Genomic DNA, 72,089 nt, shown 5'->3' with positions numbered 1-72,089 from the left:
TATTGAGGGGGGAGGATGTAACAAGAGTATTCAGGCTAATGGAGGAAAATATTAGCTCCCCCTCTTTTACTAAAAGAATAAGTATACTTATAGTAGGAGGTGGGGTGAAAAGAAGGCAATAGGAGGAAAGTTAAAAATGAGCATGGTCAAGGTGAAGAGTAGAACAAGAGAGTGACCAGAGGGGGATAGGGGAAGTAATAGCAAGGTTACTAAAAGAGACTGGAAAATGGGTTAGACGAAACACCAGTGAGGGGGAAAAATATTCCCAATTAACGTAAAGGGGAAAATGCGGTCTCCTCCATTCAGTCCCTTGCTCCTAACTGAGGCTGCCAACTAGAGTGCCAAGGAGGGGTAACATTCCTTTTTTCCCTTCTAATGTGATCACTTTTTCTTGTGGGGACAAAAATGGATTCACTACATTCATTTTGCAAGAGCTCATCAGGAGCCACCAAAAAATGCATTACTGTTCTACTGTTTTACAGGGGACCTTCAATATTAGGGAGAGATACTCTAGAGGTAGAGAACTGAGTGCATACATGGCAATACCTAACAGACTAGAAGAAACTGAATTTATAACAAAAACAAAATAAAACCAAAACGAACCCCTACAGACCTCACTAGTTTGATTTCCAGTTCAGCAGCCAGTTCCTTGGCAGTCAGGGCACTTGCAAACCTCTTATCAGAAAAGTAGCTTACAAAGAAATTCTTCTAAGCTTTTACCTAATGCATTGTTTGTTCTCCACCTCAATATCATGAAACATTGTATTTGTAATACTGACATCAAAGTATATTACAGCTGAAGTTGCTCACTGCCTAAGACTTTGGAATTGTAGATTTTGTCAGACTTCTGAAATTTGGTAAAGCAACACACTGATTGCATCCATTTGGTTTTCCCTATTGTCCCTCACTTAGGTTTTTAAAAGATTGATTATGAGTCGGGCGAAAGATGTCACCTTCTTCAGGTCCCACATTTCTCTTCCAAACTCCACTATCCCTCTTTCAGATTGGCTCCACTGTTGCAGTTTTCACCCCTCAAATCACTGCACAAGATTCCTGTTTCTTTTAATGGTTCAAGGAGTGCTTCTGTCATTTTAGCACCAGTAAAATTCACAAATGTTTAAAGCTTTAGTGAAACATTCTTTGATTGCAATACTACCAGTCTTGCCTTAGATTTGTTTGTGGAAGAAGCAGTCATTTGTCATTAACTCTTATAAGACTAATGACTTTGATGCCATTAAGTATACTAGAATACTTGACAGCTTTCAAAATGAAATGCTTATGCCTAGGTGTAACAGGGAGCCTGAGCTCTGTTACAGGGAACAGGGGGGGTCAGGGAAGAAAAGTCAGCAGGCACCCTTCAAGGTCTGAATATTTGTAGCCCCGGGGGTGGGGGGAGGCGTGTTTCCTGCTGCAAAGAAAGACCCTGCCAGCACAACCAAAGTGGAAAAGATCTTGGGTACCAAGGAAGGCACAGGAGGAAGCAAGTGGCTTGCTGTTGGTGACAGTAGGGAGCCCTGGAGGGGAAACACCAAGCCCTGGGCTGCAAACCTGCCCTTGACCAGCCCAACTTTCAACCAGCTAGTTGCAGACCCCAGCAGCCAGGGAAGGAGATTAGCCATACCTGGGCCATGGGAGCAGGAAACCCAGCCAGTAGGGCTGTGCGAAATTTTGCTGACAGTTTCGTTTCAAGCTCAAAACAGCAAAATCGAAACAAAACAGAGAGCTTTGAAACAGTCCTGAAATGAAACAAAGGCAAGTCAAAACGTCTCAAAATTTAAAAAATGTTTTGTGTTTCAAAACTTGAGTTGGGCTTGCCTACAGGGAAACAGAAACTAAAGTAAGGAGAGGGAGGTGGGGGAAGGGAGGGCTGCGTAGCTGGTCAGTGACTCTCATCCTTCCCTGAGGTCCCTTTCAATCCCAGTGCTCTGGGGGAGGGATGGAAAATCTGCACAAAGGCGGCATTGTTTGAACTGCCCTGCTTTCTGCTTTGGTGCCAGCTGAGTGAGGGCGCACCTTAACACACAGTGTCACCCACACATCACAAGTTTTGCCTGTCAGCAGCTAGAGGTGCAGGGCCCCAGACCCCAGACTCCCCCTGCATCGACCTTCTTAACAGCTGGCAGGCTTCGTGGCCTCAGCAGGGGCTGGCAGGCCTGCAGTTTTCACCCTGCTGTGGCTTAACACACAGTGTCACCCATGTCATGAGTCTTGCTTGTCTGCAGCTGGAGGTACAGTTTCCCCAAACCCATCTCCTTGAAACTTGGCAGGCTTCACTGCTTCAGCAGGGGCTAGCATGCCTGCAGTTTTGACCCCACTGTGACTTAACACATGCGTGTGACACAAGTTTTTTGCTTTAAAGACTGAGGTGCAGTTTCCCTGAAACCCCTGCACCTAATGCCTTGAAAATTGGCAGACTTCATGCCCTTAGAAAGGGCTACCATTCTTGTGAGTTTCATCCAAATCAGGCCAGAAATTATAAAGTTATAGGATGTTTCAAGCTTCCCCATTATAGCCTATGGGCCAAACATCAAAACAGCAAAACTGTTTTGACAAAAAAAGGGAACAGCTGTTTCTAATCAAAATGAAGTTCAAAACAAGATGCTGTTCTGTCGAAACGTAGAAGTGGAACAGTGCTGTTTTGCTCGGCCCTGCTTCATCAGCTGCCTGGTAGGAGTGGCTGACTGGGATATGAACTCTTCTCGGGGTAGAGGAGAGAGCCTGGCCCAGCAGCGAAGCGAGATGGAGCCCTGCAGGGTGAACACACCTGGCAGACAGGCCCGTGCAAAGCGGCTAGCATTTACTTTGGATTCGGATGATTTGGGGGACAGCAATTTGATCTGGCGATTCAAACTACTGCCCTGAATCAATTGGCCAAATTGATTCAGCCAGGTGGGGTGGGGTGGGGGGGTGATTCCCGCTGCCCCCCACTCCCCCAAGCCCCCCAACCCTACCCTGCTGTCCCAGCCCCCGCCATGGCTGTCCCACCCGCCCCAGCTCTGTAGGGGGGGAAAAAAAGAGCCCTGGCTCACTGGTTCCCACTCAGGAGGGGGCAATCCCTGCTGCCCCCCACCATGTGGGGGGATCTGCATGAGACCCCAGAAGCCCCAAGACTGCTGCAGGAGCTGGCGAGTATGGAGTTGTTTTTTTTTGGGGGGGGGGGTTCTTAAAGGGCCAGAGCTGGGGCAAGTGGGCCAGCCATGGGGCGGGGGGGGGGGGGGGGCTGGGAGAGCAGGCAGGGGTTGGGGGGGGGACTCGTGGCACAGCCCACCCACGCAGCATGTGGGAGCGGGGATTGCCTCCCTGCTGGGCAGTAGCCAGTGAGTAGGGGCTGTTTTTAAAGCACCAGGAGCTGGAGTGGGCAGGGGATGGGGCCTGGCAGGGGTTCCCCCATTTTTTCCTCCCTTCTTCTGTAGCCCCACCACCCCCGCCCCCTACTTACCAGCATGGAGTCCTGGTCCAGCTCCCTGCTGTAGCCAGTGGGGACTGCCCGAATTGCTGAAGCTGCCCGACTTGATTCCGAGAGCTTCAAATTGATTTCGACCATTTAATTGGTCCCCTGATCCGATTTAGATTTGGAGATTCAGCCACCAAAATCCGGCAGAATCTCCTCAGAATCGAATCAGCACCTGAAGCTTTGCACAGCCCTACTGGCAGAGAAAAGGGAGGAAGTACTAAAGACTATCTGGTGCTTTGGGAGGGCCCTGGGGAAGGGGGTATACAGAGAACTAACAACTGTTTATGTTAAACCAGGAGGAGCCCCGGGGGACTGAGTATGCCTAAGAGAACAGTGTATGATGGCCCATGAAGGACCTGGGGCATGAGTGCACCCCAAGGACCAAGCACTGTTTATGAGAGCCCAATACAGGTCTGCTTTTGGGGTTTTTTTTTCCTCTGCTCATTTTGGTAATAACATTTGGTGGACTAGGATGGTACAGTGGCTGCACAACAGAATACCCAGTACCTTGCAATTTTCTATGCATTTTTTCTGTCTCTGATTTTCTATTTCTTTTGTTGATTTTGGAGCAGGAGGCAGGCAAAAAGCCCTCTTTAGGTGGAAGGTGGGGGAGGTGGTCAGAGCCCAGACAGCCAGGGCCCTGACTAAATCAAGGCAGGCCAGAACCCAACAGGGGCTGAACACTGCCTGATAAAGAAGGGCAGATCCTGGCACTGCCCAGTCAGACCTGTGACCAGGGGAGGGGGAGGGGAAGTAAAGCACCTACAGCCCAGGCTGTTTGAGAAGGCTGCCTTAGGAATCTCAATTATAACACCAGACATGGCAGGAAGCTGGGTGCCATCTATTAGGAGGCACCCAGCTGCCCGTGGAGGTGCACCCTGTTACACCAGGTCATTAACATCATTTTCCTTTTAACTAATGCAATGGGAACAAACTTCAAAAATCATACATCATATTTTCTGACTACACTGAACTACAGTTTCCAAATGGAGAATGAATAGTGCTTATAGAGGAACATTTGCTAATCCATGCAGCTCATCAAATCAAAATGCATTTCCAGAACAGCTTGTCAGAAAATTATATTAAATAGTTATTTTGTTGCTTGCTCTTTTCATAAGTAATAACATTTCACGTCAGTCTAATTTCTAAGTCTTCCCATCTTTGAGAGCTGTTAATATGCGCTGCTTAATTCTTTAGACACACTCCAGGTTTTTGGGGGTGACAAAGCACAATGGTATTATATTTGAAGCCTAATCATAGTCTGTTTCCAAAGTGAGGTTTTGAGATTTCACTCTTATAATTCAGGCAGAGCACTGGAAATGTTTTAGACTGCTTTAGTTTTCAGAGGCTCGCAGAACAAATGCCGTATCAGTCAGTATTTGACATAAAGAAAGATTTAATTCCTACCCAGTCTCTTTTGTCAGCTTACATGCACCTGGATTTATATAAAATTGAGGCTGTTAAGATTGGGTGGTGCCCACAGCTCTATAAATTAACTTCTGCCCTTATTAATATTTAACACATTTCACACCAACTAGATTCAGTAGGTCATCGGTACTTCTGTTCTTGTGTGCCTGCCTCAGGTTAAGGCCTTGACTAAACTTTCCAGAAGCTTCTAAGGGCAGAGTTACCATATGGCATTATATAAACCGTTTAAATTCATGTAATCATTTGTTAACTGCTTTTAAGGTATTTAAAAACTACAGCATAAACAGATGCCAAGGCAACACTTGCTTTTTCCAAGCAAGGCCCCTTAAAAACTGAAATTGACTCCACTTAATTGCTGCCATCTTTGGATGGGGGCGGCACAATTTGCAGATAAGAATATTTATAAGGCTTCTGGCAGGTATTTTGTTAAAAATGCAATGGGATGTGAACTACAGCTGTGGGATCAGACCCCAATCACACCACATTGCCAATGCAGGGGGAGCACAGGATCATGCACTAGCAAGCTGGGTGCTCAGTACCCCCATGGCTGGGAGCTCCCAGCCACAGGAGCACACGCTTGGGGCTGGCCATGTTTGTGATGTGATGGGAGCCAGTCACAAAGGTATTATACACTTCTGTTTAATAACTTGGTGGCTTATTCTATTTGATCACATTATTAAATTGAGCAAGTGTGGCTGGGTTACTACTTAAAAGACACTAAGTGGTTAATCCCATCTTACACATAATGTCTGTCAGGGGTCTAAGAAATGCCTCAAGCTTCCTTGCTGCTGTCCAGCCTTCCACTCAGTCTAGCCCTCTACAGATAAAGGCTGCCATGGTTATAGTAATCACGTTCAGATGCAGTCTGTTTTGCAATTAATTCATCCAAGCATTGCTTCTTTTTGCTCTTCTCTGAGGTGTGTCTCCTTACACTCATTTGTTGCAACTCTCTTTTGCCAGAAATTCAATTTAGTAGGTGTCAGGAGATCACAACATTTTCTGGTAAAATATGGTCACTCATTATGAATGTATTTATTGGTTGAACTAGATATTTAGTGGAAGTCATTGGCTACCTGTAACCAATACTTCCCTTCCCAAGGAATCACAGTGGCTTGGAGCATTTACTTGAAGCAGGAGCTAAAGGCGAGCTGGTTCATATGGAACTCTTAAGAAGAGTTTGACTGCCACATTTTCCAGATGTTTCCTTATAGCAAGTGTGGGGTTTAATCTTAGATCCAGGGGATTATTTGTTAGATGTATATGCTGCCTTTCTGAATAGGCTCAGGGAAGCTTACAATAAATGAATACAAACACAGCATAAAACATACAATAAGAACAAGTAAACTGTCCCCCTTCCAACCTTAAAACAGCCTGTTAGAAAAAAAGTACCCCACATTACCTGCTTCCACAAATTCTAGCCACCATTCCCAACTGCCCCCAACCTAACTCACATGTGCTACCTGTATAAAAAAAACCCCAGCAGTTATTTTTAAATCCACATACTCCCTAACAGATAGATATCTGCACCTAAATTACTTAATTAGCCCTCCTGGCTTGATACAGAAGTAACACATAACCCAGTATCAGTGGTTGGGCAAAGATTCAGGTTTGCTCTTTTAAAGGAGAAAAATCCAGAGATGCTCTTTTAAAAGGCGAAAGATGTGGGAAATGGTCGGTTTCCCCTTGCAGGCTGGCAGTTCCAGCCTCCAAGGTCAGGAAGACTGTGGTCAAGTTGGGGGCATAACATGCATGTGGACACATACGCATGCACATGGCCATCAGGCAACCTGGAGAGCAGCTCCTGTAGGTAAGTCAAGGCTGGAGGGGAGCAGGAATTGAAGCCCCCATAGTGAGGGATAGAGGGAGAAAAGGAGCAAGTTGGGTGGGGCTGGGGTTGCTGCCCAGCCCAGGCAATGCTCGGGGCTGGAATGTGCAGTCACAGGGCCCAGGCAGGGAGCAGGACGAAGATATGGGTGGCTCATTGCAGGGGATAGGGGGCACGTGACCCCCAGATTTGTGCATGGGGCAGATGTGGGCTGTATGCTGCAGGCTCAGGATCCCTGCCCTGCTGCCATCCCCTTGGGGCCTCTGCAGCCCTGCAGGTGGGACTCAGCATGGCAAGGCAGAATGGGGCTGGGCAGGGAAGCTCAATCCTGCTGCTGCAAGCCCAGCGCTGCCATGGGGAGGCACCCCATTTACCTGGCAGCAGCACGAGGCACAATTCCATGCCACCAGCCTTGCTGCTGGTGGGTGGGCAGGGGGCACTTCACCATGGCAGTGTGGGGCTTATGCTGGCAGCACTGAGCTTGGAACCTCCCTGCTCTGCCCTGCCATAACGTGTCCCACCTGCTGGGCTGTGAAGGCCCTGTGGGGAGGGCAGCAGGGTGGGGAGCCCTAAGCCCACAGCCTGCACCCCTTCATGGGCTCCACTCTAGCTGTGCTGGCCCTGGGGGAGGGGAAGCCAGGCTTCATGCTCCACTCCACCACAGCAGCTGCTGTCTCCTGCAGGCAGTGACCAGGGCTTGGGCACTGCTGTGTGGGGCAGGGGGCTGCACACTATAGCCCCCCATCCACCAGAGCTGGGAGGGCACCTTGCTGCGAGTGGGCAGTGATGGATTTTGGTGTTAATCAGAAAATTCATGAGTTTTAAACAGAAGAAACCAGGATCCCTGGTGATCAGAAACTGGTTCAAATATGTAACTGAAAATTTCAGCGCTCTTAAACCACTTTCAAAATAGCTGAAACTGGTTTGAGATAAGTCTGATACTACATCCAGGTATAACTGATTTAGGTTAAACTGGTTTATTGAACTTCTGTCCCAGATCCCCTCCACATTCAAGCTGTCTGCTCCAGCCAAGGGAAGCAGGCTCTAGCACCCCTTGGCTTATGGCACAGGCCACTGCAGACATGTGGCTACACTTCTGGAATCAAAAGTGAACGTCTGTGCACTTGCTTAAAATCGGTTCCATCTACGCATGTCAGACTAACCTGTGAAAATTGATTCAGCTTCTGGGTTTTTGACTGTTTGTACTTAGTTAGCCCCTGTGATTGTGTACTGCTACTGGAGAGAGAGAATGGCTTGAAGGAAGAAAAGGATAACAGGACACAGACCTACAAGAGCAGGTGAATAAAGCTGGGAGAAGTGCTGTCAAACCCTATTAAAAAAAATAACCCTTCTGGCAGCAGCAGCATTTAATTTTTCTCCTCTAAATGTAAACAATTCTTTTAAACTAAGAAAAAAAAACAGGTAGGGAAATGGGAGACGTCACTGAATCATTCTGTGCATTATACATCATTCAGCAGAGGGCTTTGTACACAGAGACAGGAGACAAAGATAGCTTAGCCTATGCACCAACAATATTCATACCAAGAAATGAGTTTAGAGGGTTTGTCTGTCACACTAACTTAACACTATTAAGTCATCAATATGTAGCCACACCTTTGCATTTTTGGCTATCCAGTTATATTAGAGGATTTCTGGCATTTTCCACCCACTTTTCCTCCCCTTAGCAATTCTGAAAACTTAAAACAAGATCTTACTGTGAAGCTCCAGTGTGGCTTCTCCACTGGAACCTTCCCTTTCTTGTGAATCTCCCCAGCACTATGCATCACAACCACAGCTCCTAGAAAAAGCCCTTTCTGCAAGTTATAGATTAAAATCTAGACAGCCTTATGTCATAACACAGTTAGTGACAATTTATTTTAAATTACTATTATTCTTATTTTCAGCTAAACCAATTTTTTTTAATCAGTCACTATCCCTGAAAAGTGATGTAAACTCTTCAAATTTGATCGCAAAATTCTAACAATTTATACCTTGACCAAATACACTGAATGCAAGAGAGCAGAAATGCAGCTGAACAGGATACATAAAACTTCTTCAGGGTGGTGTTGTTTGCACAGCTGGCCCAATATAAAACCTAAGGACAAGGTTCTCCATAGAAAGCTGGAAATAATGGAAGCTGAAAGTGAAAGCATGATAGAAAGATACATCTGCTTCCATCTGAATTTCTCCAGAAAGAATCCTAGCAGCCTGATTCACCTAGGGCAATTTACTATCTCCAACAGAAAAGCTTAAGAGATGCAGGAAAAAAGAAAAAACTCAGATGATCCAGGAGCACTGATGAGTCACAGGAGGTATCTCAAGGGCTATATATTTAGATACCGTCTCCCCTCCCACTTTAGACATCACAGGTATTTGTGAAGAAAGAAGCTCTTTCCATGCAAGAGTTAGAATTCTGCTCCTTAGAAGTGCATGCAGGGAGAGCCCAGTACAGGTATGTTTCCTGATCACGCTCACAGGCAGCCTGCTCTTGACCATACTGGCACCCACCTGTCTCTCTGCCAGCAGCCATACGTCCATTGGCAGGGTGACCTTGCAGCTACACAACAGCACCCCTGAAGAGGATGCAGGAGATGCAATGCAGCTATGCTTGAACAAAATAGAACACTTGTTTTCCTGCATTTTGTGCACATCAGACCCCTTCCCATCTCCCCTCATAACACCCCCTTTTCTCCTTATCCCTTGATTGTAATGGAAACTGACAGTCCCTTGCTGCATTTGCCAGATTCCAAGGACAAGATGTTACACCACAGTAAGTTTTCTAATCACAGCATTTATCCATAAATTAATTGGAAATATATTCTTCTTGCCATACAGAAAGCTGAAGACATTTAAATAAAAATGTAGTTGTTATACTGACAGGCTGTGTTTCTATACTGACAGGCAGCGTTGACGTGAGTGTTGATGTGCTTCATCATCCTCTCGCAAATTGTTACAAAATTATTGGATAGAAGTAATTGTTTTTCAACATGATAGCTGTCTGAAATCTATTACTGGAACTGAATTGCTGTACAAGCTATGGTAACACAGATTTCCTGTAAGAGCACAGTTCTTATGCTTCACTGTTAGATCCCTTGTCACAAGGTAAACTTCGCAAAAAGGCATACAGCAAAGAACCAGGCAGCCTGTTTTCCTGCTATGACAGGAAAACATCAGACAACTTTGCTACATCTATCTACAGCTATTTTATTTGCAAATCTACCTTTGGAATTGAAGTACTACAAAAACGAAGGAAAAAACTTGTGCCTAGGAAGAATGGAAGGGAAGAGGCAAAGCAGATGAATATGATGGGGGTTAGCACATTAAAACTGTAACCCTCCATAAATTATGTTCTCATGCTTTTACAAACAGGGAGAAATGATAGGCTAAAGGCAAATGTGTAGGAGAAGCAGTTTCCATACTTTAACACAGTGGATCTTCAACTCATTAGAGTCAAGGTACCACCTGCCTTAGAAAAATGTCAGCTCTTAGCTTTCACTTGTTTTTTTAAGCACAAAAACATAACAGAGCAAGTCTGTTGTAAAGATCTCAGACTACCAGTCAAAATGGTTTGACACTATATTCCTATTTGAAATCTCTGGGTTTAAAGTGCAAATTATGTATAGACACTTGCACACCTATCACTGCTGATGTTAGGCACCTTTAAAAGGACCTTGCAGCACTCCAGGGTGCTTTGATGCTCCCACTGAGAACCACTGCATTAAGAGTTCCTAGAATAAATAAAATGACCCTTTCATTATGATAGAACTCAGTACTTGTGGTAGTAGCATGATGGTGTTGAAGAAAGTCTCTCTTCATCCCTCAAGCATGGTTAAAGGGAAAAGAAAGGATACCATTACTCACTACACAGAAAATTTAGCTGGGACTTGCATGCTACATGGCCAGAATCAGGTGAAATACTACTGGGACTGGGGGGGGAGGAATAGTATTACACAATTTTGGAGAAATACAAATTACACGGCTAAATAAATGCTGTACTGGAGGGGTTGTTCTGAGTATGCCGGAAATGTGATGCTCAGTCATTTTATGGGAAGGACAATTTATTGATTCAAAAACAAAAAAGTGTGGGTGTTAAACAATGAAATAAAACAGCTACTACAACCAGATGATCCCATAGGGTAATTCAGGACTCGGGACTGGAGCCAGATCTCAGCCACACTGCATCTCCTCTGCATTCTCTTCCAGTTTCAATGCAAAAGGCTAGCCAACAAGATCAGTTGTAATATTCTATACCCCCATCGCAGAGGTGGAGGTTGGGCTTCATACAAGGAGAATCCTTGAACATATACCCTTCTTGGTAAATCTCCAGGGCATGATACTTTTTAAAAAATGAACAATGCACAGGTCTAGAGAAAGTTTCAAAAACACATTAGTTTGGTAGCTCCTTTAAGACACTAAAAATCAAGAAAAAACAAAATTTAGAGACAGTACCAGAAGCCACCCTTGTCCTTTCTTAACCCACACTGAAGGGCAGCAGCCACAGCTCCTTGAAAACAAAACAAATAAGTAGTCAGGGAATTTTTTCCCAGAGCTGTAACAACCTGGAGTTACTGTCAAACCCACACAATTTGCATTGGTGACAACCAACAAAACAAGCAATGAAAAAGGCAACATTTAAAATAGAACCTGTGCAGTAATTATTATTTTCAGTATTGACTGCATGCAGAATATATTTTGATGGTGTTTTTTGTACCTTACCACTTACTGTCACCACAATGTCTGGAGGAATATGCAGTCAAATGCGTTAGCAAATCAACTGTAAATGATCCAGTACAATTCCCCAAAATACCACCCTCCCCAAACCACTATTTGTAATGACAGAAAATATGTTCTGACTGGCTATAAAAGAACTATCAAGTAATGACCAATATTTATTCCCCATCACAAATGTTTGACAAATTTCCCTTTGTCATCTAGGACTTCTTGTGACCCCAAAGTTACATTAGGTTTTGGAAAACCTAAGCCAGAAAAGAACATCACTTATTCTAAAAGCAAAAACACTCATTTTTAAGCTTAAGAAGATGGCCTGCAAAGAGTAGGTTTTTCACTTCCTATGACAAAGTAAAATAGAAGAACTTTTTTTTCTTTAAATCAGTTGAAGGCAGAATTTGAAAATTTAAAAATCCATTGTAATAATCAGGAGTATCAGATTTGGTCCTTTTTGGTCAAGTTACTAGAGGCCTTAAAATTTACAATGCTACCTAAAACTTCAGCTGAAGATGCAACTGAATTAGAAGTTTTTTCTACCACATCTTCCTCAAAACTGTCAGTCACTAAAGTTACAGTCAGTTTAAAAACAATTAAACAGAATAGGGACTAAAGAGTTTTTAGTCCCACTCTTTAATTCTCCCTTATTCAAATCCAATTTGTTTGGAGTCTCCATTTCTAGTCTTAAATCAGTATCCATGTTGAAAATAGTTCCTCTCTTGAAAAAGCTATTAATGTCCTAAAATACAAGAAAAAAGGCCTACACTCCAAATCTTCAAACCATTTTTTCAGGCTGCAGAGAAAAGCCTACATATTTCACTGATCCTGTAAAAGCACTGCAGGTAGATAAGTCAGTAGTTTTTCCTATCATCAGTTTTTGGGTCCTGTATTTAAGTTCAGCACTACATGCATCCTGCTATACTGTGGAGAATCCAACATTAGAAGTGGCAGAAATTGTGCTACCTCTCTTCAGTAACACAGGCCAGTCCTGTAAGTTACAGCTTAAAGGACTGGCCGTATATTTGAGACTCGTACTATAGATCCACATTTTAGAGGGGAGGAATGGAGGCTGGGTGATTTGCTCCTTGCTACACAGCTGATTCTGTGAGCAGTTAGGATTACATTTCAGAATTTATCAGCTTCCAAGATCTATGATCTGCCCACTATACTATGTGTCAGCTCAGTATCTATGCTTTTTTGCATCTCTTCACACACCAGCAGATTGCAAATTGTTCTTTTTCTTTCCAAACTCTTATTTCAGTTTTGACTCACAGGTGGAGGAAAATTAGGTTGGTTTTCAACCACAGTACTTCAGCTACTCATTTTGCAAAGCTTGAATGGGTGGCTAAATCCCATCTTTTATTGCATCCCATCTCAAAGGTTACGAATCCCCAAAAATAAACAGAAAAAAGATAACTTTATGGGTTATCCCAGCAGCACAGAAAAAAATTCAACACTATATAGAAAAAATAAGTTGTATGAAGCACAGGAAAATCCATGGTTTCAGAAAAGCAAAACTGTCTAGCTACAGAGTTCTGCAAATCCCCATAACGAACCATTTATCAAGTCTTGGAATAATGTAGTTCAGCTGTGGGCATTAGATGCAGATCCTACCACTGAGGCAACAGTACCCTGTCCCCCTTTCCCCCCCACTCCCTAACCTTCCCTCAGTTCCACTCCACTCGCTGTCTCCTACCAAATGCTTAGAGATGTGTTGTGTTGTGTTTTGTTTTTTTTTAAAGCAAAAAGCACCTAGCTGGCACCATGTCATGACTGACAGACATATATTGCTAGATAGCTAGAACTGCACTAGTAGGAACTGTTTTTTAATACATTACATACAATTTTACTAGAACTTCTCTAGAGCTGCCACATTAACTTACAAAGGTAGGACTACTGGATCATTCACAATGTTGTGAGCTTTCCTATTTGCACCTCTTTATCAAGAGCACATTTCTTAGTATCATGAGGAAGTTTAAACCCAATAATAGGCTTGTTGGCAGGGCTCTGGACATATCTTGGACTGAAGTAGTGAGAATAACTAGCCAGCCAACTGTAATAAAAAACTCTGACTTTTGACTGATCAGATCTTTCAAATTAAAAGAATCTAGAGATGTTTTAGGCCAAGGGGGGTGTCTTTCTTGGAAGACTGGGGAATGTAACAGCCTATATTCCACCCTCTATCTTCTAAAAAAATGTGGCCTTATAACTAATTTTGCTTATGGAGGGATGAGAAGTCACAAGGACTATATACAAACTGCTTTGTCAAACTAGCACACTTTGTAGAAGCAGGAAGAGATTTCTTCTGCAGATGGAAAGAATAATGAGGTGGTAGTTATAAGCATGGATAGGATGGGTGATAAGCTATCCATTATACACAGGGTATACACACTAGTTTATAAAGATGGGAAGAGGCAAGTTTCAACTGGGAGGCTGGAGGACTCAAGAAACTCCTTTAAGAATTTTGGAAGCTAAACTTCCTCCCAATAACGGTGATCCTGCAAGGGTGGGAGAAATAAAGAGAAGGACTGTTCAAAGCTGAAGCATCACAACTTCCCAATATTCCTTTTCACCCACCAGGTTTGTTTCTCTACAGAAAAGTTCAGTCTTGGATTCTAGTGCCTTACTACAACCTGCAGACAGTTGACCAGAGTATCTAAAATCGCTTCGCTCAAAAGCTCCAAACTTTCAAGGATTTTCTCATACCCCCTCCTCACCCATGTGGAATGGTTTGAGTGTAAAAAGGTCGAGGACCACCGGCCTAAAGAATACATGTACTCTTCTGTATAAGATGCTGAACAGGTAGCTGCCTGGGATGGCTTAACAACTGGCAATCCTGCATCTGTGCCTCAGGCTGAACCAAATGACTACCGAGACACCTACCAACTCCATGATTTTTACAAAGACACTGATCTTATCAAATGCCAAGACAAGCCATCAGAACTCATCAGATAACCGAGTTTGTTCTTCAACCCTGTGAGAAATGCCTTGTAAGACTATCACACCCCTAAAGTGCTGCTGCTCTGCTGAACAATTAGAAGAAAGCTGTACAGAATCCCTGAATCTCAGCCACTTCTTTGGCTGTCTCTGATGATTCTATTCAGACAGAAAAGCAAAAACCCATAATCTATTATTTAACTGCATAAAACTATACAGCACAACTACATTACTGTTTTAGCAAAAATGAAACAAAAAGACTCAGAAATGGTACTAAAATGATAGGAAAAGAAAGATTTTTCTCCAAAATACTATGAAACTGGAAAGAAAATGAGAGCAGCCAGTTGCAAGCTTTGGACAGAAGTTTTAGCAGAAACCTAACAACTGCAATCAATACCTAAGGAAACTGGTATAAGCTGCATCATAACTGCTTACACCTGCATGATTCTGTAGCAATAGTGTAGCAAAAACAGCTATGACTTTAAACCTCTTTCATGCATGGTCAAGATTTGGCAGTTTAGCTCACCTGTACTGCTAGAAAAGATTGTAACAACCGCTGTGCACTCCTGAGCAGCAGCTAATACTTCTTAGCTGCTTTAAAAGGGAAGGAGGTTTATCCATACCCAGAGTAGCTTGGGCACATGCATGTATGGAATGATGGTTACTGTTTTAATAATCATTGAGAACCTAAGGAGCAGCATAAGACTATATTAAGTAGGGACCTGCGATGGCAATTCTATGAATAGTAACTAGATTAATAGGCTCAAGTTGATATATGCTCCTCCTCCATCCCCCACCTCACTCCCACCACAAACGCTCTTTAGAGCAGCTTTGGTATAACATTGATTGGGTTAAGAAAATCATCATGTATTCCCAATTAAAGCAGCAAGATATTGAAGGTAAGAAGTATGGGACAAACCTGGAAACCAACATCTTTTGCCTACAGGAGTATTGCAGTCAAGACTCTTTATATTCCACATAGTACCACAGAACCAAAAGTACGCAGGAAACATTTATTTGTTCTATCACCATGAAGTTCCTGTGCTCCCAGCACCCATTCAAACAGTTGTGGCTCAATAATTTGAAAATACTTATTGACATGTTAGAGAATGATTTTGACATGGAGGTGGTTCTTCTCACTGTACTCTCCAAAGAGGTCAATTCCCATGATGCTGTGAACAAACAGTGCAGGCCAGCAAGTAGAAAGCTCCTGGCTGGTTCCAGCTGCTCATTGCCAAAGACTCTGGATGTTGTGCTATCTCCCGAATGCCCATTTTTCCAGTTGACTGTTCAGGTTCCTCTTACTCCCTGGCTGAAAGCTGGACTCTATATCTAGTTCCCTGGATCCCTGCTGCCTGACTCCACAGAACAATAGAAGTATGCACTGTAATCCAAGTAACCAAAATAACTTCTGTTTATGATGAGTATCTTCACTTGGGGAAAGATGTAGATTTTACAAGAGCTCTGACCAAGTTAGTTACCTGGATATAAAAATCCTAGTGGTGACATAGCACAGGATGGCTTCTTCTTGACATTTCTCACTGAGGCATGTTCTAGAGGGGAAAATCGGTTTGCTGACTGAGGAAAGCTGGACAGCAAAAGGGAACTGCAAAACAAGGAAGTAGGCACCTGCCTATGACAACAATGATGATTTCTGAAGCCTCTTGGGAAAATATCAAATTCTGTCATTGTGACATCTGTAGGGTCTTGAAAGAAGCAGTGAAATAAGTCACTTCAGAGAATTACCTTCAGGCTCTCTCTCTAGTTGGGCACAACTCCATCTCCTATCTAATCCTGCTCACTATAAAACACAAGAATCTGTATAGTTTTAAAACATCTATAATGGCAGCTGGGATTCTGGAACCCAATTTCTTGGCATGGGCTGAGCTCCACAACAACTTATTCAGCTATTAGATTCCCAAAGTACACAAATGCAAACTTACTTGCATTGTCACCAGCAATGTCCTTCAAACCTGGACCCAGAGTGCATAATTTCGGTCCATGGATTCTGAAGAGTACTCGTGGAACACTAAGCAGCGTTACAGCAAATTGGAGATGTGGCTACCCTTGCAGGAATGCCACTATTAAAATGAACCGAGATTACTATACAAGCAGAATGCTCATTTTGTACCAGTACAATGCTTTAGTAATTTTTTTAGAACAGTGTGACTGTCAAATAACAGAATTAAAAAAAAATACTGTGCATTGTACTTGGCTGATTAAGATAAGTTAACGAGACTGAAAGCAAGTTTAGAGTAGGCATGAAATTAAGTAGCTTGCTCTCACACACACAGACACAAGCAGAATGACAAGCTTACCTCCGTTCTTAATGGAGGTCTGCTCGGAATACAAAAAAACCCTTGAATCTTTTTTGCAATTAAAAAGGTAGCTTGAATTATTAGCAACCCAAGATGCTACCCAAAGTGCAATAAACTCCTCACCACCATTTTTTCTCTGGCCAAAAGAATAAAGTTGGGCATAAAAGTGTTCAAAGTACCCACAGTATTCTCAGCTAGACTGACATACAGGAATTTATCTGCCATATTACATACTCAATATTTTAACACCCTTTTAAAATTCATTAACTACAAGCAAAAGTCAATTTAATAGTAGGGAATTTACTTATCAAGCTTTTGGATGGCCACATTAATTATAATTTCATCTGATCATGCTTAAATATTTTGGTAGGGATAATACAAGGAGAAATACCAGATGCCAGTATTTTATTTTTAAAGACCTTTTGGTTAATTCTCAATAGATAATTCAAGTGAATGTCATTTAAAAAAAATGAAGTCAGAGGGTAATAACCTAATGTATATTCATTTTGTAAAAGATAGCAGCAGTTATTTTTAACACATGAAATTCCAGTCATTCTATATATGCACAGTACTATACTTTTTTTGGTAATACAGGGACACAATTTAATGATTTTCTTTGCATTTGTTTTTACAAGAGTCAGATGCCAGAAAAACAGAACATTCAGTTAATTGATTAAAAAATCATATACGTTTACAACATCAGAAGAATTAAGACGAAATATAAACCTTTGCTACTTACAATTGTTCTATACAGATTAACCAAATCACGAATCTGTCACAATATAAACGTTTAATTGTTACAATATAATGAATAAGAACATACAGAAAATGATTTTTATAAAATTTTCCTTTATGTTTTTCTTTTAAACTTACCATTAACTAAATTAGCTATGCAGGACTTTTGGGGTACATAACTAAGAAGGCACCAACAGTACAAAGCAAATACAAAGCAGTTTGAGTATTTTCTTAAGAGTGCTCTACACTGATACAACACAAGAAAAGGCAACAATAGTAAGTAAACCAGCTGCAACCTTTAAAAATTTGTTCTGGATTTACAAATATAATCCAACTTTTAAATTCTTCCCAACTTTTTATTTAGTTTTGATCACAGCACATGCTACAAGAATCATTGTATGCTTCACTTTACTAATGTGCACTTTTCACTAATTTAGTGTCTTGTATTTCAATTAACTAAACCATTTTAAAGCACATATGAATTTAAAACTTATGTAAAAGGATTGTTCAGACTTTTTAAACCACTGCATTTACAAAAATATTTTCCCTAAAATCTGGGATTGCTTGAAGACATTGCTGTACAAATATAAAAGTACTATGCAAGGGACCAGAGTTGTCTGTATTTGCATGTATACCTGGGAATATATTTATACCATATCACTGAGCTATAACTGAGCTGTAACAGCAATTAATAAAATTTAAAAATATCAATAACTAATGCACTAAATAAACTACACTAACATAAGCAAATATATATTAATAAAGTTTCAATCTATGGTACAGTTGCTCAGCAGACCACCTCTGACATGGTATAAATATATTGTAGCATATTATGGTGGGCAGCAACAATAGATCCCTCTCCCCAGTTAACCGATAATAACCAGACTTGACTCCGTTTTATTTGGGCACTGCTGAGTTATGTAATCATAGTGAACTCCTGAAAGCAAATAGTGCACTACTCTGCTCACCCCATGTAGTGTATTAAACTTTTAGGAAGTATGTTGCCAAAGTCTCAAAACAATTTTCTTGTATTAAGGGTTTGCATATTTGCATTTTTCTTTATCTATAAAGGTTGGAATGTTTTTGACAGTCATCTGTTTACATTCCTTATAACCAAAAAAATCTTTATACTATTAATAAACACGTCACATCCAAAACAATGCACCTTTCAGTTCTCTGCTACTCTAAGGGAATTTCCAGAAATATAACCTAAATAATACACACATTAAAAAATAAAATCAGATGTAGTTAGGAAAAAAAAAGTCACATAACACAATGTTATTATAGGCACCTTCCTTTTGAATATTCTCCAATCTGATAAAAGTCATGCTTCTGCAGTTCAAACATCTATGAGTTCAGCTCAAAAGTATTTAATGATTGCAGGAAAAGACCATGATGAATGCAGATAGTGGTTTCATGCCAGTCTGACTCAGCAAGGATGGTTAAGGAAGAAAGAAGCTGCAAAGCACCAGGTGTTAGTAAAGCAAACCCACGGCTTCGCATTTAGAAGAGATGCTAATTCAAGAGTTAGTTCATTTAAAAAACAAACACAGAAAGAGCAAAAACCACCCCCCAGCAAATAAAACAAGTATTCAAAAGATGAACAGGGAAAGGGGAGCATGAAATGAGCTGCCAAAGCTCTTCCTTAATAAATTAAAAGTTGAGTTGTTATAAACTAAGTTTCAGTAACAGTCATCTTCTCTATTCTTGCTAAATTAATTCATGTAGTAACCACGATGATGCAGGGGCAGAGAATCTAGAAATAGTTCAGCTTCTTAAAGCAGAGAGAGAAGCATTTTGGTAAAGATATGATATGTAGAAAAGTAAAGAGAAATTTCTACACTAGTATCAACAGTCAAGTGCAGTATTGTAGAAAAAGTTGTTAGCATAGGTACTATACCACAATCCAACCATCACCCGTGCAGTGTTTTGAGAATGTTCTTAATGTATGTTCTGTGTAACAAACATTCATGGGACCACAGGATCTTCCCAATAGAAAATGCCCTTTAAGAATTAACACTTATTTATTAAAAATTAGTTTTGGCAGGCTAACACAAACTATAAATAAAGAAAAAAATTTTAGAACTTTATATCCTGTAAGCACCCTTATGTACTGAGAGTTTAAGGTAATGGCTTTCTAAATTTCCTTGAAAAGCAGACTAAGAAGTACTATGAGGAAGCCTGGGATAATTAGCCAGCAAGCATCCTTGTATACTAACTACAGTAGCAAACTGAACCTGATTTCCATTCAAACACATTATTCAAGAGGAAACCAAAAACTAATTTTTAACGTTAATGTGAAGATATAAGATTTAAATTTATTTCCATGAATTACAAGTGCATTTTGTTCATATTAGCAGGCAGTCTTTATACAATCCATTCTTCACTGCTGCCAAAATAAAATGAGAAAAAGACAGCAGAGATATGAAAAAAGCTAAAAATAGAACTATTTTCCTAAGTTATTTGTTGAATAGCATTTCAGTTGAACACAACTCAGAGGTAACAATAGATTTTTTTTTTTTCAATCATAGGCATGTGGCACTTAGACAATCATCTTTGCACAGAAAGCTTTAACAGTCATGCGAGGGCACAGTAATTATTTTAAACAAGGCAAATTTCTCACCACAGAGAGCAGTGGGGAAAGAAAAGGAGGCACTGCACTGGAACATAACACCTAGTAAACTCCACATTATACAATTTCAGTAACAAATACTTGAAAAGATCATTAAAGGTATACAGTTTTAAACATGATTTAGTGCTAGCTTTGTTTGGTTGTCCTAACTCAGCATTATCAGAAAAGTTTGATAGTACTTGACTACAGAACAGTATTTCATGTCACGAGCTCATGGAGACTTGATTACAAATCACTACAGTGTAAGTTGCAAGAAATGAACTTGAGAGGCTGACATGCTGTAGGAGCAAAAGTAAATCCAAACTTTCTTATTTAAAGATGCAGTGTTCCTCTCTGCAAAAACCCTGAAGGTTAGTGATTCAATTCAGGTATTATAAAAACTAAACCATCCTCATTTGAAGTGTTTCATTGGTATATAGTAGGTAGACTGAGTTTAGTAACATCACATTTTGGTTTCTCTGCTTACTAATGCATACCGTCTCTCAGAGTAAGGCATTCACAATTAAGTAATGATGTCATTGTGTTCTTTGTTGATCTTTCACCACACAGTGAAAAACTCCAAGTCTGTGAGCTGCCACTCATTCTTTTTGCATAAATCTTGTAAACACTACATAGAGTATGAACTTTGGAAGTACTGTAACTCCAAAATGGTCAAAGTAGCAATGATCTTTTAGAAATGTTAGGAGGGAGGGGCAGGACGTGTAGGATTTCCCCTCCCCCCCCCCCAACAAATGGGGAAAATGTCCTAGATGAGTAGATGAATTCTGTTAAGCTGGGTTCCTACATATCCATTATATGCTGTACATAAAATGTTGTAGGCAGCATAAGACACTTAAACAAGTGCATAAGCAAGATTAATGTGAACATGACCTATGCTGCAATCTGTAGCACACTGGTATATATTTACGTAAATCCTTATTGTGAGTAAACTGTTAATGTTTAAAGGACAAGTGCAAAAACATCTGGGATGTCACTGACTTAAAGTGCCCTGAATAATAGCTTTCCCTAAAAAATGTCAGCGACTTCAGTAAAATCAGAAAAACACAGTTCATGGTGTAAACTTCTTATGGGTTTATGAGTTATCTGCTTGGTTAATAATCCAATAGTGAAAGGAACTACTGCATCTTTCAAATCAGAAAGCAAGCAGTTAAATGTGATCAGCAGTAGGTGCACTTATAGTACAGCACTGCAACAGGTCAACAATGGGTATTACGCATAGGAGTGTCAACAACAGTTCTTCAGGCTTAAAAACTCACTGAAAGCATAAAAAGCCAAAACTACCAGAAACTGCCCTCCTGAATGGCTCAAAGGAGTTAGTGGATAAGCTGAGATAGGCCACAAGACATGACCAAGGATAAAGAACTGGGAAGAGGAACAGCAACGTTTGAGCATGCCCAGTCCTTTAAGTCCTTGTCCTACAAAAAAAAGAGCAAAGAACAGGTTTTAACGAAGGCATTTTTAGCAAATTTTAATTGAAAAGTTATTCATATTTCTGCACCTCAGGAATCAGTTTAGACTGACAGCTTGCAGCTCCCCATAAGATTCAAAGGCAGCAACACCAATGTTTGCAAGATCGCTAAATCCCACCTATTTCTCCCACGTTCTACTGAAGCTTTCCTGATATTCAGAGTAGCTCAAGGAGCAAGTTTTCAGAAGTACTGGTGTTAAGCTAACTTGCTATCCATCAGCAACAAACCAAAACACACCAGAGGGATTTCCCAGGTGAATAAAAAAAAAAGATGCATCAATCCAGACTGCTGGAATCTGATTAGCGGTCCTAAAACAGGATGTGGAAGAAACTGGACAGAAACCCGTCCTTAAGACAGGGGTGGGCATAATATGGCCCACAGGCTGGACTCAGCCTGTCAAATGATTCTATCCAACCCAGTGCTGCTCCTCTGAAGGAGAACTGTATCCAACCCCAGCTGCCCTGGATTTCAGTGCCTCTCACCCTTCTCTCTTCACCTAGCCTGGCCTGGCCTGCCTCCTAGCCTCCAGTGTATGCTCCAAGGTGGGGGGCACTGGGCTCCTGGCCAGGTTTCTGCCCACAGCTATAACACTGTAGCCATTTGCAGACCATACAGCTTGATCCCCAGCAAGCTGAAGCTCAAGTAAAGTTCTCTCCACTGGTGAGGGAACTGGTGCAGGTTATCTAGGCTCTCCTAGACTGGAGCCTGGTAGGGACAGAGGCATCACTAACACAGTGTGGCACCGTGTTCCGATATGCTTGTCATGCCAGCTGTACTCATGTGGCCTGAAGTAGCACATGGGAACCCAGCGTAGCAATGGTCTGGCCCAGCCACATGCTGAGGACTCAGGGCAGGGGAGGGGGGTGCAGGGAGAAGTGGGGGAAAACAGTGCAACACAGGCCTGGCCCAGATAACCTGCAGCTCCTGGCCCTGTTCTGCCTGCACCCCTCCTCCCCAGCATGTGGCCTAGCCAGGCTGGTCTCACACTGTGTTCTTGCATGCTGCCTTGGGCCACATGGGTGCAAGTCCTGCCTGAACTGGCTGCATGCCAAGGACTTGGGGCAGGGGTGAGCAAGTATTTGGGCTTGGGGGCCACTTAGGGAGTTTTAGTGAGCTGTCGTGGGCCAGGTCAGCACCCACTGCCCCCCTCATTCCCCTCCATAACAGCTCACCGAAACTCCCTAAGTAGCCCTCCAGCCCAAATAATTGTCCACCCCACCTTAAAATGTAAGTCAACTAGTGATGCTAAATAGCTCTGCAATACTAGGTTAAACGTATCTACAGTGTCCACTAGGTAGAAGAATGCTACCCAATATAAAAATCAGCTGCATATTAGCATTAAAACAACTTAAAAAAACAAATGCCAAGAGCCATATACTACAAGTATTTTCTGCTTCTCATCTTGGTTAATAGAATCAGCCACTTATTAACATAAGAATCTGAAAATACATTATAAATACAACCTTCCTTACCCTCTGGCAATTAAGAATCAAGCCTACACCAGTCTGGCACTGCTGTATAGCTAGACTGATGTACAATAACCTGCATCTACAGAGCATGTGCAGTGAGTGTCTGCAAGGGCTTTTTACTTTGCCACCACTTATTAGAATTAAAAGTGCTCTGGCAGATGTGATTCTAGTAAGCTGGGGACACTGCACAACCAAACTACATGTCCATGTAATCTGTTCCACTAGTTATTGCCTTGGTGGATTGTCTTAGCACTTGCTGGATGATCCTCTGCATATAACCTTCCTCAAAAATGTCACATATAGAGATGTCATCAGCTGACTCTGCCACTACACAGGAAGCAGCTTTGCTTTTGAATAACTAAATACTCTGAAGTTAATTTTCTTGGGGATATAAGAATTTCAGCTACTTTCACTCAGCATGTCAACATTAGGGTCCAGATTCAGGCCAGAAGTTTTGAATCTCAAGGAGAGAAACTTGAGACTCAAATCAAAGCTACACAGATAACAACAGCACTAGATTCACAAAATTATATTGAACCACTGTTATCACTTTTCAGCAGACTTATTGAAAAGGAAGCAAAAAGTGAACCACCTGCCTTTGCTGGCTCCAACATGTACTACAAAACAAGCAATTTCATGTTAAGACTGGCAATAAACTTAAAAGTGGGAAACTACATCTAGCTGGAAGTACCCTTGCTCCTCTGAAGGAGACAACTTCAAAAAAATATCCAAGGGAACAGAGTATTACTATGCAGTTTAATTCAATTACTGAGGACTGGCCTTCACATTCAAAATATAATATTCAAATAATTGTGAGAGGTTGACCAGTTGATTATTATTCTTAGTACAACTGACTACCCCAGGTGTATCAGACCAAGCTAATTAAAAACAGCTTTATGTCAGCCAACTTCACTCTTTGCTACTATGTTCAAATATAATAAGGTTTAATAGTGAAGACAAGTTTTCAATGATCTACTCTCTCAGGTAGCTAGTTTTGAGCAATAACAATTTCTTCCAAGTTTAAGGAATTATTAAACTGCTGTCCACCAAACAGGTATTCCTTCTGACAACACTACCATTCCTCCTCTTTCCCCAAGTTTGAGATGGTCTACTAGCGGTGTCTTCCACCAGATGTTTCCTCACAGCTAGAGACCTCAGCAGCTGACACTGGTGCTCGTTTTACAATTTTCCTCCGAGCTGCTTAATTAACATCATTCCACTGTCTGGATTTCCCATTTTGTCTCAATACTGTTATATTTCAGTGCACTTCGCATAGACAGCCTTCAGAAACTAGCCATTTTGTTTATGCAAAGTGTAAAGCCAACAAGTTGGCTGCAAACCTCAGCAAGATAAAGTTTTTGATTTTTTAATTTGTTTCCCTATGAGAAAATATTTTAATTCAATTCTTTCTATAGAAGCACAGATATGTATTGCGAGTTACAGACTCCTTCTCTGACAGCTAGTAACAGAAATGGGAGTATGACACCATCTTGGTACCATAAATCTAAAATTTTCCTGGTGTTGATACCTGGTTTTCATGGTAGGAGTTGCATCCTGTTCAGTCTACTGTTAAAAATTTAGATGCTAACCATGTAAATACAGTGAAAAAAAGTCAACGTTAAAAGAACAGATTTCAATATTAACTGCTGTAAATTTCATATCACGTAACTGAATATTCAAGCTGGTGACTGTGGAGGAAGTTACCTTGGTTTGACCATAACAGTCTATATTTCCACAAGTCTCTTCACTGACTTAATTTTTGTTGTTGTTGTGAATTTAGCGTTCATGAACTGGATCACCACCCTGGAAATTGAAATCCTATTTTCAGTGCAGATAGAGCACTGGTTGTGGCAGACCAATAAAGTTTCCATGCACTCTTGTGCTAACTTACTTAACCTCAACCTGTAGAGACTCTCTTGAGATATGAATAGTGGATGGCAGGGGTGGATGGCAGGGAAGGGGTTGGGCCTTGCTGCTGTAACAAGAATTGGGCAACTCATGGCTCCCCCACTGTCTGCCCTGGCACACCAACATCCTATGAGTTGAGGTTGAGGGTGTTTTTGGCACTCTGCCCAAAAACACTGCTGTCCCCTGGTGTGTAGGCTCAGTAAATAGGTTGTTTTGCTGAGACTGCCAGAAAGGATACCAGTTGTAATGGACAGCTGGAAAACCATACTGAGTTAAGCTAAATTAAACAGACCGCAAAAAACAAACCAACTGTCTGGAACATCTTCAAATGTGTGATGCAGGGTAAATTTTTCTGTCACTTCTTTTCCTATAAAAAGGAACTAAACCCTCACTCAGTGAACTATTTAGCAATACTTTAAACCAGGGGTGTCCAACCTTTTTGAGTGTGGGGCCGGATCACGAACTTTTTAATCACCCAGTGGGCATGTGAGCCATATTCAAAGACCCTACAGGAAGCGGTATCACATCACCCCCCTCGAAACGAAAGTACAGGGTTAACTTTCGTTTCCCATCGCAGCACCTTGGGCCTCAGAAAACAGCTTAGAGGGCTGCATGGTGGCCTGTAGGCCGTATGTTGGACAAGCCTGCTTTAAACTAAGGACTAGTAACCCTTTTTTGCCTGCGAGTTGGAATTACATCCCCCACAGTCAGAGGTGCATTCATATGACAATATGGTAAGAATGCCTGCAGCCAAAGCCCCCTATTGCTGAAGCTACTCCTCTGTAGGCTAGGATCCAGGCCCTGGCCAACATCTTGCAGACCCCTGTTTTAACCTACCAGGCAAAAGGAAGGATAGAGATGCACCCAATCAACTGAGTCAGAGATGTATAAGCTTCCATGAACAAGAGCTGAGCTTATACATCTCTTGCTCACAAAAACTTATGCATCTCCAATTCAGTTGGTCTATATGATGAATCTTTACCCTGACTTCAGTCTAACATAGCTAACTGCCCCTTCTCTGCTTTTAAACTATTAGTATGAAATGCTATTTGAATAACTCTGAGGAAGCTTGCTGATATTTCCAAATGTCAGAGTACCTAAAAAATGGTATGAACTACATCAACGGAAGATTATTGTAGATAATAAGGATTATGTGCAAGTTATGAAATATGGAGACAGGTGTGGACAAAACATTTAAAGAAGTTCCACATGATTTTAGATTATTTCTGCAAGTTTCAGTTTTATGGGTTGTTTTTTTTTCAGATGAATATACGTACAGGAGTATTTGAAACTCATTACTCTAAATGAAGATGGTGTAAAAGTCATTAAAACAAAACTAAAATATGAAAACATTTTAATGCATGATTAGGCACTCAAGTACCTATTTTGGAAACACTCAAAATAACTTAAATGGCTACTATTAGAAGCAGTTGTTTTACACTGATGGATTTTCTCTCTTAACTGTGTTCTTCTCTTGCAATGTGATTTATTTTAAAATAAAAAGGGCTTTCTAATAAATTCATATGATCTCAGTCAATTTAAGAGATATTCTGATACCAAGCTGTTTCCACAGCTTTTGGCAAGTACCTATTAAATTTTACTGTCACTCTTTAGATGTAATCTGTAAATTAAATAAAAAAAGCACATTAAGAACTGCTTGGAATTTTATGGGCAATTTAAACACTACAGAGAAAAGTTAAATCCATTTCTCTAAGAAATTATGAGCAAGGTCAATTCAGCACTCAGAAAGCAGAATCTATGTTTAAAAGGATTACTTAACTATACTAAATAAAATGACAAACTACATTTTTGCATAAATGAAAGTTATGTTAAAGTATTTTTTTTTTAACTCATTTTAAAAAAAAGGAACACGATTCATTATGATCATGGCTTTATGTACCTATGCACAATTTAAGATCGATATCCTGGCTGGAATCTAGCAGTTTCCTCAAAAATCAGTTCTTTCAGCTTCTCTTTCGGCAAGTCATCCAACTCCATGTCAAACTTGAAGGGTGCTTCAGCTACAGGCTTAATAAGATGAAGGAGAAGTTAGTAATTTTTAAATGTTAAGTCATATTTTTCTAGGCTTTACGTATTTTGTGAATGAGAACCTGACTGATAGTTATGTGTGTTGTTCGCCAAAAGGACAAAGTTTGAAGTGGCCAGCACAATGGGTTGTCCCTTTATCTTTTTTCGAGTTCATAATCTTTTCTGGCAAATTTTAAACAGCTCCTTGAATAGCTTCTCCAACTTAGATCATGTTAAAATATTCAGGTAGAGTCAAGGCTCATAAAGCAAATACCTCAAAAAATGTTGCAGAGAAATACTTATCTACATGTTATAAATTAAGGTAACTGTCCATTATAATCTTAAGTTTGACTTCTATTTTCCCCTTCTTCAACAAAACTGAATAAATTTGATCAAAATGTTACCAGAATAGTCTTATGCCAAGACTGAGATTAAAGGCACTGTTCTCAGTGGTGGCAGATGACAGAACAAGGAGAAATGGTCTCAAGTTGCATCAAGGGAAGTCAGTTTTTTTCCCCAAAATCTAACCTCTCTAAAGGACAGTAAATAAAGCACTGAAACAGGTATCCAAGAAGAGCTGTGGACTCTTCATCCTTGGACGTTTTTAAGAGCTGGCTAGACAAAGCCTTGGCTGGGATGATATAGTTAGGAGCAGGGGGTTGAACTAAATAGTCTCCCGAGATCCCTTCCAACCTTAATTTTCCAATTCTAAATCTTAACAGGAGCCCTGTTTTAATCATGCAATAAATGCAACATCTGCCAGGCACCTTACAGAATGGAGCTCAGAGTAAAGTTAAGCCTTAAAAAAGGCTTTCCCCATATCTGTATGCCCAATGTTTTTGTAATGTACCTACAGAATGTTATAAGCACAGCTAAAAAAAATATATAGAACAAAAGTAATTGAAAACTGATCATTTAAACGAAACAAGATTTGTAAAGAGTTAAGTAAACTTATTCAAACTTTTTGAACATTGGCAAATGTACATTTCAAACTCAGAAGAGAAGTTAAATACAGTAAAAGGTGCAGTAAAAAGTTAATGGGCACTTTATTAGCTGGAAAACTATCTACCAGGATCCAAGTGATGCAGCAAAAGCGAAACTGGAAGTACCACTTCTGGGAGACTTCTCGTCTCGTTGCTGCAAGCTGAGTTTTTCTTTGCCATTTTTTTGGCCCACGGCCCAGGGCAAAGCAGCTTGCGCGGCCTCCCCCACCCATTCCCTGGCACAGTGCACCAGACAGTGCGTATTTCATTAACCGGCATCCCCCATTCCTGGGGGATACTGGATAACAGAGCTTTTACTGTAGATTTTTCATAATAAAAAATTAACAATACCACATTCCAGCGACTACTAGCAAGCTTTGCTTCCATAAACAGCAAGATATAAAAATATACTAAGCATGGCACCCTTATGACTATCCAGTAACGCAGTCATAAAAGACTAATAAAGTAATTATAAAAAAAGTTTAATAATCCTTTTGCTGCTTTTAAAAACTGCTGTTTAGATAGAAAGTACAGATGCTTTCTAGAAGGGGCAAATTTAACTTCAACTTGCATGCATCTTATTAAATCATAACATCAGAGTATTTAGCTGTCTATTCAGACCCACTGTTCCTACAGTTGTATTCAAACACCCGCATAATACAAATGTTTAGCTGAGGAATAACTTGGTTTATTACAATAGGTTTGGCTACCCAGTTTAGTTAGTCCTTTACTATCTGATGCTTTACTAGTGAAATATATTATTTAAGGACTTTTAAACATGTCTTTTAAACTTGCACTCCCAAAGTTAAACTCCTTCTCCCATACTTAGATGCCTAGAAGGAACAGTTTTAAAGAACCTGAAATATTTATATCTGCTCAGTTCTTTAAAACTGTGTCGTATGTACCATATAGTACATATTTACACATAAACATTACATATATGCAAATACAAACGTATACATGCACCACATACACACACTGATACAGAGGTTTTAACCAATTAGCAGGGTAAATTCATAATTTACAGCTCAGGTTTTCCAATTCAGAAAGAACTATACAAACATTTCCTTAGAAGACTTCCTTTTCCTTAAGGATTTTATACTATCCTCTGCAATATTTACATTTAAAAAAAAATCCTTTACCTCATCACTTGGATCGTAATACTGTTCCAGGTAGGGATGGGCCAAAGCTTGCTCCACTTCAATCCTCTTATGAGGATTAAAGGTTAACATTCTATCCAGCAAATCAAGTGCTAAGAAAATAAAGTTGTTAAAAAAAAAAGTCAATATATAGTTCATGTTTCATCACATTAAAGGTAAAAATAATTGGTACAATACAAACAATAACTGTCCTTTGCTATAAGTATTAGTTTTGATAAGTGCTATTCTTAAATCTTTGCAGATAACACATAGGAGGAGGAAGAACTGAAGAACCAATTTAGCAAAGCTTTTCTATTTTTATGTCATTACCCTCACTGTCTTCTCAAAATTCTTATTTTCTGATTGTTAACCTCCTCTTCATATCAGCAGGAAGTTGTGTGTTATCTAGTGCAGTGTTTCTCAACACATGGGTCACAATCCAAAAAGTGAGTCACAAGAATATATGAAAGAGTCATGAATAAATGGTCTGGACTGGCCAATGTTTACAAATGGGCCCTGGTACAAAAAAAATTGAGAACTACTGATGTCTAGCATCATAAACCAGTACTAAAAGAAGGTATTTGTTTATAAAGCTATCAATTATATTTAATACAGAATTGTTTGCATTTCCCACCCACATGTTTCCTACCAGGATAGAACAAGGGTCCTATTACACTCCACAAAATTTAGGTATTCTGGGACTTCAGGGAAAGTAAAATTGTGGTTAGAGGACAACAATAATGGAGATATGCAAAGGGATAAAAACTGAATCTTAACTATAAGGGTCTACCATGACATAGTAAGTCTAGTAATTCTGAACATGTTAGCGGATCCTTTAGTGATGCAGACAATAGCTGTGGAACGTACGAAGGCATCAAATGAGCAACTGGTCCAGTCAAAAAGAAAACAAACAGTTTTGCTGAAAGAGTTAAACAGAAATGTCATTACTGATAAACAGACTCCAGCACAGGACTGAACACTATGAAATTCTATACTCCAGTGCGACTCAAATCAAACGCGAAGAACTCAAAGGATTACCACAGTTAGAAGTTATGGCAGATTTGAACAACAAGCCTATATTAGAAAATTTCTAAAGAGCCACTAAATCAATTCCTGGGGAAAAGGCATCTGGCAACAGCTGCTTGCCTGCTGAAATCTACAAAATGCACTGATGGCAAATCACTCTGAAAGCTTCATGAAGTTATATTGCTCTCTTGAAAGAGGAAGTGGTACCAGAAGATTTCAAAGATGCTTGGTTTGCACAATTATACAAAAACAAAATAGAGAGAAGTGACTGTGACAACTATAAAGTTATCTCCCTGTTGAACATGGTCAGAAAAGTTGTCACTTGCATCATGCTTCCTAGGCTGCAATCTCTAGGACTAAATGAAAGAATCTATCCTGGAACTGCAAGAGAAGTGTAGAGAAAAAACAAATACCTTCAATATAGTCAATAGCCAGGGCTGTCTTACTGTTCTGAAGAAACTGGGTTGTCAAGGTATGAAGGCAACTGTAGCGTATGAAAGTGAAGAATCAGATGCCTCTGATGTCAGCAACTGGATGAAACGGGTTCATCTTAGCCCCTGTGCTTTTTAACATCTACTTTTATTCCTGCTGCTTCATGCACTCAAGGAAAACAATGAAGGCATTTATCTTCTAACCAGACTAGATGGAGGCTTGTTTAACATCGCACAATTTAGAGAGAAAAAACCAAGGTGAAAGAAATGGTACCAAGAGACTTCCTGTTTGTGGATGAGGTGGTCTTGGTTAGTCTCAGTGAATATTCTCTGCAAAATGTCTTGGACACATTTTGTGAGTCATGCAAGAGCTTTGGGGTGGCAACTAGCCTTAAGATTGTGATCACATATCAAGGGGTGAAAGAACCAATACTTGATGCGACTTTGGAGGATAAACCTCTTGGTGTCGTTGACAGCTTTGCTACTTGGGGTCTGAAGGAATCTGAACCTTCAGACTGAACAAAATCAGAAAAGCAGCTAAGAATTTCAGGTTATTGCAGAAATGTGCATGGAATAACAGCAAGCTATCAGCTAAGGCAGGCGTTTTCAACCAGGGGTACACGTACCCTTGGAGGTACTTGGGATGGCCTCAGCAGGCGCTGCCACCAGCACACTCGCTGATCAACTGCCGGGGGACTCCTCCTTCCTTGACTGGCCACCAGGGGTATACAGACCCAGAAAGGTTGAAAATCCCTGAGCTAAGGTGAAGATGCAGATCTACAAGACTTAGGTGCTATTATTCCTGCTTTATGGTTCATAAACATGGACTACATATGCTAGGCACATCAAGAGACTGAACAGCTTCCACACAAAATGCCTGCATAAGATCCTGAAAATAAAGACACAAGACAGAATACCAAAACACAGAGCTACTGGAGCATGCAGGGCTGAAACACTTAGAAACCACTATACTATCAAGAGAAGGAAGTTGCAATGGATCATGTGTGTCAGGAGAACGGGAGGAGACTGTATCCCCAAGAAGATTTTGTATCGCAAGATTCAAGATAACTCTAGAAAGCAGGGTAACCCAGTCTATGGAAGAGATATGAAATCATTCAACATCAACTGAGAAAGCTGGGAGGAGCACACAGAATCCTGTCCAATCTAGTGGGAACATGTGGCACTGGGTGCAGCTTAACGTGCAGCAGCTTTGATCCTGAGGATGGAAGCAGAGTGAAAAAGAAGGAAACAGCATGCTGTAAACTTCGACTCCAACTCAGGCAATATATGGATCTGCGAAACTTGTAACGAACTGTGTAGCTCTCAAATTGGGCTAGTTACCTACAAATTCATCAGGCATCTGACTAAACCACACGTATACACCATGATCCAGAGCAGGGGTTGTCAGCCAGGGATATGCACAGGCAGGCGGGGACAGAGCGTTGCCACCCACCATCCTGCACTGCTGCCTCCCAGGAGCAGGGCCAGGGCAAGGCAAGGGCAGTGGCGCCCCTCTGCAGGCTGCACAGGCACCACCCGGCCAGTCAGGCTCGCACACGGTGGCACTTGCCACCACCGTCCACCACCCCACACCGCTGCTCCGCATTTGGCCACATGTCCCCTGCATGTCCAGCCACCCACCACAACTCCTTCCCCCCTTGGCTGCCAGGGGTACATGTATTAAAAAAAGGCTGAAAACCCCGGATCCAGAGGATCAACAGTTGACTACAAGTGGATCCTCTCCCTACACAAGCTTTAAAAAGTTGTTAAAACTAAATTCCAGCAGTAACCTTAGAACCTTTTCACTACTGTATTTGAGACAGACATAAGTACGTGGTTAATAAGTTTCTGAAGATCATTGGTAACAGGCCCAGAATGCTTTTCAGGTAGCCAAAACAGTTTAATTTTATTTTCAATGCAAAATGTCCATGTAAATTTTCTTCTCATAATTGTTCAACAATCCTCTACCTAAAACCAGTAAGGAGTCAAAACCTTTTCAGGAATTTTACAAAACAGTCTGCTAAGTTAAGCATACTGCTTGGAAAACATACCACATTTACCTGAATCTAACATTACTTTGATTTAAGATAAACTCTCAATAATAAGATTTTATACATGGAAAACTTTATATTAGTGATTTTTCCACGTAGAATCTAATCACTGGAGGGTCATCTTATATTCATTCTCTCCCTTCCCCCAACACTACCATTGCTGCAGCATCAAAAGCAAACAAGGGGGGGGAGGCAGGTGGCCTCACCACCCTCCTTCTCCCCACCTGTGTTCCCTACTACCCCCTGGTGCCCATTGCCCTCACCACCCGCCCACTCCTGTACTCAATAGCCCAGACAGCCTCTTCCAGTCCAAGATTCATGCTAGAATACTGAAGTTAAAAACAAACAAAAAAACCCTTTCACACTTCTGCAATTTCCCCAGTACCCCACAGTACTAAGTGTGCTCGTGAAAATGCAGAAGCACTGAACCACTGTTAGGAATATTCAACTGTGATACCTTGTCAGCAAACATTAAAAGGACTATATAACACCTTCTGAGTTAGAATAGGAGATGCATCAGATCGTGTAACAAGGCTCAAGTTCTATGGGGAAAGCAGTTTCAATTAGCTACTGCACAATGGCCATTTTAGCTATTTAGCTTGACAGAGGTGCTTCAGAAAAGGCTCTTTCCTGCAGCATCTAATTACTGTGTTCAGAGCTGAAGAGCGAGGTAACAGATTTCAGACTGCTAACATTGTTCCAAATAAACTGTAATACTGAGACCTGGAGGGCTTGGCAATTTGTGTTCGACAAATCTATACCAAACCCAAGCCATATCCAGAAGCATGCTACAATGTTTGATTCCTACCTTGTCCTCGAGGTTATAAGGAACAACAATTAACTGCTAATATTCTGGTGTTTCCATTATTGCTTTTAGAATCAAATAGCTATGCTTAAAAAAAAAAAAAAAGGTCAGAATAGGAAGCTGGTCGCTTCTGTGACAGATGTGATCAACAAGTTCACTGGTACACAAAATAACACTTTTTAGCTGTGCACAGATTACTTGCTGACCAGAAAGAAAACATCACCTCCTCTCCTTTTTGTGACTTATATGCCTGATGGAAACATGGCTAGGAGGCTATGACCAGATCTTCCTCTGTCCCGAGTTCCCTCATTTAAAGTAAATCTCTATCTTGCTGATAGGAGATGATCCTGAGAGAAATTTCTCTTTAATTCTGTCCTACAATGACCATTACCCTTTACAAGGTATCATTCAGAGCTCACTGACTTCTGAATTATCATCCTTTCTACCAAATCTCCTCTGTTAAGTTTACCTTCTAGAGGCATTTTCTCCGGTTTTTTATTAGGCCATGGCTTAGTGCATCTATTTGACATACCAAACCCTTGAAGTAGTCAGATAGGTCTGAAATCATGATAACTCAGCCCTACTACTAGGTAACTCCATCCCAATTTCTACTGTTAACATTCTTGCACTTGCTTCACTCTTTAGGGTGAGTGCATCTTCCTAGATGGACTCCTTTGTGTACAACGCTGGCATTCAGTGTTACAGTTTCTCTCACTAAATATTTCAGAGTGAAAACTGTATATAAATCTGTGGCTACAGTAGCCAGTCAGGAAAAAAGCATTGTGGCATGGAAAGATTTATTCCTTTTTGTTCATACTGATGCTTAGGACCCTTGGAAAATGCAAAAGTAACTTTAAGCAAGAATATGCCCAAGAATGATGTTCTGTCTATTCAACAGAGTAGATTCTCGTACATTAAATTTAATGCATTAGTGTTTCAGAAAAAATTTTGGAGCCAATTACTCTGATGAACTATTGATTTGCTTTGAGGAGGAGAAAGATCTCAAACAGGCATATGTTGCTTTTCTGAAAAGCTTCTCTCCCAAGTCACTGGTCCATAGAGACTTAGTCTCAACTGCTCGTTTTACTGGATTGTGCAAATATCATGTAACTAGATCTAGCTGTATCCCTGAGTTCTCAAGTACGCTATTAGCATAATCAGCATGCTAATAAATATGTAAAAATACATCTGTCCACACTGGCTAAGTTAGAAATCTGTCGGCTATTAGCCACGAACATTGCAGAGAAAACTTAGCATATCATACTAATTGGGAAATAAGGTGCGATGGAGCCTTTGACCTATGCTTGGTTATTTTCAGCTGCTCCTATTACAATAGATACACCTCTCTAATACGAAACATATTGGAATTAGTTTATTATTGAAGAGGCCAAAGAGCTGGAGTTATCACTGTTTTTACTCCATTTCTTCTCTGCTCTTGACCTCAGGACGAAGGAGAAAGAATAAGATTCTCATTTGATTAACTATATAGTTCTAAACTGAAATTGCTATAATTTTACATCAGGAAGAAAAAACATTTTCTGATTGATATCAAATCTTATATAAAATTGAATAAAGTCGTGTCACATACACTTTCCTAAACACTGCAAGCTATATGTAATACTGCTCTTTGCTTTTTACTGTAACAAATAACTCATTAAAAACAAAAAACAAAAAACCTACTATCAGTGCTACTCTAAGGATTTACATTTGAGGATGTTATGAAAGGTCACTGCAAACCGTTCATTCTCCTACAGGTTAACTGAATCAACATCACCACAGTTCATTAAGTTGCCAGCAGCCCAGAGATAGGAATTCTCACATTGCTTGGCCAAACAGCAGTGATTTAATCCACTTCTATAAAAGCCTAGTCAGTCTCACTATCATCTCTGATTAAAATAAGATGCACAGGGCTCATTCTTCTTACAGAATTATGCTTCTGCATGTTAGCCCATTATTTGATCATACTCAGAAAGAGTCAAATGATCTCATTTAGTTTGAAAGTTGTTTGGGGGGGGGGCGGGGAATGGAGGAGGAGGTGTTTTTTGCTAGTCTTGTAAACCTTCCTGTGAGAGCTAGAGGTGCACCAATAAAGATTTTTTTGGCCGATACCAATGGCCAATTAACTAGTCATATCAGCAGATACTGATCTGACAGCAGATATGCAGCCCGGCAGCTTGGAGAGCAGCATCCTGTCAGTAAGTATGGGGGCGGGCAGAGGTTGCCTAGCTGGGGCAGGACACAGGGAAACAATGTGTCAACCCATGATTTTAAAAGGAGGCACAATTAAGAGCAACTGTGTCACACTGACCTACAGTTTTAAGATGAAATCTTTCAAGCTGGTTTAAAGGGGATCTGGATGCCTAGTTCCCATTATCTTTAATAGTAACTGTTTATACATAACCTGAAAGTCCCGCTCTTACTTGCTTTGTGCCATTTTTATCCTTACAGATTTCGTACAAGGGTAACATAACATTATAATAAAAATGTACCTTTGGGGTCAGCATTTGGAAACAGCCTGTTCCATGGTACCTTATTCTTGTGCGGAAGAGAAAGCAAGTAGTTTCTGGCCTTTAAATTGATAATACAATTCAAGTCTTCTTGAGAAGGGGATCCGAGTATGCCTAAGGAAAGACAGAAGAAAAACAGACCTTTATTTCAGTGTGAAGGACAAAACAGCCACACTGCATACCTGAGATAAGATGCAAAGTACTAAAACAAACAAACAAAACTTAGGACATTAAAGGGTTCTGACTTTTAATTTAATAAAAATGAACTAGTTTATTTTTTTAGGAAAGCCTTATAAAAAGTAATTTGATATAAAGAGCTTTGACAAAAACTGCTGACCAAGTTCCACCGCAACCACATACAGACTATTTAATATCAAAGACTTCTAATCTGTTTTGAAGAAAGTACCCAGCAACAGTTATTGCAAAATCTCTGATGACCCACATTTGATTTAAAAAAAAAAAAAAAAAATCTCACCCCCTTCAGAATCCCATAAAGTACCACAACTAAATGAGAGACCCCATCTACCTCCCTCAGGTAAAATTACTTAATTGTGAAAAAGGGCCTTGGACTGCTTATCTAGTAGAGTGTCCTTATTGTATGAAGTTTTGGGGCCTTCTGGACACTGTCACATTTATTGTTAGGCTAGAAGTCTCATTGTTTCATCTACACAAGCAGCAAACAATAGAAAAAGAAGAGAAGAGACAAGGATATCAGTAAAAAAGTATAAGTTTACATAGGCTGGTTATTTTCAGAACTTCATAGCTCCAAAGCAGTTAGAAGGACCTTGTTCTAAAAATAAGCATAAGCTGTCCTCAGCTGCCTCAAATGAAGCTGAAGATTTCTTATCAACATCATGGTAGAACTATTTAGAAGGCAGAAGTCGTCTCACTGATTAGTTCAGAAAGATATATAGCATAGCGTGAAAGAAAGTACCATAGGTGGTAACCATAGGAAAAGAAGATAAAAGGGTGGCTAAGACTGGTACTGTGCGTGTAGTGGGTACGAAGTTCCCAATGACAGAAACAACCGTGGAAATATTTTTTCCTTCATTCATAAGCTATATTTACTTGCATTAACATATACACCTTTTCCCCTTTCCCCCACCCCCTCAAAAACAATTAGCCCTCCAAAGTCAGGGTGCTGTCTTAAGTCAGAAAGCTGATTCTACACTAAAATAGAAGCTTGGGGAAGCTGCAATGGTTGGTGGTGCTCCAATTCTTTTTCCTGGCCCCAGAGAGGGAGGATTGGAGTGAAATCTAGAGTTGAGTAGCCAAAATCTGCTGCCAATTCAACTGGGGCTGTAAGAGAGAATTAAAACTGTAACTTTGGTTTAGCAGAAAAAGTTAGAATTCAGCCGTGCAGTCAAAATCTCTTATAGTCAGGATTCAGCTAGGACTAAGAAAAATCTTTTCTTCTGCATTCTGCCTTTTCAAAACAAGGCATGTGACTTATCTGGGGGGGGTCTCTGTGGTATGCAATAAAACAATAAAATATAGCATATCAAAATTATATTTTATAAAAGCTTACCAAGGATATGGTTCAACTGGTCAAGGTAGTGTTTTCCCGGGAAGATGGGTCTGTTAGAGAGCATCTCTGCCAGAATACAACCTACAGACCAGATATCAATAGACTTGGTATAACCCTGGGAGGGAATGACAAAATAAAACAATTACCCGCATTAAAAAATGTATTCCATTGTATAACTAATGCAATAACAGGTCTTGTATATTCAGCTACGCAAGTGCTGGAAAGATAGGGCACTAGGATAACCCAAAGCAAGAACAAGGCACATTCAAACTGTTCTATCTTACGTGCACATCAAGACACACTCATCAAGCATCACATTTTCGAAATGCTGCTTTACTTTGAAGGAAGAAAAATTTATGCAGTGTTTACTGTTCCACAGGCATTCTCCCCTCTTTAATTTTAAATGCTGCTAGCTCAGATGAATAACTGCAAACGCCTTTTTGCAAGCTGTCTAATTTTAGGGCCCATTTTCATGAAAGTCTTACCAAGTTTGTAGGAAAAAAACCCCCCAGGTCTACTGTGGGCCAAATTTTCAATTAGTCAGCTACTTATGAAAGATAGGTATATAATCAAATACATTATGGGATTTTTTTTTTTTATTTTTTTTTTAAAAGAGCTTTGGCTGTAATGAAAGAATCCGTGATTCCTGCCTGGGCTGTTTGGATGGTTCAACTATGTGGATTCCTGTTTCATAGTTTGTAGGGTCGGAAGGGACCTGAGCAGATCATCTAGTCCGACCCCCTGCCATGGCAGGAAAGAATACTGGCGTCAAATGACCCCAGTAAGATGTTCATCTAACCTCCTCTTAAACACCCTCAGGGTAGGAGCCTGCACCACTTCTCTTGGAAGCTGGTTCCAGACCCTAGCCGCCCTGACTGTGAAGTAGCGCCTCCTGATATCTAACCTAAATTTACCCTCTGCCAGCTTGTGACCGTTATTCCTGGTCACTCCTGGCAGTGCTCGGGGAAACAGTGACTTCCCCAATGCCTGCTGGTCCCCCCTGACTAGTTTATAACAGGCCACAAGATCCCCCCACAAGATCCCCCCTCAGCCTTCTCTTTTGGAGGCTGTACAGGTTCAGGTCCCGCAGCCTGTCCTCATAGGGCCTGCCCTGTTATCCCCTGATCATACGAGTGGCCTCCTCTGGACCCTCTCCATGTTGTCCACATCCCTCTTGAAGTGTGGCACCCAGAACTGGATGCAATACTCCAGCTGCGGCCTGACCAGTGCCGCATAGAGGGGGAGGATCACCTCTTTGGACCTGCTCGAGATGCATCTGTGGATGCATGACAAGGTGCGGTTGGCCTTCCTGACTGCCTCTCCACACTGCCGGCCCATGTTCATCTTGGAGTCAATGATGACCCCCAGATCCCTTTCCGCCTCCGTGCTGATAAGAGGGGAGTTCCCCAACCTGTAGGTATGGTGCCGGTTGTTCCTCCCAAGGTGCATCACCTTGCACTTGTCTGTGTTGAAACCCATCCTATTCTCGTCCGCCCACCCTTGTAACCTGTTGAGGTCTGACTGTAGCCTGTTGCATCCTTCCAATGTACCCATGTCCCCCCACATCTTAGTGTCATCAGCAAATTTGAACAGGGTGCTTTTTACCCCCTCATCCAAATCGCTGATGAAGATGTTGAAGAGTGCAGGCCTGAGGACCGAGCCCTGCGGAACCCCACTGCCCACATCCCTCCAGGTTGAGGAGGACCCATCCACTACCACCCTCTGGGTGCAGCCCTCCAGCCAGTTGGCGACCCATTTGACTGTGTGGGTGTCTGCACCACAGCCCCCCAGTTTCTTAATGAGAACAGGGTGAGAGAGTGTCAAAAGCCTTCCGGAAGTCCAGGAAGATTATATCCACTGCTATCCTTGCGTCTGTTTAAACAGTAGAGGCTTGAACAGGGAGCAAAAAGTCTGACCTGAGTAAGAGGAATGAAAGCAAGGAAATCTACTATACCCTTTTATTGTTGAATGTGGCTATGGAAAGAGATCGCAGAGTAGTTGCAAGATTTTCAGGACAGAGAAATTTAAAAGGCCTGCACCAGTTTTTTGGATATGCTGATAGTTTGGTACAGACAGTAGCTGGAGAGTTGAAATATAAAGAAAAAAAAGACTTCAGATCACTGAAAATGAACTAATATACAGTTTAGCTAATGCAAATATCTTCGAATCTGGTACGGTGACAAGTAGGCTTGTAAAAGTTAGGCATTTTACTAGAAGCATTAATTAAAACAAACAAAACACAATCAAACCAAACCCAACCCAATGCAGCCTGGTAAGAGAGAAAATTAAAAGACCTATACAGAAAAGGAATACTTGCTAATTTTTCACATTAAAAATTGTTGCCATTAAAACAACTCCTGAGACTAAACTTTAGATCTGTAAAGATCCTTATAGGGGCCATTTTATATGGATACAAAATCTAAGCATTTACTAAGAAGTGAGTAAGGAATCTAACTACTCCAGCAATAAAGAAATGGAAATGAGTTTTTGATCAATGATAGAATAATACGTGGAGATAAAGTTCTAGTAAGAGGGCTATGGAAGACCAGGTATAAGAAACATTACAAAACCTTAATAACCATTAGCAAGGCAAGCACTGAGGAATCTTCATGTCGCCTATCAGTATTAAAGAAGGAGAGAAGTAGGGGCAAAATTGTGCAAGCAGCAAAGGATCCTAGAACTGCACAGAAGAATTTAATTTATGAAACAGTACTGAAAGCATCAGTACAGACAAACTTGTTCCCCCACCAGCACTGATGAGCAAAATCAGATCTCCTCTACTTAACACCCTCCACACATACACGCAACAAACCTTTTACTGGTTCTAGCAGGTTTAGGAAGTTTCTCAATAGCACATAAAACATTATCTTTCTTGTTGGCCCTTCTATGGTACTTACCTTAGAATTCAACATGATTTCAGGTGCTCTGTACCAACGAGTGGCTACATATTCTGTCAGGAATCCTGTATGGTCATGATCTGGGTCTGCAACACGAGCCAGTCCAAAGTCACAAATCTAATATTAAAGTTTTGAAAAAAAAGTCAGCATTAGAAATACAACATCCCGGTATAAGTAACATTAGCTGATGAGTAAGATACCTGTTCCACAAACTACTGCAAGACTGCAAGCCATGCAACACCCATTTTACAGTAAAATTTGTTCACATCTCTAGAAGAAAAAAAGTGTCAATTAAAAAAAAAAATTACTAACCCTGATCTGAACAAAGCAATTGCTTTCATACTGCCTGCCATCCAAATATTTCAAAGTAGGTTCTAAGCAATGAGTTAAGTATCAGACCATCTCCATAAAACAGGCTATCCCCATTTTGCAAATGAGAAAAAACAAAGCCACACTGGGTGAACATACTTGCTCAAACTACAGTTCTGTCCTAGAAAAACCCAGAAGCTATTTGACTAGTTTCTCAATTTTTGCTATAAGCCTATTCTTCTTCCCCACTCTAGTGTAAGATGGAAAATTTGGATCTTAGCAAACACTTCTTTTTCTTAATAGTTTTCTGTGGTCCGTCTGCTCCACACTTAATACAGCTAAAGCCAGCCAACTACAAAATTTAATTCAATGGAATACCCTGTTGTAAAACAAGACAGGACTCACTGTTCTGACTTCATAACCCCCCCTACAAAACAAAAGGGAGCCAACACTGCCAACAAAAGAATCATCATTGATCTGAAGTTACTGCTACTTCCAGCACTTTTTGTGGAAGTCATTGCTCTACAGAGTAAGTGTAGCAGAAATATTCTACCTAATCATGAGAAAAATGGTAGACTCGGAAAAATAAAGGTTGCTAAGAGCATGAGAGGAAGAGTGAAAAATCCTGCTGCGAAGCTCATATATCATTTTTAAGATAAAGGTAAGCGGTTCATATATAGATTAGGTGAGTTCAAAAGAAAAGAGGAGATCTCTGGTGGTAGAAAGCAGAGATCTAACTCCTTAAGGGACTGAAAGTCCTTATCTGACTGGAGCAGCCTCTGTCTTGTTTAAAGTACTGTTGCTCGTTTTCCCTGCTTTCTGGAGGAAGGGAAAAGTAGAGATGAAGAAACCACATCTACATTCTTACAAGGAGGAAGGGAAGACAATTGAGAGCTTTAAAGAAATATAGTGCTCATGGAAACTAGATAGCTGCTAATATCCACCATCCCAATGGGCAAAAAGGCTGGCTGGTTACATGATTCAGGATGCAACCACACAGAAGTAAAGTCTTACTACATGACGAAAAGTTTATGAAAATGACCCAACTCAACAAAGATGTTTATCTCTGAAGTGTCTCCATTACAGGAAACCATGGCTTTCAACAGAATATTTATTCTTAGAGACAGTCAAGATGGTGAACATGTAGTTTAAAGACCATTAGGAAGTATTTTCCTGCATTACAAAAGAGAAATCTCTCTCTCTAAGCTTAGTAATGAAAAAAAAGGAAGTGGAAATTCTTTACTTCATATCCTGCAGTAAAAGATACAAACAATCTTATCAACAAATTCTGGGGCCTCATTGTAGCAGGGCAGATTGCCCCTTTCAGTGCCAAAGGGATTCGGATCAGCCATGAACAGACCTAACTGAGAGAAAAGCTACTGCAAAACCCAGCAAGCAATTCTGTTTAGCAGAAGTTGCAGCAAGGCAGCTTCTTCAGGTAACCACCATGGTCCAAAGAGCTGTTTGGATTTCTGCACTGGTTCACACTGAAGAACACAACAACCCAAAACACTCAGCATGACTGGCTGCCTTAAACAGGCAAACTAGTGCTTAATATCCATCGGCAACATCCTCCATAACTGCGAGTCTGCAGCAAATTCCATTACGTAAGACAGGGGTCGTCAACTGTAGGTACCTGGAAAGGGGCTACGGGGTATGTGTGGGGGAGCAGGGACAGATCACTGCCACCCACCACCTCATGCTGCTGCCTCCCAGGATAAGGCGGGGGGGGGGGGGGGGTAGTGCGAGGTCAGTGGCTCCCCTCTACAGGCTGCACAGGTGCCACCTGGCTGGCTGGACACAGAGGGAGAGGATGCCACGCAGCAGCCGCTGCTATTCACCACCCCATGTTGCTGTGGCATGCAAGCTCCCCCCTGCTCCGCATCCAGCTGGTGCTACCCCGCCCCTCCCTCCCCTGTCAGGGGTTTTCAACTTTTATTTAAAAAAAAAAAGGAGGAAGTGTACACTGCTTAATAAAGGTTCAAAACCCCTGACACAGCTTTTCTCACTACTGTTGTCCTAAGAAGCAGTTATGGAAAAACCTGGAAACAAGGGAGATTTTTCCCCAGGTAGAGAGGCAACAAAGAGAGTTTGCAGCAATCCTAGAAAGGCCAGAATAAAGCCAAACACTAAGAGACTGTCCACAGCATCAGTATCTTAGATCAGGAAAGTTCTATGTTCTGCTAGAAGTAAGAAAAGGGGAGAGAGTTTCCTTGAGTGAGGAAAGGAAACTCAATCAAAAATAAGAGTTGGCACATCTCCAGGACTCAGTGGACAGAATGAAGCACAGGATAAAAGAGGAAGTTAGCGAGCTGAGAGCTCAGAAAGAAAGAAGGAAAAGCAAATGCAGGCCTGGTGCAAAGCATACCAAGCAGCAGAGGAGGACGCGCGTCTGTGGGAAGTACAAATGCATTGGCTCTTTAGAAAAAAAATACAGTCTTTGAGGTGACAGCAAGACCCTTACATGCTGCCGAACTAATTACTTTCATGAATATGGCACGAAGAGAAAAGGACTTCAGATCAGATCTTGACTGCAAAGCCCTGGGTAGACCTTTCTGCTTTGTAAGTCAGTTAGGAGGTCCTGAAGGAAAAAGAACAAGATAGGAGATACAGGCAAGCGAGGCCTGGGGGAAGATTAGAAGAATCAACTGCATTCAGGATGCTGAATGGCAGACTCCTCCCAGCACGCATTGATCTGGGGTCTTCATACGAAGGAAAAGGCTTAGAGCCTGGCACACCAAGACAGGCAGAACTCTTCAGTGTGATGCTCTGCTTAAGTTTCATGGTCAAAAGTAAAAAGAAAAGCACACAACCAAGCTTTGTCCCAAAAGAGACTGGGTGTGGCAGCAAGTCCTTCACAGTCAAGGGGAACTGACCGGCAGCCACCGACATTAAATGAAGGAAGGGTCGACGTCCTGATATTTCGTCTAGCCTTCATTTGGCTTACAGCTACTGCTGTAGGCTGATTCTTAAAAACTTTGCTTTGTAAATGTCTTGCTCTAAATCACTTTTTTTTTTTAGGATTATGTCAGTTGCTTTTCAAAACCTGGTGAAGTTCTAAAGCAAACAAAAGAGTAAGAGGAACATGCACATATTATTTACAAGCCAGTTAGAAAAATGCCTCACAGCACAATAGAAGGCAGCCCTCTAGCTCCTAGCAATGAAAATAGAAAGGAATCTTTCACATAAAAGTTAAATTTCTAGTAATAGGAAACAATGGCTGGAGCAACTCAATGTCTTTCACTAACCAAAAGTAATTAGTAAAATCCTTGAACAAACTGTAAGCAAAGATATTTTCAATAGAGAAAAAAGCTCAGGTAAGTCCATCCAATATAATCAAACACCTCTCAAACACCAAGTTCTTCCAGCATTTTGAATTATGTTGCTTTTCAAAGTTCTCTTCCCATATTTTAACAAGATAAATTAGTGCCAAGACAGGGCTTGAGTACATTGCTTGGCTTGACTTGGGGATTTACCGAAAACCATGCTTCTTCCTTCCTCCAAGGGAAAACGGACAGGTTAAGTATCTATGAAAGTATCTGGCATGAGTTGAATCATGTTTATGACCTCACTGAAGTTATTTTGCTATCATTACCTGAAGAAATCTTAACTGCTCTAGCATCTGCATTTCACCCAGAAGTACCCTCCACATAATTCGCAGCAGTAATTTTCATTTTTCATAGTGCTTACAGTTATATTTAACTTTTTTGCAGGAGATCAAAGTTGTGGGCAGCAGGTAAGAAGACTAATGATAACAGGTGGAAGACTAATGATAACCTTAGAGCTCTAGTCCCAAAAGAAAAATCACCAAAACTAATCTGTTTCTTTTCATTACTACATACAAGTAGAGAGTAACATTGTGGAGGGGCCAAGCAGCACAGCACAACTTCATATCACCAATCCCCCAACACGTGACCAGCCCTCCATGTACCAGATCCAGCCTACAAGCCATTGGTTGCCAACACCAGTCGTAAAAGAAACTCTTCCTCTGGAAAGGTGTGACTTTGGATGCAAGTCTGTTCTGTTGCATAGTGAGCTTCATTTTATATTTGTCTCTAACATTGACTATATTTATACATATATGCAGACAAATATGGACCAGACCAGCATCAGGAGCCAAGTTCCAACACTCATGCCCAAGATCATGTTTCTTGTGCTCCAGTCTGAACGTATGATACTGCTAATAGCTGCTTTTCTTCCTGGTGTCGCAGTTTAAGTGTGAGGCAGTACAAAGCAATCCCTTTTTCAGAATTGCTGAGTGCTGGCTGCAGCCAAGGTTGGGGATTCTCAAAGGATGTGCCAGTGGCTCCTCATGGGACTAAATTTCATAGACATTAGAGCTGAAAAGGACCTCGGAAGATCAGAGTCCAGCCCTCTGCCCCAGGGGCAAGAAGTCAGCTAGAGTCAAAGGATCCCAGCAAGACAGCGTCCAAACATTTTTTAAAAGTCCAGAGTAGGTGCTTGCATCACCTCTAGAGGGAGTCTATTCCAGGCCTTGGGGGCTCAGACAGTAAAGTTTTTCCTTATGCCCAGCCTAAAACAGTCTTGGGGGAGTTTGTGACAGTAAAACCCAGAAAATCCTGGTTAGAGGGTCTTGCTCTTCACCTCAGGGCTAGACTGATCTCTACATTTTGGGATGGGAAGGAATTCTACACCATGGTCAGACTGGTAGGACTGTGGGAAGTTTTGCCTTCCTCAGGGGGTAGGGAATACTGCTCTCTTCCTTGGATTTCCAAAGTGCATTTTAACAACACTTGCAGTGACAGGACTCGGACAGGTTCTCATCCTCCTGCTGTATCTATCTGTTGGGCAGGTTAGGATGCTTTTAGTATCTTTGGGCAAGATGCCTTGTAGCTGTGCCACAGGATTGATATTAAAACTGCACAAGGTTAGACAAGGGTTTATATAGAATAGTTTAGATAGGGATCATCCTACCTTGAGCAAGGGGTTGGAATATACCTCCAAAGGGCCCTTCCAGCCTTACGGCTCTATGGCTGCTTGCAGACACTACACCCCTCCCCCCAGCCTAACAGGTACTTTTACTTTAAACACCCTGCACTGTCACATCAAGCCTAGCACACGCCCAGAAGGAGGCAGCGTATTAGTTGGACACAGCTCTCCCAGTGTCTGTACACGTTGGGCACTTTAGTGGGGTTTTGGCACTTTTATCCAACAGCTAATTGACAGTTTTATATAAAAGCACTGAAAAACCTCACTGAAGTGCCTGATCTATACAGACATTGCAAAGCCAGGTCGAGCTGGAACTGTATGCATAAAGAGCACACAAGGCATGCTATGGAAATGCTAGAGAGTGAGAGAAGGAAACAAATAGTGCTTCTAAAAGTCATATTCTGCAATTTTGCCTCAACTCTCTCAAAATTTCTTTTGGCAACCTTCCTTCGTCCATGCCAAAATGGCACCTTGTGCTTACGTGTATTCTGGAAGAGCACATATAAAAACAGATTCTTCTGAAATTCTACTAGCTCTCCCAAAAGAAGGACATCCTTTTCTCTTGAAGGAGATTATGCCTTTAATGGAGTCTGCTTTAACCAAAACAGCTGCAACCCCACAGCATGCATAGGAAAGTACTAGACACATGGTGAATATACCTGTCACTTCCTTGTGCACTGTAAGATACTGGATGATTAAGAGCAGGAACTGTAATTAAGTACTATGGTAACCAGAAATCAACTTCTCAGGAAGTTTCAGATATGAAATAGCTTCTTAGGAAATTAGCACAGAAAAAACAGAATTAGCCTCCACACAGTTTCAATCTCACATCAGCACTACTTGTGATACTATATTACCCTACAGCAGTGCAGGCCAACCTTTTTGGCAGCCATGCCACACATCAGCCCAATATCTTCCTCAAGAGCCATGCTGAAATTCTTCCTCTGCCCAAGCTGCTACTTTGGTTTCTGCTCCCTATTCTACGATCCCTCCCTGATGTCCTACTCTACTTCCTGCCCTACCTGCTGCTGTGCTGTCTGTCCCCTCCCTGATCTGCCACATGCCACACAGAAACTGCCCATGCCACTTATGCAATATATTGGCCACCCTGTCCTATACTATTTCAATGAAAAGTCGCTGTCGCAAATACTTTCTGTCCAGAAAAAAAAAAATTAATCAGTGTGTAAATGCCACAAAACTATTGAGATTACACATTCTAAAGATAAAATAAAATAAATCTTTGATCCAACTCTTTAAGTAAAATCAATGCATTAAAAAGGGAAAGCCTATGGGATTCACAGACAATATTTTACAACCTAGCACGTGGAAATTAAGTCTAGTATTAGTTTACGATAAACAGCTGTTGTTTCCAAGTGACCAGCCTGAAGTAGACAATAATTTATATTAAAACTCCCCTGCGGTTTTGAAATTGTGATGAATTAAACACAGAGATATCACTTAACAGCATATGGAGTTCTTAGCTATTCCAAACTAAATCATTTTTAAACAAAATGGAAAACAGTTTTGGCAATCCTACCAGGAAAAGTACAGCATTCCACAATAGCACAAAGTGCAAAGGAGTAGAATTTGTAAAAAGTCTTCAACCAACCTTGAGATCACAAGTGGTGTTAAGCAGCAAGTTGGAAGGTTTGAGGTCACGATGCAGCACATTGGCTGAATGGATATATTTTAACCCTCTCAGAATCTGGTAAAGAAAATAACAAATGTGGTCGTTGCTGAGGTGCTGAGTCTTTAAAAGCTTGTAAAGATCTGTCTCCATGAGATCTTGCACGATGTATCTGTAAGCCATCAGATGTAAGGCAGCAAAACAAACCCTTAGCTTCATTACAGATATCCAAACACTGTACAATGAACTACACAGTCTAAATTTTAAAATAATGCCAATGCCCAACATTTGTTTCCATTTCTTGTAAGCTCCATTTCTTCATAATCATAAAACAATCTGGATGCTCTGATCTCAGAAGTTTCAGTTCCGATTACCTTATTCAATGATCAAAGGCCTTTACAAGATTAACTGAATACAATTCTTTCAGGTTATTACAAGAAAGCCTTCTATTTCTTCCTATGAAGCTTGTTTTATTTGGCTTATAATGTGATCAAATCTGCACCTTCCTTGCCAAGAAATGAAGACTCCTTAGCATAATGGGAAATAAACTATTGAAAAGATGATGCTTGCTTCCAATGGTAAGTAGATGCGAAGGAAATCAAGCTTATAGCAGTCTGATTTCTAACCAGGATTTCTCCAACGATCCAAGTCCAGAGCTAGAGTTGCCCTCTTCTTTACATTTGTCATTCTAGATAAAACACAAACTACACTTTTTGCATCCATACATTCCTTGTTTCCAGGAAAATTCCCCCTTCCACCATCTCAATTTTAAAAGGAACTGACAGCTCACCTCCCCTTGCGCTCTTGAGGTTTCTATTTGGAGATGAAACTACATAAACTCAATGAGGAGAACCAGCCCTTTATGTCCTGACTCAATCAAATCAAAACAGTATTACCTCATGTAATCGGTTTTCCCTCGTAAGTCACATAAACCCGAAGAACCATCAGATCCACATGGAGTCTTAGCTATACTCAAAACACCTACTTCTGTATCATTTATTGAATAAAAGAAAGCACTTTGCATCCACTGTGTCAGGCCTCTAGATAAGGCTTCTTCTGATAGTAAACATACACGTTAAGCCAAGGTTTCCTGTGAAAAGCACAATTGAACTACCAAAACAAATCCCTTATTCACATCTTATTCAGGCCTACCTGCCTGCAGAAGGTGAGTTTTGCATATACAACAGGTACTTTTTTGCAGACACTTTTCAAAAAGCAAAAAGCAACCCACAAGATTTGCCCCTGAAAGCAGTCAAGCTGTGACTTTAAGAGCCATTAGTTTTAGGAAAAAGCAACTAGATAAAACCTATCTAAACCAGGAGTTGGCAACCTTTTACAAACAGCAGGCCACCAATCCCCTTCACAGTGCCCATACCACCTACTGTCACATGCCACTGCCTCTACCACATGCTGCCCATTCCAGTCCCCAGCTGCAGCACAGAGGGGCAAATTCATCAGTAAGCCCAAAAGCAGTGCCTGCTATAGGAGGTGACAGAACAAGAGAGAGATATAGATGGATGTGGGAGGGAAAAATCAGGAACACAGAGCTAATCTGAGATGTGGGACACACCAGGCCAAGGTGAGTACTGCCAATCCCACATGCTATGAGGGCAGGGTGGATCCAATCATTTCTCAAGCCAAATATCACTGATCCCTGATCTAGACAACAGGAGAATCTTTTGTTCTATAGAATAAGCCTAAAAACCCTATTTTGCTGGCCTGTTCAAGTAAAACCCAAGATGGACTCAACTTTTAAACCACACTACATGAAGAGCTCTTACTATTGCATAACACATGGAAGGCCACATTGGGTATTTTACAGCGTTAATATTTGACATTTTCTGAAACATTCTGAACAAGTAGACTCAGAAGCCAAAGCAGCAGTTCACTGGCAAGAAGCTCTGAAGTTTGGGTGTTATTTCTGGACTGCTTCAGAACAGGCAATGTATTGTAGTTACTTACATTAGTTTTGTTTGCAGTGTCTTGTACAATTTAAGTGAGCATCACCAAACCTTCCTTTCACTTGGCTGCAACACAGTAACCTTTACCTCAACATACATAGAAGTAGAAAATTAAAATTAAGAAGAAAGCACATCATGTGCAACAATCAAACCTTCAAAAGGATACACATCTTTCATTTGCTCAATAGTTGGAGCTCTGATAATGTCATTGATTCCAATAATATTTTCATGCCTGAAACGCAGCAGAATTTTGATTTCTCTCAGAGTTCTCTGGCAATACGTCTGGTGTTCAAAAGGGCTGATTTTCTTTATAGCTACTCGAACTTTGTTGACATTATCATAGGCAGAGCTGGAAGAGAATTAACAATATTAAGTTATGAGGAGTATTAAGCCTGATCAATCCAGCAAGCAGGAGTGTAAATGAAGCAGAATCTTGGCACTGGCACATCCTGTAACACTTGCCATGTATGAGTGACATACATTTTTAAATCTGCCAACCAACTTAGCTGTATTGCATCAACCATTAGATCAACTGGGGTATTCATTGCATTCCCTCCCACTGTGTTAGTTGTTCCCACGTCATTACAATTAAAACCAAGAAAGAATTCTTCCTTCTTACCCACCTGTTGGAAAAATAGCCTTTCCTTTTTTTTCCCCCCTCTCTCTTGGAATTCAGTAGTTAGGAAGCCCAACCAGGGGAGATGAACATGAAAATGCTTACAATAATTAGCTCTGAAATGGCAAGTTCCGTAGCCTTGGTGCCAATTTCTGAAAACATAACTCAAATTTGCATAAAGGAAACCCACTTAACGATGTAACAAATAGGGATATGTTCCAAGACTTGATTGTACTGACCCCCAGATCCATTTCTACCACTTTTACAAGAGAATTTTGGTACTCGTCAACAGCAGACAGTACACACAAGCACAGGGTACTATCATAATGGAGATGGCAACTACAGAAACACGTGTCATAGTCAATGAGCAAGAAGCACAGATCCACACAGGAGACTATATTTTGGTGCACCTCACCCCACAATGCGCTGCACAAAGCACCTGACTGTTGGAGCTTCCACTACATCAATCGCATAAGAGTGAATTTAACTCTCACATAGCAAATTTAAAAAGGGTCACAAGAGTGAGTCTGCTCATACAGACCCCACAGAAAGTGAGGGAAACCTGTACAGATCTTGTCCAAGGTAAATGGCGCAGAGAGTGATGTGTTCTCTCAGGCAGATGCATTGAATCCTAGAGGCAGCCTACAGTATCAGACAACCAAAATACAGTATGTATTTTGATTTTTCCAGAGCACGGATTTCATCTTGGATACACTGAGAGAGAAAAGTGTCAGTATTTGGTTCAAGTCTGGAAAAACATATTGCAGAATATATTAAAATTATACTTCAACATCTTTTAAATGCTTAGAACTTCAGGTAGCTTTCCATTTTCCTACTAACAACAACAAATCAAGAGTCATTAAAAAAAATCATTTTTTTTTCATTCAGAAAGGCTGAGCAGACAACCTATACTTTAGTCAAAAACATTTATTAAAAAACAAAGCAAAACAAACCAACCCTTCTGGCCAGTTAGGACCAAAAGCAAGGTTCACAAAGGGGTGTTTTGTTTCTTAAATTCTTGTTAGCATGTGTGCGTAAACAAAAGTTACAAGTTCTATTTAGGCTTGGCAGGATTCAATTTTTATTGGTACACTTTGATAAATGTTGATTTCACTTTACATTCAGACCTATGAAAAAATATTTCCATTGTTAATAATTGAAATTTACAGAAAGGGGGCGTAAGAAATATGACACATGAGGGAATGTGCGAAGAGAGGGGGAGCAGTCCTACAGAACTGTGCTACCTGTACGTTGGCCTGCAACTCCCAAAAACCCCATGGGACTGAGAACAAAGGAAGAAGCAGCGACAGTGGGCAAGGGAGCTACACGCGAGCAGAACCGGGACTGATGGCAGCTCTGCCACTCAGCTGGCACAGTCCTACAGTAGTTATGTTTGCCACAATGAGGGATTAAACTGCACAATCATGAAAATTTACAAATCAATAAAAGCTGAAATTAAATGAAATTAAAAACTAACATCAATATTATCTGTCAACATTATTAAAAAAATAAAAATCGAATTCTGTCTAACCTAGTTATAGTAGAAAGAAGGGGACTGTGAATCTATCCATCAAAATTTCACACACACACAAAACTCAAGTGGCCAGACACGTCTAGCAAATTTTTATAAATATCAAAAAGCTTAAGCTTCTTCTAATGTCTTCTGAGAGGCTCATATATCTTTATGATCAGGTAGAGTAGAGCCATATGGCAGAACATGGGCAATAAAAGGGGCCCTCTTCAAAAGAATCCTGAACTTTTCAACCACCATCCCTTTCCTAACCCCTTCATCTATTTTGGGAAGTCACATTTCAGGAAATAAGACTACTACATTTCAAAAAGCTACATGGAAAGATTATGTCTGCAGGTCAAGTGCCTGGAAGCTACAGAATCACCATTATCAGTATAGCCTTCCTTCAGCTCCTCCCTACCTCACCCTCCATTTTTATCCACCACCACACTAGATTATAAACTTTCCACAATCCCCTTTAATCCGACTCATTTCCAGTCATAAAATGGGAATAGCACATATACTTACTTATGGGGCATCTGGGACGTAATGTTTGCATAAGACTAAGGCTCTCAAAGTGCCAAATGCTACAGTTATTTGGATATGAATATCACACCAACTATTAGGAATTCACACCACAAGTACCAAATTAAGAAACAAAAAAAACAAGCCAAAATACATGTATACCACATGTCCGGGATGGAACTTGGAAAAGCGTTTGGAAGGCTGTATGCACCATTCAAGGCTCCCTTTTCTTTTAAGTTTCACAGTTCCTCTGGGTTGGAACTAGAAGCATAATAGAGCAGCTCCACAGCCTGGACAGTGGCTCTGCATGGGGCAAAGGGGCCAGCCGCCAGCTGCAGCAGGGGGATTTGTACACACTGCACCCTGCCCCTGCCCCCGACTCCTCTGAAGGCAGCACCTGTGGCTGCCGTCCTCTCAGTTACATTACTGGTTGAAAATATAAGAGCTTCACTCTGATACCCAAGACAACTTCTTGTTGACCACCTCTACTATTTGTTTACAAAAAGCAAAGATAGTCAGGACAAGACTAAACCAGAAATATCTGAGGAATGAATGAGCCGTATTTAGACAGGAATAAATAAATAAATAAATAAATAAATAAAATCTTACTCTGTTCATGTTATTGTACACAAACCACCTACTTCCCCTCTGCATTGACTGAAGTACATTTGTTCTTCCCCATTAACAAAAAAATTCTAGCACACAGATAACATACAAAGGGGTAGCAAAATTAATATTGGGAATAATATACTCCTAATTACTAATGTTACTTAAACATATTTTTTATTATTTATAAAAGAGGGAATTGCTTCCCAAGCCTTAAAACACTTCTACTAAAAAAAAAAATTTCCTTCTCAAATGAAGCCAAGTTCAGGTATTTGTGGAAAGAAGGTATAAATCTCTTCCCACTTTGCACGGACTAACTGAATATTAATCCACAGATTAATGAAATTAAGCTACAGCCACCTCTCAGATTTTTAATTTTTATAGTCTGTAAAACAGTCTCAGAAAAACTGCGAATCATCATCTTAAAACAGCAAAAACAATTGCACCTTCAGACAGTGACCTATACGTACTACTGTGAACTATAGAAGGTCAATGTGGGGAAAAAAGCAAGGTACATGTAGTAAAGATATAACCAGCTTCCTTTTTAGTATACATCCTGCACAGTCACTTGTCTCCCTTCATATCAGAGTATCTCATCAGCATCATACTGTAACGTAATAACTGAGTATGCATCCTACTACTGCAAAGCCTGTGTAAGCTCACAAAAAAGCACATACGAAATAGAAGCTACTGTATTTACTCAAATAAGACACCCCTGAATAAGATGACCTGCCAATAATTAGATTCTATATATGGACAATTTATAAATTTGTTATAATTCTACAAGTATAGAATCAAATTATTGGAGGTTTGCCTGGAATTTGCTCGCCATCCCGTTACAGCAGGAAAAATAGATCTGGGGAGTTAGTTAGCCCCATTCCCCTTTGCCCCCCCCACTTTTTCTCCCTCCCCCCACCTTTACTGTCAGACCCTGCTCTCCCAGACCACGCAGAAGTGAGGAGCAAATTTGGAAACAATGACCCTGAATAAACACAATTAACCATATAGGCAAATTACTACAGGTACCCAAGGACTGACTTAAGTTTATCCAGAACCGATGCATTTACTTAGTTTGAAACTGCTGCAAATTTTAGTACACGTAATCCATAAACACGCTTTTAAGCAGCACTTTTGCACCTACTGACCCATACTACAAACTATTCATGATATAAAAAGTTCATGATTTACCTCAGAGTTCACTGGGCTGGGCCCAAGCAGAGTCAACAGCATTTCAAGTCATGGTGACTTAAGTTCAGCACTGCACAGTACTCCAGACACACCCCACAAAAGATCCATGTGCTAATCAGCACTCCCACTCCCCCACTCATGACTGTAACTGGGTGTTTTTGTCACAAGTCCCGAGATCCTCCAAAAATCTATATATAGATGAAGCATAAGGCAACCTGGCCCTGCTCCCCCTCATGGAGGGCAGGGCCACACTTACTCAAATTCGACAGGCAGAGAAGGGGTAACGGAAGTATTACGGGTGAACTGTTTGGGACCCAACTGATCATGTTTCCCAAACATTTAAGGATGGTTAAGAAACAGGAATCACTGGAAATGGGAAAGACAGACAGCTGAACTGTGGGATTGAAGAGGAAATCAAAATGTATTCAGTATAGTGGCTCACTGCGACTTCCAACAACCGAAAGTGACACAGGGGGAATCACTTGACTGGCCCCCGCTCCCACCTTACTGCTACATCTAGCAAACTCTGAGGACTTTGTTCATCCCAGACCCTTCCCTACCCCCACAATTGTATCCCACATGCTGGTATCTGTAACTGCGTGCGTTTTTATGAACCATCTCCCAAACACAATGCAGCATCAGTGTGAGGTCCCCGATATATGTCTCACCATATAAACATCATGTTTTCCCCCACCCTCCTACCCCTGGGCTTCAGTTAGCTGCACGTTCCATATGTAACTTAGTTGCATTCCCACCCCAATCCCCATCCTCTATGTAACCCCTCGCTCGGGTCTCCTGTATTTTCTTCTGCCTTGAACTTTGTCACTTGAACTTTAACATTTTCTAACAAATTGTCTACCCCAACTATATTTTCCATCCTTCTATTTGTAACTCTGCATGTACCTATAAGCCACCTCCCTACTCAAATGCAGTATTGTTGCATGAGGTCTCCTGTATATTCTTTGCTATACAATTGGTCTTGCCCCTCTCACCCTTGGGCTTAGTCAGCTCCATGTTTCTTATACAATTTAGTTGCATTCACACTTCTACTCCACTCCCAACCATGCAGCCCCTCGCATGGGTCCTCTGTATTTCCTTATGCCTCAAAACTTTTGTTATCTTAACCTTTAACGTTTTTGGCACCAAGGACAAGGTGTCAGGCTTATTTCATAGATTTCATAGACATCAGGGCTGGAAGGGACCTCAGGAGATCGTCGAGTCCAGCCCCCTGCCCAAAGGGCAGGAAGTCAGCTGGGGTCATAGGATCCCAGCAAGATAAGCATCCAATTTACTCTTGAAGGTGTTCAATGTAGGTGCTTGAACCACCTCCGCTGGCAGACTGTTCCAGACCTTGGGGGCTCGGACAGTAAAGAAATTCTTCCTTATGTCCAGCCTGAAACGGTCTTGCAGGAGTTTGTGACCATTCGACCTAGTCATCCCTTGGGGCGCTCTGGTGAACAAACGTTCCCCCAGATCCTGGTGGTCACCCCTGATAAACTTATAGGTGGCCATCAGCTCACCCCTGAGCCTACGCTTTTCCAGGCTAAAGAGTCCCATGGCTCTCAGCCTGTCATCGTAAGATCTGTTTTCCTGACCTCTGATTATTAGCATACATCAGAACAGAGCTCTGTCATGTGTATAGGTGCCCAAAGAGCATTACATTAAATTGCATTCAGAATTAAAGTAGCCATTAAAAAACACATATACCTGTGTATGCTTGAACATCCATAAAAATGGGTAAGTACTTGGTTTGTAAGAAAGGCAAAATCAGTTAGCACAGGGAACTTCCATGCACACTACAGAACAACTAGAATCCTTGTTGGGAGCATCAGTAAGCAGACCAAAATCTCACTTAGTCAGCCCTAAGGGTGGTTTCTACACATCAACACTGTTCAATATCACTCCATATATACTTCCCTCTAGATCAGAAGTGCTCAACCTTCTGGGCCTGCAAACCAAGTAAGTGGGGCAGGACTCACCAGGATTGGGCCCTGGGGCCCAGCAGCACCCATTCCCACACCACCCCTTCCTGTCCCAATGTACCAGAATTGAGTTCCAAGGAGCTGGCACTGCCCCCCCCAGCCCTCCACACTAGGATTGGTCCCTAGGGGCTCAGAGCTGCCCCTCCCATTGAGATTGGTCCCCAGGGGCCTGGTACTGCCCCTCTAACCCCAGCGCTCCAGGATGGGCCTTGGGACTCAGCACGGTGCCTTCCCACCCTCCAACATGCCTGGACTGGGCCCCGGGGCCTGACACCATTCCCACCTGGCCCTGCACAATGTGATAAGGTGCACAATGCAGCACACAGGGCCCAGGGGTCCCCATGGGTCTGGAGGTTTGGTGGCAGGACAGCAATACCACCATTCTCCCACTGCCATATTTCGTGGCCAGTGGAGAGCCCCAAGGGCCAGATGATACAGGGCTGTGGGATGGATTTGTTCTATAGGCCAGGGGTTGAACACCCATGGCTCAAGACCATCACTAAGTCACAAGTTGGTGAAAAAAATATTACTAATCCAGAGACTAAGTCAACAGACAAGGCTGCAAATCCTAATAACTAAGGATCAGCATCTATAAGCATTACATTGACTTAAAATTTCAAATTTAGAATCCTTATGCAATCGCTCGCTTTTTCCATGAGGAAGCACGTTTGTTATCAACTGGCTATGTTTTCTCCAGATAATATTTACTAGGGGTGCACCAATAAAGATTTTTTGGCCCAATGCCAATCACCAATTAACAACAAGCTATATTGGTCCATATGCAGCCTGGCAGCTTGGAAAGCAGCATCTGGCTGCGGGACAGAGCCACAGCTTGTTCAGGGAGTGCAGGCAGATGACTTCTGCCACTGCATGCATCCCCAGGGAAGGCATGGGGGGCATGTGCCCCTGGATCTGTATGCGGGGTGGGGGTGGGCTGCCCACTGCGTGCTTGGGGCTGGGGCTGCACTGGGCTCTTCCCAGCAGGGACTGGGCCTGGGCTGTGATTGGGGCAGGCATCAGCTGTGCTGGGAGGGGGCTACAGCCACCTCAAAATTTGCCCTACTTCCCTTCCAGTGCCACCACCTGTCCCAAGCATGACCCCTGACCTTGAATCGCCCTTGCCCTGCGCGCAGACTCAGGAGGCATGTGCCCCCCATGCCTCCCCTGGGGTGAGCACCGAGGTGGGAACTGCCTGCCCCCCCCGCCCCCACACCTCCAGATGAGTTGCTCATGGCTCCATCCCACTCTAACTGGACACTACCTGACCCTACCCTTCCCCACTCCCTCCTTCACTGTGGGGGCCTCAATCTGCACCCCCATGCCTGCATGCCCCTTCCCCCCCACAGACTTACCAGTGGGATGCTCTCCAAGCTGCCAGGCTGCATTCCTGGCCCGTGCATGCATGCATGCAGCATTTATCGGTAACAGTAACTGGCTCATCAGCCAAAAAAACCTTATCGTCAATAATGTCAATTTTCCTTTCATCAGTGCCGATACAATATGGAGCAATGTACAGCAATATATAGCATCATGACCCTCGCAAGGATTTTGGGAGGCACAATCAGTATTCACAGTGCCAATCTATGCTTTGAGCTACCAATGTAATCTATAATTTTGGTAGTCACATTACATAGCAAAATGAGACAGTCCATTACTGTAAGGACCACAAATCCCCTTCCATTAATTATTTCTGCGTGTTGTTCACAGTTTCAACAAATCTAGTTAATAGCATTTTCAGCGCTTTCAAACCTTTTCTCTTCTATAGGTATTCAGCTTCATGAGAAGATATAAGCATACAGAGGTAGATATTATTAAATTGTAACGAGGATTTTAAATGTAAATGATTTTTGAAACCGTTTAACAATCTTCCTAATATACAAAAGATTTCCTTTACGCAAAATCAAGGTCTGGTTACTACGTTAAACCAAGACTTGCTTCCACCTTGCCAAATACCTTTATTAGGATCAGATAACACTACATTCCTTACTGTTAGGAATTTTCTGTGTTATGCTATTAAGTATTTTGTAAATAGCTAACTAAGCTTTACTGACATGAGTTAAAGGACATTTTAGGCACATAGGTAATTGATCCTAACTACAGAAGTTATAATATATATATATATTTTTTTTTAAAAATATACATCCTTTTACAATCTTACTTTCACTTCCTGGTTAAGAAATCCAGGTTAAGGACATCTCTCTGAAAACTGAACAAAGTATGTGCTGCTGTACATGGAAAACTGATAAAGTATCCCAATTACTAAACTTGGCCTCTAATACACAACCCATTCCTCAGGAAGTACCTCTTAAGGAGGAAAATCTTTTCTCCACAGGACGGGCCTACTGCCAGAACCTAAATCCTTCCACTACCAGCAGCTACGGCATGTTCACCCACCCACTTCTACTCCTTACATTTTTTTTATGGAGCAGAACTGAAACAAGTAAAAGCATGCTACAGCTGCCTAACAATGGTCTCAGCCCAGAGATTGGAAGACTGCTTCACACAACCACCCCCCCTTGCTCAAAAAACCTGGCCTCCTTAAGCCGGTCCTTTCTATGGACCACCTTCTGGCTCACCATCAAGAATCCTTCACAGTGCTTGAGGTGCAATATCCACCCCAGGTATTTTTCCAGGTTGATAACTGTAAACTCAGGGTACCTGCAAACATTGGGAAGAAAAAGACAATAAAAACTACCCAGCGCTTTACTTTAAACTCAGCATGTCCCCACGCCAAGCCCCATACATGCTCTAAAGGAGAAAGCACCTTAGTTGGAGCCAGCTCACCCAACATCTGTATAGATCAGGTGCTTTAGTGGGGTTTTTCCTAGTACTTTTAGCCAAAAGCTAATTGAATCAGCTTTAGCCAAAAGCACCAAAAAACCCTGCTGAAGCACCCAATTTATACAGACATGGTCCCTTCCAGCCCCTAACAACTATGAAACTATGAAGTAACATGCTGCTTCTTCCTGTAAAGCACCTTTTTTCCCCTCTCTCCACGTCTGCAAGCAGCCTTACATATAAAATCCTTACAGCTATATGTGACACACATTTTAAATGTAATACTAAATAAAAGGCTGATTGGGAGTTCAGAATTGGATCTGTTTCTATCTGTAGCCTGGTGTTACCTTGGCAACAAAAATCCAAGGGCAGATCCAGGGATAAGCATGTCAATACAGAACGAGAACAGCACAGCTAACAACCAGAACAGGGAAAAGCAAAATCATTCCAGGAAGAAGGTAGAAATTGATCTATACATTCATCCTTTTTATTCATTCTCCATTTCTATGGTATGCTGACATGTATGTCAAGCTTTACTGCAAATAAGCTTGTTACTATTTCTCTTGTCAGCAAAATATTAACACTGTGTACTTACTACCTAAAGGTACCCATACAGACAAGTTGCATACATTTCCTATAACTATTTATTCAACATTTTGTTTTATTTAATGACTTTGTCAACCTTTTAGGCTTATTTAAAGTATTTTGTTTTCCAGCATTAGTTGACTGAATTGCAGAAAAAATAAAATTTATTTTTCTAATGGTATGTACTAACACTGTCCAATTTCAAGTATTGGAATATTTCTTTTACTGTTTTTGTCCTTTTCCAAATTCTAGTAAGATTTCATTTTCACATCACTGAATGAGCTTTTTTTCTTTTTAGTCTACAACATTAGATATCTACTGCTAATAAACATGCAGAAATCTTTGTTTCTTCCTATCTATTCATCTCATTCTTAAAGATAAAACAAAAAATAATTGTTTAAACTTTTATTAGCATCACTATGTGAAGAATATTTGCTTCTGGAAATGTATAGATATTTGGATTTAAGTTTTATTTCTCCCATTAAAAATGGACTAATTTTAGGCCGTACCAGCCACATATCGTTATTTTAAGTTTTTAAACTGCAAATTTACTGACAGCTAATAAGCTGCTTCCTAAACTCTATTTAAAAACTTTGGAATTAAAGTATTGTAGTTTTGCACTCAGACACTTCATCATGCTCAGCTATATAGCCAATATTCATCTTGGCTGTTGTTTCTGTACATTTACCTTAAAAAACTTAAAGATCCAACCTACACTGAAAACTGCTTTCAAAACACATCAGCTTCAAAAGAAACAGAAGTATACATGTCAAGTCAGCAAAAACCCCAAAACAATTATTGCCATAACTAATATTTCAAATGTATTATAAAAATAAATTAATTTCCTCTCCCTTTAAAAAAATAAAAAAATAAAGCTGTGGGACATAAGAGGGAAGAAATAATCTTTCAGATAGTAGCATGGAAATAATTGCCCAATTCCCACTAATTAGTGAAAAAAGTTCAAGACTTAACAGGTATACATTTCTAGTATCTCCCTTACTCAGAAAACAAGCACTTTATTATTTCACAAATAAAGTTTGGGCCTTAAAGCTAAAATCAGGCACTCTGAGCTCACTGGCTTCAACAGAGCAACAGGTGCCAGGCACTTGGGAAAGAACAGGCTGTATTTCTTCATTGTACTTGCACAATTACAACCGACAAGAAGATAATAGCCATTACACTGGTCTTGTATCAAATCATAGTTCTTGCTGCAGAATATTTTGTATGAGCACCGGACATTTTTGCAGAGCAAGAACATCAAAACTGATGTGTTCTTTCAAGTAGGATAAACAAAAATAAGAATGCCCTAGCGCTTAATCTTTTTTTTGGCCAGCACACCATATGGGCAGTGCCTGATAACTCAGTAGAACAGATTCAGCAGGGCCTCATTTAGCTGCACAGAGTAACAGGGATGAAAGGTGGGGCAGCCCAGATCCAGCTGCACCACTGGTGATGCATAGGGGTGCATGTGGGTGCACATGCACCCCAAGTGTGGTGGTGCACCCCCTGCAGGCAGTCACCATTTGCTACCTCCCGTGCCCCCTCGCTGACAGCACCACTGGTGATCCACGACTGTCGCTGGCCGCTACTGCCAGTGGTGTTTGTGGGTCCCCCCCCGCCACACACACACACACAGTGCTGCAGCTACCTGGCTCTGATCTGGCCATGTGGACAGAGGGTTGTAGCCCAGCTCTGCCCTTTCCCATGGGGCTTGGGATTTCAGCAATGAGGAGGGGTGGCATTACTGCCACTGCTCCCCACTGCCAAATTGCTCAACTGGTGGGCCAGTTTCCAAGCCTCCCTGGGCCAGAGATTGAGCACCCTTAACTAATCATGTAGTATTAAGACATTTTCTGTCTTGCTCCATCCTTAAACTGTTACCTGTGCAAGCCATGAACACCAGTTAGTATATGGAAGAGGCCTGCTCTAGTACTGGTATTCTGAAAAAGTATAAGCTTGAAGCTCTAGTTATTCCAACTATGTAAATGTTATACACCTTTGGGAACCATACATGTACCATATAACTTGATATTTTACCCAGGGGGATAAAAGATCAGAAATTCACTAAAACTAAATCATCTCTTGGTATATATTGCAGCTTCTCCCTCCAATATCCTCCCCGCAGGTTACTAGACCATCATAGTATAGATAAACTGGACTTCTCGATGCTTGGGAAACATGTACAACTAAAAGAATAGTAGAGTTCTTGAAAATTATCTTATCTTATAATTGGATGCTTCATACAAAGTTCAAGGCCCATATATTTAACGAGCAAGATAGATATTGATTCAGTCTCTAAAATGAGAATGCATTTTACTTGAAAGTAAACTTACTGCCCCAGTGCCATGAAACATGAGATTTTCTATCGTGTAGCAATAGCTTTCTGCACTGAGCCAGCAGAAAGTGGAATGTGCATTCCATGAGTCTTTGTACATGCATCTATTTACATATCTGTTCAATTCTGCTTTACTGCACGTACAAAGTACCATGAACAACTTGAAGTAGTAAGTATTTGCATTTTAAATAAGACAAAGATTTACTTTAGCTTACTCATCCTGCAAAGGGCCAATTTCTCTCAATGCATCACTGAATGTAGCTCTACCCTAGAGCTGTCTTTTTGTACCCACTAATCACTCTTAGCATTAACACAAGGAGCCCTGACAGCTAGGACAAGAATCTAGGACTTCTCCTTCCCAATTAAGTGCCACAGTCAGTAGGCTACAGAAGCTCCCTCACTTATTTGGAGGACCCTTCATGCATTTGATATTAGACCAATGGTACTCAAGCTTCCTTAGATTGGTACCCCTCACCAGCTTTTAGCTTTTATTCATTTTTTCCCCTCTGTGGAAAAATAGCAGAGCAATTTTTATGTCGCAACAAACTCAAAAATCAAAACAGGTCAGAATGTTTTTGACACTCTGGATTCGTATTTTAAATCTCTTGGTTTATTTTGTGAATTGTGCATAAGTGTTTGCATACTTAACAGTGCTAATATTGCATGTCACCCTTAAAAGGACCTCATGTTACCACTAAGTGCTGTGACATGCTGGTTGAGAATCACTGCATTAAACAGTCATCAATTAAAATGGAAGCAATCCTGGCAGCAGAGAAAGAAAGAAAGAAAAAAAAAAAAAAAGGAGATAGGTTCCTTCTTCCTAGTAACCACCATGTTACATAGGCATACAATCTCTTGCTTGTTCTTTCTGGCCCAATCTTGTACCTTTGGCTGCTCAGTAGCCTTTATTTTGCTTTTCTTTCTTAGGCATTTTTTAATCTAAGACCTTACACATCATGAATACCTAATTTCTTTTTAGTTTCTGGTGTGGCTTTACATTGTGTCAATCAGTTATTCCTTATGTACTTTTAATTGACTTTTATTAATCCTAATAAATTATGAAAGCAAGTTTTCTAGTACAAAAATTACCTTGTTATAGTCCATCACATCCCACTCCAAGCAATACATGAATAATATTAACCCATTAACCAGGGGCAGAAGGAAAAAAAAAAAGAAATCAGTACTTGTCTAGTTCCTCAGATCTTGTCTTGCAAATAGTATATTTATACTTTATCAAAAGTACTGAGACTAAATATGGTAGCTTAATTTTTTTAATCTCTCTCTTAGAAAAGACTCAACTAAAAAAACGAGATTCTGAAACCATCTCCAATAATACCTCATTACTGTTACCAGAAAAGGGTAACTCTTCTCAATACCATGTTAAGACCAATGCAAAGCTCTCAAAAACTTAATGTCTTAATATTATTTTCTCTGCTTTACCTTTAGCTATTTACCACTAAAACTCTATCTTAACATTTCACTTATTTTGTCTGCAGTATTTTGCATTCCTTTCAATTTATTTCACTAGGCCTTAAATTTTCTGAACAGTCTCCAATTTGAGTAATCTCCTGAACTTTGCTATTTAGTTATATTGGTTTATTCCTTGCTTTCCTGCTTCTCCTTGTTTAGAATATTTTAAATTTCTTTATTTTTGTTTCCACATTATTTTGAACAAGTCCTCTTTCTCCTAAGTTTGATACTTGTTTTTGTCTTTCATTGAAAGCTTGAAGTATCTATACCTGCAGAATTTCAAAAACCAAAAAGCTGGTGGTTTTGGTCCTTATAGTCATGAAGATAATTTCTTAAATAAGGTACTGAATTCCTCAGTTCTCTCTCACTCCTTTGGCTCTTTTGCTTCTCTGAACTTTGACAAGCAGTAGCAAAGTTAATAAGATACCAGTCAGTTTCATAACTATTATTATTGTAAACCCTTGGGAAAAAAACAATGAGCACTGGCAAAGGCAGTCTATGAAGGTATGCACAGAGCTATAGCAAAAGTGTTCTTTACTTTTTCTATCCCCATACCCATCCATCTTTTCTATCTTCAGCCAGTAGATTTTTATATTTCTTTTTGTGTCTACCATTTTCAGGAACAACTCTGACATCCCTGTGAAACAGCACTACACAGCTTGTTAGTTTCAAAGGGAGCTTTATAAAGAGGATGCGTGTAAGATTATGTTTGCTTTAATTCTCTAACTGAATTATACATTCAAAACCAAATAACTAACTGTAGTATCTTTATTATTCCACATAGTCTTTTTTAAATGTTCCATATTCACTTCTCACTATAATAGGAAGCTACAGTACACTTTAAGGAAAAGTACAGATATGCACTATGTTATAAATTTCATTTAATATTCTGAAATACAAGAGCCCTTAGGCTCTCTCCATCTCCATTATAACCAGAGAGATCAAGAGTTCAAACATCAACACCATCTAAGCAGTCTGTCAGACTAGCATGGCCAAGGACACTAGTCATTTCTATTGAATTAGCTGCGACAGAACTGCCACTTCTCTCATATGCAAAACCAAGATTACCTACACACTTCAAATAGTGTCACACTGTCTGCCAAACACTATTTCAAAAATGTCTTTTACTGTTGCTGTACACAGATTTCACGCACGTCATCTTAGAGTAGATTCCCACTCCCACTCCCCATCTTCTTCTTTCCCCCCTCCTCACCTAAAACTATCAGATACAACAATATATTTTAACTCAGTCAAACAGTATATACTAAGTTATTTGATTTGCCTAGTACATTACCACAAAACACACATTTAAGAGACAGGCTGGCCATACTGTCCAACATTAAATGATATTTCACTATTGTAAAGGCATCAGGTGTACAGGAACAAAATCTAAGATTTAAATAATATTTCACTTTGTTTCATGGGCTATCAAATTCCAAAGACATGCAAGCATACAGCTGGGTTAATTCACTGAAGTTGTCTGGTGGACTGGCAATTTGTAGTGCTCAAAACTACTTCCTAGAGCTTAATTCAGGATACAACATCATTACCCAACATAAAGGAAATGACTAGCTTTCCAACTAAGCAGAATGCAAGGTAAAGCAGTGACAGCTGTTAATTTAGAGAAAAAGGAAAACTGGGAGATGAACTAATTACATATTATAAACTGTAAGTCTAATTGCAAGTTGCCAATACTGAAAATAAATGCACAAAAAGGTTAAATGACTTTTACCATGTCACACAAATTTTACCTTGCATTTTAATCACTTTACCACAAAGTATTTTTTTTATATTTTGAGAAAAATCCAAACTATTTACTTCAATATTTTAAAGGGTCCTGAAAAGGCATTTGCCAACCCCCACCCTTTTTTTTCCCCCCCCATAGCTCTAGGTACTATTAAATAACTCTTATCATTTGCTTATATATAAAATGAAGTTCATTGTAAACCAAAAATATCATCATGGAAATATTCAATTAAAATTTGGTACAAGAGAATTTCTATAATAGGTCTTCCTACAAAATCCATCCATCACTGAAGTGCAAAGAGCTCCAAAGAACACAGAAACTGCTTTGTATTCCTGCCTCTCAACTGACGTGTGACTAACTGAGATGCCAAAATAATCTCCTATATGTGCAAAGCCATCAGTGAGTGCTCTGACCATTAGAAGCTTTCTCCCTCCTCAGTGTGATTAACCAGGGGCTGAGACAGAAATGAAATGGGAGAAGACTGAAATGTGATTAGCTGAAACAAAAACATTCCTCTGTGTTTATGCTACAGCTGTGAAGAACATGAAATCATGTTCTACCATGTCACCCAAAGGCACACAACCATGGGAATTATCCCAAGTGATGAGTAGCTTGATTAACTTCAGATTGCCTTGATTAAGTTTAAAATCCATTATAAAAAAAAGCTTTTAGCATCTGAAAACAAGATCAACTGCTTTAAAAGACAGCCTCTGTACATTCAGAGGTTGTGTGAAAGCAAAGGAAAAATAGCCAACTTTTGTAACCGAGTTTCTTCCAGTTTCACAACTGGGACATGTCATAAGTATGGAAACCCACCTAGACAGCTGAATGAAAGCTATAGCCCGTCAAACCAGCAAGAGCCAGTAAGAAGTGTCCAAAAATCATTACTGCCAGAGATAATTAAGGCTTTTATACATGCCCCAACCATTTTGCCCTCTTTCCTTCCTCCAGGAAAACCAAGATTCAAGAATCAATCTGGCCTGTACTAAGCCAACTATTCTTTAATACTAGGAAAACTCTAAACTCCGCTTGCTGGAAAGAATTCCTGAGAAGGTGTGGCACACCAAAACTGACATCTAAACCTTTCAGGTTTATACATCTTAGGCAGGTCCCAGACCTGGTCATGGCAAAGAAATATTACCAAGTCTCATGTAGGAATTAGTCCTCTTTATCAGAAAATCTAATAGGACCTGCAATCTTTCATGGATGGTATTTTCAGATGTGGTCATACAATATGGGACTTGTGATTCATTAATGCTGCTGAGAATCCCACTCAAAACTATTACATATATGTGTGACCAATGACTACTACAAAATCAAAAAGGAGTAGACAGAAAAAGCTTTAAAGTTGTTCCATTCATTCATTCCAGGAAAAATCAACTATAGGGTCTACAAATGGACCCTGACAAGCCACAGTTAACTAGAAATATTAAATAAATACCTGCTAAGAAATGTTACTCTTTACTTCAAGATGCTAACTCACCATATTATGTTCTATAATCATCATGCCAAGGCCAGACTACTGCAATGAACCTTTCAGTACCTAAGGCTAGTCCTCAAAACAACACAGAAGCTTCAGTTAGCGTAGTACATGACTAGATGGAAGCCACAACAATATGGGACTCATTTATGACGACTGCCTTTCCTGCAACTCAGGTGAAAGAGAGGATCTAAACACAAAGCATTCTGTATAGAAAGCCCTTGACCCTCGCAATGAATTTCAGCAAAGAGACAACCAAGCCTGAATCTAAACTGTATTAAAAACAAGTCATTAGAGGCATATTTGTTTCCTCCCCCCCCCAAAATGCTAATCAGCCCACTGGGAAAGTTTCCCCATACTAAACAAAACACGTATTGTGTGGGAACTGAAAGGGGCGGGAGGGGTTGAGAATTATAAACTCTTAAACAATTTCTTTAAAAAGAAATGTTGCATCTGAGATGCAAACACCAATCAAACAATGGCATTCAGAAATGTTATACAGAATACACAAGAGACACATAATTCCTATGTTTTAAGATCCATCTATAGTATGCATGATTAGCACAAATTCTGATTTTTCTGTTTAAAAATCCCAAATTTTCTGATAAAGCTGTGGGATGTGAGAGGGAAGAAAATTCTCTTTCAGATAGCAGCATGGAACAATTGCCCAATTCCTATTAATTCAGCAAAAAAGTTTAAGACTTAGTAGGTACCCATTTCTAGTAGTTTACTTGTTCAGGAAGCAAGCATGTTATTATTTCACAAATAAATTTTGGGCCTAATTTTTAAAGCTAATCAGGCAGTCTGAGCCCATTGGCTTCAACAGAGCAACAGGTGCCAGGCACTTGGGAACAAACAGGCTGTATTTTTGCACTGTACCTGCACAATTACAACAGACAAGATGATAACAACCATTACACACTGATTTTAAAAAGGAGAAACTCCAAGTTTTTCTGCAGCAAACTGAAAACCTGGATTCTTGATGATAAGCACAGTCTTTGCACAATCACTTTTCAGTTCTAGTCATATCACCACTACCAAAGATGTAAATTAAATGCATACCTTAAAGTTGCTATATGAAGCTCAAGTGTAAGAAAATCGTCACAAATCACAAGATGTACATAATTCAAGAATATAAGGAAAGAGAATTGCCTGTCAATAGCAACCATAAAATTTACAAGAAGCCTTACACTGAAATGAATTAAAAAACAAAGCATATCAAAAGAACTTAAAGAAGCATTAAAATCATCAGTTTTGGTTCCCATGGTTCTAGAAAAGTGGCCTGGGCTTTGGAAAAATGCAGGAATTGGAACCAAAGGGTGATGATCCATACCTTTCAAGGAGCTCTCTCTTGGCCAAAGCCTCACCTTGCCAGGAGGCAAGTACTACAAAGAGGAGATTACCAAAAGGTAGAGGATAAAGACAAATGAGGGGCATCGTAGCAGAGCAAAAACTGAATTCTCAATTTCTCATTCTCAAAAAAGACACAGAAGATAGAAAGATGGGAGACACACAACCTGCAAATTCCATACTGCTGCTTTTTTTGTATCTTTTGACTAATATTTTGACTATGTTTTCTTTCTGGTCTACGTAAAACAGCAAAAGCATTCCTATGCAGGAGTTTCATGTTTTATGCAACATCTGGAAACAACCACTATCACAAACCTGATGATGTCTGTAGCTACTGTTCTAAACAAATAGCAACACAACTATCTTTGATTAAAAAAAAAACCCCATGGAATATTACTCGCTGGGAGGTTCCATACTGATTCCATATTTAAGCTGTCCAATATAAACTACTCTTTACTACTTCTCATGTGTACTACCATTCATTCAAGTTTGCACAGAACTATATTATGTTTTCTGCTCTAAATAGAAGTCTTGTTTCTCCATATTCTTTAGCTGAGCAGCTCAGAAGAGCATGCGGCTACATTAATAGCATTATGAACATTTACTAATACAATCTTTTCAGATGTTTAAGTACTTCTACTCACGTATTTCACTTTTCTTAACATAAAGACTTCGCTTTTCAAGCCATCCCCACTGTGGGACCTCAAAACTACAAGAGAGGTACAGGAGTCATTACTACTGTCCTAATTCTACTAGGTATTCCCTCGTATAAGCAAAGGTTCAGCCAGAAAAACTGCAAGTGGTTTCAGCTACCTTTGTACCATGCAAGCATAAATAGGTCTGGAAATCTACCTCCAAACCCACTGACTAAAGTACCCTTACCTATTTGAAACATTCTGGTCTACAGGCAAGACAAACATTACAGACACCACCTTTTGTAAAAGAGAGCTCTGCATTTTCACAAAAACATCAGTGTAATCAATTTTCCTACTTTTCCCCTTTTTGAGGAAATACTTATTTTAGGAAGTGGCTTCTTCATTAACTTTCCAGTTTTAAATCAGTTTATGAATAGGCTTTTCAAGAGGAACAATAGGTATATTAAAATTTAACCGGACAGTTCGTCATAACTTCTCCCATAAGGTTAATTCTGATGGAGCAGCAGGAAGCAGAGTAGCCTAAAATCAAAACTGCCATTAAGTCATGTCACATCAAAAACAGCTATGCTGTAAAGATTTAACTAGCCTATTTTAACCTTTATACTGTAGCTAAACAATGTTATCAATGACTCAAAAGACACAGCGGGGAACCTGAGATAGGTACAAGATCTGATCATTTAGTCCACAGTTGCATTCACTTATGGGTTTTTTTAAATATGTATTATATCTGTTGTTGCTCCAATACTCCATGTGCACAGAAATTCTGATGGGGAACAATGGGTTAAAAGGCAAAGTAAAAAACCCACAACACTGATATTAACTATCCCTTTCCAAAAAATGAATATTATTTCAAACATTCAGTTAAATGACTAACCCAGACAAAAAAAAGTTAAGATGAAGAGCATATCTAGAAAGAGGGGAAAAAAAACAGATAAAACAGTATGTATGTTAGACTGAATGCAGTAGTTAGTTATATATATTCTTATTTGTTGGGACATATCTCAAGCAATTTCAAATTTCAATCCTGGAAATTAATTAGGGTTTTAGTTAACTCTCGCATTTCGTTTGTTTGCACCATGTTTTTTCTTTCATAATTGTCTTTATTACGTAAAAGGATTGAAAACAAACAGCAAGAAAAGAAAAAGTAATTATGAAGTGGCTAACCCCTGTCAACAGACCATTTCAGGAGGGGCAGAGCCTGGAGTGCTGTCCTAGAAACAAGGACATATCCTAATCTCTCACAACACATCATTTAAGTGGGAATGCAACACAAGACAGAATCTGATCTCTAGAGTCAAGGCACAGAATGCAGGTGGCAAAAGAAATCTAGCCTGAGAAGGCTACAAAGGTTGAGTGTAAAGGACCCCTGCCTTAATCTTTTCTAATGCTAACCCGCAAAACAAGACATAATTTTAAGTCTTTATTTGCTCTAATATTGAAAAAGCACACCCTGAGTGCCATGTAGTGCTCTAGTAATTTTATTTTTACTCTGCTTCTACTCAAAACGTGGACTGTGGACAACTGAGATAAAGGCAGGCATTTGACTACCTAAGGGTTTCCGTATTAAAGACAACTTGAATGGAAGAACAGTCAAGCAAATGGCTTATTTGGTCTGTATTTTCTGTTATACCCTGGAGAGTTGTAAGAGTCAAAATTACTTGACATTTCCACACTAAGAAACCACACAGCGCAATATACAGATAACTGCAATTGCCAGATTTAATATATTAAGTTGGACTTTCTTGACTGGAAAAGCCACAACTCTTCATTAAAAAATAGATAAATCTACTTGCAATACAATAGAAAACTCCCCCTTAAATTGAAAAGGCCTCTGCAGCTCTGAACTGCGGGAACTGCACATGCAGCTTTGCCAGCAAAGCAAACCATGACACATCTAGCATCAATCTGTACAACCAGTAACTTCTGTAACTGGAAAGTAAATCTTATTTAAATACATAGTAGCTTATGTCTTATGTGCTACCAAAATACTGCAGTTGCTATGGCACCCCACTAGGACATGTGCAATCCAATGCTTTCCTACTCAAGTACACAACACAAACTGACAGACTTTGTTCCACGTCCTCTCACACTTGAGACTGTACCAAAGAATAGCAATTAAATAAAAACCACAATGCTCCCTAGAGCACTTGCTTTAAATTATGAAGCCCAGAAGGAAGATACACCCTGCACACATACCACCCCATACTACCCAACACCCCCTGCTTTAGAGCCACCAGAATTAGTATTCTTAACTTAACAGAGACAATCTAACATCCACTTACAGAAAACATAAACAAGCTGCACATTTTTATTTATTTTTTAATTACGGTATAACCTCAGATTCCTAGGATTGATGGAAGAGCTGAACATCTGGAAAAATGTGCAACCCCTTCACACAGCAGAGACCAGAAAGGCAGGGGCATTTTCCCTACTTCTGCCCATTAACCAAAGGCTGCTCATTTGCCTTATCAAAAAAAAAAGGATGCAACTGCCAGAGGGCTGCATCCTTCCTGACACTTCTTGCAGCTTTTCAGTAGCCAAATATATCCTATCCGCGGTGAAGATAAACGGCTCCTGTGACACCCCCCCACCCCTGCCCTCCTCCTTCCAAAATAAGCGGGACGATGCACAGAAGTATCCTCCCGGCCTTGTTTTCAAACACAAATGCATGAACGTGCCTTCTCGGGTGCTTCGGGCCGACGTGTACCGGGGACACCCGCACTAGCGCAGCAGAAAGGCACCAAAACAGGCTAACCAGAGCCCCGAGCCGTGGCAGCCTCGAGGGAGGGAGCAACCCCGGCCGAGGCCTGCTCTGCCCGGCGGACTCAGCCCTGCAAGGGGCAGAGGCCCGCGGAGCGGACCGTGGAGCCCCCCGGGGAGGCGAGGCCGCCTAGCGCGGCCCGGGCTCCGCAGGCCCCAGGTTACTCCCGCAGCTGCCAGGGCCGAGCCCCAGCCCGGCCGAGCCGCGGGGACCTCGCACCTGCGCCCGGGGAGGGGAGCACGGAGCAGGTTTGGGCGCGCCCCGTCCTGATGGGAGACACGGCCGGGCCGGGAACACGCACCAGACCATGCCGTAGGCGCCCTCGCCGATGTAGGAGAGGTTGGTGTAGCGCGGCCCCACGTCGAAGGCCTGCCCGCGCACCATCTCGGGGCCGCCCGCGTTGGCGGCGCCGCCCGCGGCCGCGGCCCCCGACACCGCCGCCATGTTGTCCGCGCCGGCAGCCGCTGCGGCGACCGGAGCGCTGCTGCCGCGGTAGCCGGCACTGCCCGGGCGGCTCGTGGCCTCCGAGGGACCAGACCTAACCCGACTCAACCCGGCTCGCCGCCGCCGCCGCCGCTGTGAGAAGCCGAGGGCGCGCGCACGGGCGGGGGCGGGGGGCGGGGCCGGGGGCGCGCGCGGAGGGGGGCGGGGCCGAGGGCACTGCGGTAACTTCACAGCCGCAGCGGCGGGTGGGTCACGTGACGGGCGGGGCAGGGTCACGTGGCCGGGCGGGGGCGTGGCCTCGCCTGCCCTGCGCGTGTCCCGGACGCTCCGCCTTCGCCTCCCCTCCCCCCCAGCGGCCAGAACGCGGGCGCGGGACCCCCGCGGAGGGGTTGTGTCTGGTCTGCGGGGGGTGCCCTGGCTTCTGGCGTGATCCTGCGGGGCAGCGCGTGTCCCGACTCGCTTCCTAGGGGCCCGAGGGGTGACAGCTCCTAGCTGCTGCCTGGGCACCCTGGTCTGTCCACTCTGCTCCTGCGGGCAGGGTGCGCGGCTGGGGCCAGGCTCACGGGGTGGTGGTAGTGCGGGGCTGGGGCCCACGTTGGGGCCACGATCGGGGGGCAGACTGTGGGGTAGGCGGCGGGGTGCTGATCCAGCCCGGGACAGCTCACTTGAGTCCCGAAGTGGCCCTCGGGCTGCAATACTTGCCCACCCGTGAACCGCAGGCTCATGTCCCCCTTACTGAGGCACACAACGAACACGGCAGGAGGGGAGAAGGTGTTGTCCTGTGTTTAATGCGCCCGCCTGGGACCCAGAGACCTGGGGCGTGTTCCTGACCCTTCTGCCAACTCGCTGTATAATTCAGGGCAAGGTTTTGAGAACAGAAGAATCCTGCATTTGTGAGTGGAGATCAGATTAGA

The 72,089-nt window shown here is 41.3% G+C and overlaps 1 protein-coding gene across 1 annotated transcript; it reads right to left on the bottom strand.

Annotated features, from left to right (window-relative positions):
• Nucleotides 1-15,368: 15,368 nt before the first annotated feature.
• Nucleotides 15,369-71,358, bottom strand: MAPK1 (mitogen-activated protein kinase 1). The gene is made up of 9 exons (XM_090062192.1): nucleotides 71,033-71,358; nucleotides 49,309-49,491; nucleotides 47,164-47,353; nucleotides 40,296-40,412; nucleotides 37,399-37,513; nucleotides 35,853-35,984; nucleotides 29,054-29,163; nucleotides 26,801-26,928; nucleotides 15,369-21,469 (listed from the first exon to the last, which is right to left on the bottom strand). Exons 1-8 carry the CDS (start codon nucleotides 71,173-71,175, stop codon nucleotides 26,812-26,814), a joined length of 1,107 nt encoding a protein of 368 aa, XP_089918318.1. The 5' UTR covers nucleotides 71,176-71,358; the 3' UTR covers nucleotides 15,369-21,469; nucleotides 26,801-26,811.
• Between the last annotated feature and the right edge of the window lie 731 nt (nucleotides 71,359-72,089).

Source organism: Crocodylus siamensis, chromosome 9 (genome assembly GCF_052110815.1).
Source record: "Crocodylus siamensis isolate JL-2025a chromosome 9, ASM5211081v1, whole genome shotgun sequence".
Classification (NCBI taxonomy): domain Eukaryota; kingdom Metazoa; phylum Chordata; order Crocodylia; family Crocodylidae; genus Crocodylus; species Crocodylus siamensis.
This window is presented reverse-complemented; position numbering and strand designations above follow the sequence as displayed.

Excerpts from the sequence above, each read along its gene's own strand:
- MAPK1 (XM_090062192.1), bottom strand. The coding sequence starts at position 71,175 with ATGGCGGCGGTGTCGGGGGCCGCGGCCGCGGGCGGCGCCGCCAACGCG. Across the intron at positions 47,354-49,308 it reads ATTGAGCAAATGAAAGATGT|ATACATCGTGCAAGATCTCA; the intron begins GTATCCTTTTGA and ends GATGGCTTACAG. Across the intron at positions 35,985-37,398 it reads CCAGTTGAACCATATCCTTG|GCATACTCGGATCCCCTTCT; the intron begins GTAAGCTTTTAT and ends GTCTTTCCTTAG.